This window comes from Leptodactylus fuscus, unplaced genomic scaffold (genome assembly GCF_031893055.1).
Source record: "Leptodactylus fuscus isolate aLepFus1 unplaced genomic scaffold, aLepFus1.hap2 HAP2_SCAFFOLD_212, whole genome shotgun sequence".
In the NCBI taxonomy this organism is placed as follows: domain Eukaryota; kingdom Metazoa; phylum Chordata; class Amphibia; order Anura; family Leptodactylidae; genus Leptodactylus; species Leptodactylus fuscus.
Genome location: NW_027440235.1, coordinates 62963 through 135051, shown reverse-complemented (window position 1 = coordinate 135051; position 72089 = coordinate 62963). Strand labels below are relative to the sequence as shown.

General features: G+C 47.2%; 1 long non-coding RNA gene across 1 annotated transcript; it reads right to left on the bottom strand.

The window, feature by feature from the left end:
* Window positions 1-22468: 22468 nt before the first annotated feature.
* LOC142187376 (uncharacterized) lies at window positions 22469-31975 on the bottom strand. Its single transcript, XR_012712581.1, has 3 exons — window positions 31887-31975; window positions 26188-26349; window positions 22469-22530 (listed from the first exon to the last, which is right to left on the bottom strand). It is a non-coding gene; the product is annotated as an uncharacterized LOC142187376 (long non-coding RNA).
* Window positions 31976-72089: the final 40114 nt, after the last annotated feature.

Sequence of the window (72089 nt, the reverse complement as noted above, 5' to 3'; positions counted from 1 at the left end):
ATGTTTCAGTGGTTCCGCGCATGCGCAGGTGGATCTTTCTGCGATATGGTGCCTATTCATATTAGGGCACATGGTGTTGTCACTTTACAGCTGTGTTTGGAGTTCTCTTAGCAAACCTCAGTGTCAACTTGTCCCTTGACAAAGCTTCTCACGGTGTGAAACGCGTCAAGAGTTGTGCGGGTCTTTCCTGGTATGGTCATTTAATCTTCACATGAATACTGTGTAAGCCGATGGCTGGTCAGGTAATGGAGGGGGTGTACATCTCGCCCAAACTACTCAGGTGGGTGAGATGAGAAAACTCCAGAAGACTGGTTCTCAGCAGATTACTATTGTTTCAAGTTCTCTCTATTGAGCTGGATTTTTAGGAATGACAGGTAGGTTGGTAGTGGGACCTGTCATTCCACCCCCCTCCAGTCCACACTTTGGGGATGTTTCAGCTGCTGTGGATTGTCCTCATCAGTGAGGTGTAAAAGGTCAGCTCCAGCAGTAAGACTATGGTCAGAGCGTGGCTGGAGAGCCAGATGGAAGGTCACACTGTTGGAACTGTCCTGGCTGATGCAACCTACTGATTGAGTGAGGTGACCTATGTTGGGTTAGAGCCGGGCAGAGATTTATTTTTGTATTATTTTCTTCTATTGCTGCACTGTTTTTTTTTTTTTTTTTTTTTTTGGAGTGAAAATAAAACACTTCCTTTTTGGACTAAAATTTATAAGGAGTCAATATCACAATAGTTTAGTGTCAGAGACTTTATTTATTAGGAGGAGACGTCATTGGAACGGATCTGCTGCTGACATGTGGACAGTCTTCTGAGAATCCATCCCATCATCTCCACAATCTTCCTGTGTGTAAACTTCATTCCGGAGAATCCCAGGGCGTGCGCACTGATAGAGAATAAACATGTCATGTTGGTGAGTGGTGGGGAGAAGCTGCACATGATAATGCTGTCAATCTGCTGCAGGATGTTATAGAGCAGGAAGATATCCAATAGAAGAAAGTAATAGTAAGGAGAACAGAAGTAATGACAAGTAGGGAGAGATTCCTTCCACACCGAGTCCCTTACAGGTACGGGATACAATGACCAGGGCCCCCCTATTTTTAAGCTGAACTCTCCCTGACACCCCGACATCGGCAGCGCCATCTTTTATTCTCAGTCACGTCTCTTATACTGGTGTGGATACACTTTATTACTTTTATCTGTTTATTTGTAGGACTTTCTATATACTTATTGAGGGGCGAGATATAACACAATGTGACAGATCCAAAGGGGACTGATCACTGATTCACCTCTGGTGGGGGCGTCCGTGACCCGAGTGGCTGAGTTACTGGCTGTACTGAGGTCTGTACAGGTTTCATGTATATAAAAACAGAAAAACACTGCCAGATAGAAGCAGCTGTGGTAGAAAGTTAAAGCTTGACCGCCTATAATCTTTGTGCAGCACGTTACGCTAAGGCCCCATGGGATGCACGGGATGTCCCGCAGCAAAAAAGACTGTGGGAAAACTGTGCCAGCAAGGCATCGCGGATCTTCCTGCAGCGCTTTAAACAGAAAGTTTGCAGAGTTTTCCTCTGTGGACTTTCTGATGCAATTATAGATGTGGCCCCCCGTGGCTGGATACTTCAGGGCTACCCCTAGGACACTACTCGTAGACAGGACAGTCTCTATACTGGTGGATCCGTCTAAGTGCTGGCCCTCCTGTATGCAGATATGATGTGTTACCTGTCTTATGCTCCCTCTACCTGGGGGCGCTGTGTGGAGACAGCCCTGCGCCTGCCGGTAATGGTTACTCACCTGTCCAGGCCGCCCTCCGCTGCCGCGGCTAAACCTACATCATGGTGCTGAAGAACGCCACGGCACTGTATGTAGTGTCCCAGAGCTCTACTACATTATGGTGTAAGTGTATCGGCGGCAACAGCGTACCCCGGTGGTGGCAGCAGAAGGCGGTGTGGACAGGTGATTAAACATTATTGGCTGATACTCTGTGTGGGGTGTGGTTAAAAAAGGGGGTCATATAAAGTGTAATGGGTCAGAGAAAGGGGGTCATGTGGAATGCTAAAAAATGGGGGTCATGTTTTGAAAAAAGGAATGATATGTGGGGGCCAAATCAGAGGAGTTTTTGATCTTCCAATAGGGGGCGTGTCCTAATTAGGGGGCCCCATCACACAATTTATTTCCTTTTTTGGGGGAGGGCGTCTTTCTATAATCTGTCTCAGGCACCATAAAGGTTAGGTTCACCTATGGGATCTGCGGGGGTGTGAGGGGGAGTCCCAATGATCACACATAAGTAAGACGTCACAGATCAGTGAGGACACAGTCATAGATCACACCAGGGGTATTGGTGAAGTGATTTCGGTTCCTCTGGGTTTCCTGGTTCCTGTGACTCTGGGTGCTGTGATGTTCCCCTGGATTGTAATCTGGACTGGATGTGGAAACACCATGCGCCCTGGACTGTTCTATTGATGGGGAATACAGCCCCATAACACCCTGTGCGTTACTTAAGGACCCTAAGTAATGTGCCCTGGATTCTACCAGAAGAACCTCCAGACCAGGTATATTCCTTATTCTAATCTTTTATTCTCTATTGTACTGTACCGTACCTTTCTGTAACTGTATAAGCTTGTCACCCGCTAATATCTGGCTCTATGTATGTCGGTGAATAGTATCGGCCCTCTTGGGTTAATAAATATAAACACTTTATAAAACTTGTTTTGTATTATCCTATATGAGCCCAGGGACTCTTCCTCGGCTTGAGGAGGGTCGGTAAAGGTAAGAAGGTGATGGCAGGTTTGCCCGTGGCAAGGCCAGGTGGCTAAGGCGGAGGCGAGATCCTTTCACATTGGGGGCAGCGGCTGGGCAAAGCGGTCCGATCCTTCACATTGGTGACTTACATCCTCTATTATCAGAACCTCCCCCGCTCGTATACAAGACTTCTCCCGAGCTGCACCACTTCTCTGGAATGCTCTACCCCGGACAATCAGAGTAACTCCCAATTTCTACAGCTTCAAACGCAAACTAAAGACGCATCTTATCAGACCGGCCGATCACAATGTCTAACGTAAACCCTTAACCCTCCTCTGTCCGCGCTCCCACACTACCCCACATGATATGATGTCATCTCAGGATAACTTTATAGGTCCGAGCTCCATCCACATGTTACAGGACACGACTGGTGACGGCTCCTACAGCTTTATATATGTGTAATGAGAGTCACCTCTATTACAGAAGTGTCTGACCTCTGTATAAGCAATACCGCCCCTGCTACCTCCTGTGTCACCCCCTCTACCTCATAGATTGTAAGCTCTTGGGCCCTCAGTCCCAGTGTGTGCAGTGACTGTCTCTTTGTAATGTATCTTTCTGTCTGTAATTGAACCCTACAAATTGTACAGTGCTGCGGAATATGCTGGCACTATAGAAATAAAATGTATTATTAATATTATTATTTGGGATGTCATACCAAGAGCAGCCACTACATCATGTAAGGCGCTGTGCTCCTATCCTGCCGTCTCATCACCTGGAAAACGCCCTTAACCATCACAGCTCAGTAACTGATAGGAAACTGCAGGAGCAGGGCGGCAGCGGCAGCTCTATAGGGTACCCCGATATGTGCTATAGGGGAGCAGGGAGGAGACAAAGAGGAGCTGCAGGTGCAATAACTAATGCAAAGGAAATACTTATCTGTCACTTACTGAGAGCAGGAGGAAGAACACACCCGGAAACATCACAGGAGCGAGGACAGCAAATCAGGCCGCCACTGCAGTCACTGTTACTAGTGCACCCCGGAAAGGAAGGGACGCAAGATGGATTATGGGGAAAATAAGGGCACCCCGGAGGTAGAGGAGCTAACAAAGACACAGAACAGACAATAAGGACTAAGATACACCATACAACAGTGCAAGTGGTGGTGCCCATATATACAAAAGAAGTAGTACTGTGCACTGCCCATATATATAAGAGAAGTAGTACTGTGCACTGCCCATATATATAAGAGAAGTAGTACTGTGCACTGCCCATATATACAGGATAAGAGAAGTAGTACTGTGCACTGTCCATATATACAGTATAAGAGAAGTAGTACTGTGCAGTGTCTATATATACAGTATAAGAGAAGTAGTACTGTGCAGTGTCTATATATACAGTATAAGAGAAGTAGTACTGTGCACTGTCCATATATACAGTATAAGAGAAGTAGTACTGTGCAGTGTCTATATATACAGTATAAGAGAAGTAGTACTGTGCACTGTCCATATATACAGTATAAGAGAAGTAGTACTGTGCACTGCCCATATATACAGTATAAGAGAAGTAGTACTGTGCACTGTCCATATATACAGTATAAGAGAAGTAGTACTGTGCAGTGTCTATATAAACAGTATAAGAGAAGTAGTACTGTGCACTGTCCATATATACAGTATAAGAGAAGTAGTACTGTGCACTGTCCATATATACAGTATAAGGGAAGTAGTACTGTGCACTGTCCATATATACAGTATAAGAGAAGTAGTACTGTGCACTGTCCATATATACAGTATAAGAGAAGTAGTACTGTGCACTGTCCATATATACAGTATAAGAGAAGTAGTACTGTGCAGTGTCTATATATACAGTATAAGAGAAGTAGTACTGTGCACTGTCCATATATACAGTATAAGAGAAGTAGTACTGTGCACTGCCCATATATACAGGATAAGAGAAGTAGTACTGTGCACTGTCCATATATACAGTATAAGAGAAGTAGTACTGTGCACTGTCCATATATACAGTATAAGAGAAGGAGTACTGTGCACTGTCCATATATACAGTATAAGAGAAGTAGTACTGTGCACTGCCCATATATACAGTATAAGAGAAGTAGTACTGTGCACTGCCCATATATACAGGATAAGAGAAGTAATACTGTGCACTGTCCATATATACAGTATAAGAGAAGTAGTACTGTGCACTGCCCATATATACAGTATAAGAGAAGTAGTACTGTGCACTGCCCATATATACAGTATATGAGAAGTAGTACTGTGCACTGCCCGTATATACAGTATAAGAGAAGTAGTACTGTGCACTGTCCATATATACAGTATAAGGGAAGTAGTACTGTGCACTGTCCATATATACAGTATAAGAGAAGTAGTACTGTGCACTGTCCATATATACAGTATAAGAGAAGGAGTACTGTGCACTGCCCATATATACAGTATAAGAGAAGTAGTACTGTGCACTGCCCATATATACAGTATAAGGGAAGTAGTACTGTGCACTGCCCATATATACAGTATAAGAGAAGTAGTACTGTGCACTGCCCATATATACAGTATAAGAGAAGTAGTACTGTGCACTGTCCATATATACAGGATAAGAGAAGTAGTACTGTGCACTGTCCATATATACAGTATAAGAGAAGTAGTACTGTGCAGTGTCCATATATACAGTATAAGAGAAGTAGTACTGTGCACTGTCCATATATACAGTATAAGAGAAGTAGTACTGTGCACTGTCCATATATACAGTATAAGAGAAGTAGTACTGTGCACTGTCCATATATACAGTATAAGAGAAGTAGTACTGTGCACTGCCCATATATACAGTATAAGAGAAGTGGTACTGTGCACTGCCCATATATACAGTATAAGAGAAGTAGTACTGTGCAGAGTTCATATATACAGTATAAGAGAAGTAGTACTGTGCACTGTCCATATATACAGTATAAGAGAAGTAGTACTGTGCACTGTCCATATATACAGTATAAGAGAAGTAGTACTGTGCACTGTCCATATATACAGTATAAGAGAAGTAGTACTGTGCACTGCCCATATATACAGTATAAGGGAAGTAGTACTGTGCACTGCCCATATATACAGTATAAGAGAAGTAGTACTGTGCACTGCCCATATATACAGTATAAGAGAAGTAGTACTGTGCACTGTCCATATATACAGGATAAGAGAAGTAGTACTGTGCACTGTCCATATATACAGTATAAGAGAAGTAGTACTGTGCACTGTCCATATATACAGTATAAGAGAAGTAGTACTGTGCATTGTCCATATATACAGTATAAGAGAAGTAGTACTGTGCACTGCCCATATATACAGTATAAGAGAAGTAGTACTGTGCACTGCCCATATATACAGGATAAGAGAAGTAATACTGTGCACTGTCCATATATACAGTATAAGAGAAGTAGTACTGTGCACTGTCCATATATACAGTATAAGGGAAGTAGTACTGTGCACTGCCCATATATACAGTATATGAGAAGTAGTACTGTGCACTGCCCGTATATACAGTATAAGAGAAGTAGTACTGTGCACTGTCCATATATACAGTATAAGGGAAGTAGTACTGTGCACTGCCCATATATACAGTATATGAGAAGTAGTACTGTGCACTGCCCGTATATACAGTATAAGAGAAGTAGTACTGTGCACTGCCCATATATACAGTATAAGAGAAGTAGTACTGTGCACTGTCCATATATACAGTATAAGAGAAGTAGTACTGTGCACTGCCCATATATACAGTATAAGGGAAGTAGTACTGTGCACTGCCCATATATACAGTATAAGAGAAGTAGTACTGTGCACTGCCCATATATACAGTATAAGAGAAGTAGTACTGTGCAGTGTCCATATATACAGGATAAGAGAAGTAGTACTGTGCACTGTCCATATATACAGTATAAGAGAAGTAGTACTGTGCACTGTCCATATATACAGGATAAGAGAAGTAGTACTGTGCAGTGTCTATATATACAGTATAAGAGAAGTAGTACTGTGCACTGTCCATATATACAGTATAAGAGAAGTAGTACTGTGCAGTGTCCATATATACAGTATAAGAGAAGTAGTACTGTGCACTGCCCATATATACAGTATAAGAGAAGTAGTACTGTGCACTGTCCATATATACAGTATAAGAGAAGTAGTACTGTGCAGTGTCCATATATACAGTATAAGAGAAGTAGTATTGTGCACTGTCCATATATACAGTATAAGAGAAGTAGTACTGTGCACTGTCCATATATACAGGATAAGAGAAGTAGTACTGTGCAGTGTCTATATATACAGTATAAGAGAAGTAGTACTGTGCACTGTCCATATATACAGTATAAGAGAAGTAGTACTGTGCAGTGTCTATATATACAGTATAAGAGAAGTAGTACTGTGCAGTGTCTATATATACAGTATAAGAGAAGTAGTACTGTGCACTGTCCATATATACAGTATAAGAGAAGTAGTACTGTGCACTGTCCATATATACAGTATAAGAGAAGTAGTACTGTGCACTGCCCATATATACAGTATAAGAGAAGTAGTACTGTGCAGTGTCCATATATACAGTATAAGAGAAGTAGTACTGTGCACTGCCCATATATACAGTATATGAGAAGTAGTACTGTGCACTGCCCGTATATACAGTATAAGAGAAGTAGTACTGTGCACTGCCCATATATACAGTATAAGAGAAGTAGTACTGTGCACTGTCCATATATACAGTATAAGAGAAGTAGTACTGTGCACTGCCCATATATACAGTATAAGGGAAGTAGTACTGTGCACTGCCCATATATACAGTATAAGAGAAGTAGTACTGTGCACTGCCCATATATACAGTATAAGAGAAGTAGTACTGTGCACTGTCCATATATACAGGATAAGAGAAGTAGTACTGTGCACTGTCCATATATACAGTATAAGAGAAGTAGTACTGTGCACTGTCCATATATACAGTATAAGAGAAGTAGTACTGTGCACTGCCCATATATACAGTATAAGAGAAGTAGTACTGTGCAGTGTCCATATATACAGTATAAGAGAAGTAGTACTGTGCACTGTCCATATATACAGTATAAGAGAAGTAGTACTGTGCACTGTCCATATATACAGGATAAGAGAAGTAGTACTGTGCAGTGTCTATATATACAGTATAAGAGAAGTAGTACTGTGCACTGTCCATATATACAGTATAAGAGAAGTAGTACTGTGCACTGTCCATATATACAGGATAAGAGAAGTAGTACTGTGCAGTGTCTATATATACAGTATAAGAGAAGTAGTACTGTGCACTGTCCATATATACAGTATAAGAGAAGTAGTACTGTGCAGTGTCCATATATACAGTATAAGAGAAGTAGTACTGTGCACTGCCCATATATACAGTATAAGAGAAGTAGTACTGTGCACTGTCCATATATACAGTATAAGAGAAGTAGTACTGTGCAGTGTCCATATATACAGGATAAGAGAAGTAGTATTGTGCACTGTCCATATATACAGTATAAGAGAAGTAGTACTGTGCACTGTCCATATATACAGGATAAGAGAAGTAGTACTGTGCAGTGTCTATATATACAGTATAAGAGAAGTAGTACTGTGCACTGTCCATATATACAGTATAAGAGAAGTAGTACTGTGCAGTGTCTATATATACAGTATAAGAGAAGTAGTACTGTGCAGTGTCTATATATACAGTATAAGAGAAGTAGTACTGTGCACTGTCCATATATACAGTATAAGAGAAGTAGTACTGTGCACTGTCCATATATACAGTATAAGAGAAGTAGTACTGTGCACTGCCCATATATACAGTATAAGAGAAGTAGTACTGTGCAGTGTCCATATATACAGGATAAGAGAAGTAGTATTGTGCACTGTCCATATATACAGTATAAGAGAAGTAGTACTGTGCACTGTCCATATATACAGGATAAGAGAAGTAGTACTGTGCACTGTCCATATATACAGTATAAGAGAAGTAGTACTGTGCACTGTCCATATATACAGGATAAGAGAAGTAGTACTGTGCAGTGTCTATATATACAGTATAAGAGAAGTAGTACTGTGCACTGTCCATATATACAGTATAAGAGAAGTAGTACTGTGCACTGTCCATATATACAGGATAAGAGAAGTAGTACTGTGCACTGTCCATATATACAGTATAAGAGAAGTAGTACTGTGCACTGTCCATATATACAGGATAAGAGAAGTAGTACTGTGCACTGTCCATATATACAGTATAAGAGAAGTAGTACTGTGCACTGCCCATATATACAGGATAAGAGAAGTAGTACTGTGCACTGCCCATATATACAGGATAAGAGAAGTAGTACTGTGCACTGTCCATATATACAGTATAAGAGAAGTAGTACTGTGCACTGCCCATATATACAGTATAAGAGAAGTAGTACTGTGCACTGTCCATATATACAGGATAAGAGAAGTAGTACTGTGCACTGTCCATATATACAGTATAAGAGAAGTAGTACTGTGCACTGTCCATATATACAGGATAAGAGAAGTAGTACTGTGCACTGTCCATATATACAGTATAAGAGAAGTAGTACTGTGCACTGCCCATATATACAGGATAAGAGAAGTAGTACTGTGCACTGCCCATATATACAGGATAAGAGAAGTAGTACTGTGCACTGTCCATATATACAGTATAAGAGAAGTAGTACTGTGCACTGCCCATATATACAGTATAAGAGAAGTAGTACTGTGCACTGTCCATATATACAGGATAAGAGAAGTAGTACTGTGCACTGTCCATATATACAGTATAAGAGAAGTAGTACTGTGCACTGTCCATATATACAGGATAAGAGAAGTAGTACTGTGCAGTGTCCATATATACAGGATAAGAGAAGTAGTACTGTGCACTGTCCATATATACAGTATAAGAGAAGTAGTACTGTGCAGTGTCCATATATACAGGATAAGAGAAGTAGTACTGTGCACTGTCCATATATACAGTATAAGAGAAGTAGTACTGTGCAGTGTCCATATATACAGGATAAGAGAAGTAGTACTGTGCAGTGTCTATATATACAGTATAAGAGAAGTAGTACTGTGCACTGCCCATATATACAGTATAAGAGAAGTAGTACTGTGCAGTGTCCATATATACAGGATAAGAGAAGTAGTACTGTGCACTGCCCATATATACAGTATAAGAGAAGTAGTACTGTGCAGTGTCCATATATACAGGATAAGAGAAGTAGTACTGTGCACTGTCCATATATACAGTATAAGAGAAGTAGTACTGTGCACTGTCCATATATACAGGATAAGAGAAGTAGTACTGTGCAGTGTCTATATATACAGTATAAGAGAAGTAGTACTGTGCACTGTCCATATATACAGTATAAGAGAAGTAGTACTGTGCAGTGTCCATATATACAGTATAAGAGAAGTAGTACTGTGCACTGCCCATATATACAGTATAAGAGAAGTAGTACTGTGCACTGTCCATATATACAGTATAAGAGAAGTAGTACTGTGCACTGTCCATATATACAGGATAAGAGAAGTAGTACTGTGCAGTGTCTATATATACAGTATAAGAGAAGTAGTACTGTGCACTGTCCATATATACAGTATAAGAGAAGTAGTACTGTGCAGTGTCTATATATACAGTATAAGAGAAGTAGTACTGTGCAGTGTCTATATATACAGTATAAGAGAAGTAGTACTGTGCACTGTCCATATATACAGTATAAGAGAAGTAGTACTGTGCACTGTCCATATATACAGTATAAGAGAAGTAGTACTGTGCACTGCCCATATATACAGTATAAGAGAAGTAGTACTGTGCAGTGTCCATATATACAGGATAAGAGAAGTAGTATTGTGCACTGTCCATATATACAGTATAAGAGAAGTAGTACTGTGCACTGTCCATATATACAGGATAAGAGAAGTAGTACTGTGCACTGTCCATATATACAGTATAAGAGAAGTAGTACTGTGCACTGTCCATATATACAGGATAAGAGAAGTAGTACTGTGCAGTGTCTATATATACAGTATAAGAGAAGTAGTACTGTGCACTGTCCATATATACAGTATAAGAGAAGTAGTACTGTGCACTGTCCATATATACAGGATAAGAGAAGTAGTACTGTGCACTGTCCATATATACAGTATAAGAGAAGTAGTACTGTGCACTGTCCATATATACAGGATAAGAGAAGTAGTACTGTGCACTGTCCATATATACAGTATAAGAGAAGTAGTACTGTGCACTGCCCATATATACAGGATAAGAGAAGTAGTACTGTGCACTGCCCATATATACAGGATAAGAGAAGTAGTACTGTGCACTGTCCATATATACAGTATAAGAGAAGTAGTACTGTGCACTGCCCATATATACAGTATAAGAGAAGTAGTACTGTGCACTGCCCATATATACAGGATAAGAGAAGTAGTACTGTGCACTGTCCATATATACAGTATAAGAGAAGTAGTACTGTGCACTGTCCATATATACAGGATAAGAGAAGTAGTACTGTGCACTGTCCATATATACAGTATAAGAGAAGTAGTACTGTGCACTGCCCATATATACAGGATAAGAGAAGTAGTACTGTGCACTGCCCATATATACAGGATAAGAGAAGTAGTACTGTGCACTGTCCATATATACAGTATAAGAGAAGTAGTACTGTGCACTGCCCATATATACAGTATAAGAGAAGTAGTACTGTGCACTGTCCATATATACAGGATAAGAGAAGTAGTACTGTGCACTGTCCATATATACAGTATAAGAGAAGTAGTACTGTGCACTGTCCATATATACAGGATAAGAGAAGTAGTACTGTGCAGTGTCCATATATACAGGATAAGAGAAGTAGTACTGTGCACTGTCCATATATACAGTATAAGAGAAGTAGTACTGTGCAGTGTCCATATATACAGGATAAGAGAAGTAGTACTGTGCACTGTCCATATATACAGTATAAGAGAAGTAGTACTGTGCAGTGTCCATATATACAGGATAAGAGAAGTAGTACTGTGCAGAGTTCAGTATGATGTCACTGATCCTCTCTCCTTACCCCTCTCTTGTGGTCCATCGCCTGGTTTCCCCTCTGAGGTTCCTCCATAGCACAGGAGGAGCAGGAGCGCGGCGGTTCTTGGTGTCATGTCTGCTGGATACAGGAGATGTGCGGGCTCTGGGATGGTTTCCGTCTTCTGGCTTTTTGCAGCTTCTTCCTCCTGGTGGTTCCTGCTCCTGTAGAATACTTGTATTGTGAGGACTCACTGCCTGCGGCCATATTCTGCTTCTTCCTCCAGACAATTCGTAATAATTCAGATTTCTTCCTTGCCAAATGGAAATCTCCACGAAGAGACGACATCTCAGACAATGACTGGCCGGAGTCCGAGGACATAGGACAAGGTGATCTTCACGAGGACTCCGCAGGTGACACAACTACTTGTACACAACGTCATGTCCCCCCTATAATATTATAGCGCAGTATAGGATATATATATTTCTGTGTCCCCCATTATTATTTGTAGGGGCAGCCCCATGCGGAGAGGAGAAGAGCGCAGACAAGGGGTCACACCTCATAGACCAGGTACAGGGAAAGTCACTTTATACAAGACTTCATAGAAAGCCGGGACTGAGATCTGCAGACGTGGCCTTGACACTATTGATAACAGTGAGACACAAGCTTGGAAACGTCTGGGCTAGAGCGGAGACTTGAAGGTGGTCCCACCAGGAGTCCATCCGTGTCTAGCAGCCCTTGCACTGCCTAAGAAAAAGGGCTAGGACTGCTGTGCTGGGGTTGCTAAGTGTTTTGATGAGGTCATTTGTTGATGATAGAAACGTTATATATTTCAGGTGCACGTGGGTCCAGGTCTCTTACCCTTCGTCCATCTGGTGTGAGAAAACAGCTCCCAGTTACCCGTCATGGCTGACCTGGAGATGCTTATGGGAGGGAGGACACCAGTAAATAAGAGAAATGCTGCAGAGGGCTGCTGCTCAGCTCCCTCCTGAAGATGCTGACCGGGAGGAAGATGTTGCCGTCACTTTCAGGGACAGTTCCCGCTTGTCCAGAAGACCCCATCAGCAGGTCAGGAAGCCTGCCCGTCTCAGCCCCAGCCCGCCAGCGTGTGGTTCCAAGCGAAGTGCGCCGGCGGCTGGTCGGCCCCCTGTGGAGGAAGGAAGTCCTCATGCCGGGAGAAGGGTAAGCCTTGCCCAGGCTATGGTGACTGCCAGGTCGCAGCCACGGCCTGCTTCAGTTTCCATCATGCGACCTGCCGGAGCAGTACTGTCATGGCCTCTGCCCAGGGGCGGATCCAGGGCCGGGCGAGCCGGGCAACCGCCCGGGGCCCCGCGCTTAGCGGGACTCCGCGGCGTGGCCGGGACCTAACAAAATGGTCCCAGTCGGCATGTCCCGACTCCAACTGAGCTCAGCATTAAAGCAGGAGCTGACAGCGGTAGGACGCCGATGAGCTGAATGCATAGGCGTTTAAAGCCGGAGCTGTCACAGCTCAGCTCCTGCTTTAACGCTGAGCTCCGGCCTCCGGCATTTGTAGCCGCGATGTGATGACGTCATCACATCGCGGCTACAATATGTGTTTGAGGGAGAGAGCTGCGGGGGAACGAGGAATGGTGAGTGTGTGTGTGTGTGTGTGAGAGAACGTGAGAACGGCATGACACTGGGGCAGATGGAGGGGGGAGAATGGCATGACACTGGGGCAGATGGAGGGGGGAGAATGGCATGACACTGGGGCAGATGGAGGGGGGAGAATGGCATGGCACTGGGGCAGATGAAGGGGGGAAGAACAGCATGACACTGGGGCAGATGGAGGGGGGAGAATGGCATGACACTGGGGCAGATGGAGGGGGGAGAATGGCATGACGCTGGGGCAGATGAAGGGGGGAGAATGGCATGACACTGGGGCAGATGAAGGGGGGAGAACAGCATGACACTGGGGCAGATGGAGGGGGGAGAATGGCATGACACTGGGGCAGATGAAGGGGGGAGAACAGCATGACACTGGGGCAGATGGAGGGGGGAGAATGGCATGACACTGGGGCAGATGAAGGGGGGAGAACAGCATGACACTGGGGCAGATGGAGGGGGGAGAATAGCATGACACTGGGGCAGATGAAGAGGGGGAGAACAGCATGACACTGGGGCAGATGGAGGGGGGAGAACGGCATGACACTGGGGCAGATGGAGGGCGGAGAACGGCATGACACTGGGGCAGATGAAGGGGGAGAACGGCATGACACTGGGGCAGATGAAGAGGGGGAGAACAGCATGACACTGGGGCAGATGGAGGGGGGAGAACGGCATGACACTGGGGCAGATGGAGGGGGGGAGAACAGCATGACACTGGGGCAGATGGAGGGGGAGAACGGCATGACACTGGGGCAGATGAAGGGGGGGAATGGCATGACATTGGGGCAGATGAAGGGGGGAGAACGGCATGACACTGGGGCAGATGAAGGGGGAGAACGGCATGACACTGGGGCAGAGACGGGGGGGAAATGAAACTGTGGGCAGATAAAGGGGGAGAATGGCATGAAACTGGGGACAGAGATAGATGGGGGGACATGAAACTAGGGGTAGATGAAGGGTGTATATGAAAATGGGGGGAGATATAATTTACGGGTGACTGTAGGAGGATTATACTGTGTGGAATCACATGAAAATTGAATGAGAATGGGTGGAGTCAACATAAAAGTGGGCGGGGCCTAATTTGCTGCGGCGCGCTGTGCGCGCCGCACGTTTTGTTCCCTCTTTCTAGTCTTCAACAGTTGGGAAGTACAAGTTAGAAGTGCGAGACCCCCAGTAAGTAGGGCCCCGCCAAAGTCAATTGCCCAGGGCCCCGCAAACCCTGGATCCGCCACTGCCTCTGCCGACGGCGTGCTCCCCGCTGGAGTGGGGGGCGAAGCACCACCCACATCCAGGCCGCAAAACTTACCCGGCGGCTGGCCACCGGCCATCCGGAGGAGCCTCTCTCTGGGCATGCTCCTATTCCCTTGACTCCCGAAGGAGCGGGAGGTGAAGCTCCATCCACTTTTAGGTCGCAGCCTTTACCCGGAACTTGCTCGCCGACTGTTCGGTGTGGCCTTTCTGTACCAGCCATTGAAGTCTGGCCTCCCTATGCAGTGGGATGCGAAGCACCGCCCACCATTAGGCCACAATTGCCGCCTGTCCGGAGAAGAGGAGCCGCTGAAGCCCTGCTCCCCACCGGAGCCGGGGGCGAAGCCACGCCTACTGTCAAGCCGCAGCCATCACCCGGTGGCCATCAGACAGCCGTCCGGACCTTGATCTCTTCTCGCCGACGGGATCCATCCGTGCCCTCTGCTGGAGCTGGGGGTGAAGACGCAGGATATGGTGAGCTGACACCTGGTGCAGGGATCTGGCAGCTACTTTCACCGTCTACGTTGAAAGCTTTGCAGCCAGGAGGGTTTCGGGGTGGGGTGGGGGGGCCGCACATGGAATACAGATAGCTCAGACATGGTCCCCCCTACCCCTCTGGCTTTGCTTGGGTCCCTAAGGCCACTGATGCAAACTGCAGCTTCCAATGATCTATCCATCCCTCTGAAGCTGCACAGATGCCCTTTCTTAGCAGTAGGGGGCGCCAGCAATCTTTTCCCTCCACCTAACCTTATCGCCAGTCCATCCAACGGTACCCCCCTTCACCTAGGTCAAGGGTCACCTGGGTTAGGTCCTCTCAGGAACCCCGAGGACATCATTGTATTAGACGCAGTTCGCGCGGGCATAGGTCACAGAAGTCTCGTCGCAACGTTACTAGTCATACCTCCTCCAAGTCTTCTTTATCTTCAGGATGCAGCCGTTCTTGATGCCATGATCACCACGTGGGTAGAGACATCAGGAGAGGCAGCTGTTCTTCTCGTCGCCATGCCATCCGTAGCAGATCGCCATCCTACCGAGTTTGCAGACATTGTTCTTCTGGGTCTCGGAGGAGCTACTGCTGAAGATCTGGATGTGATTCTCCCCACCAGTCTTGCCGTTCTTCTCATCACCGAAGCCCGTGCACCTCCGTCCACCTCCTTCCTGCTTTCACCCTTCCGGATGCCGGCCTTCAGCAACCTGTGGACGTTTCCCTCCGTCCTGCAGTATCTTCAGCCACCCATGACCAAGCACCTCATCTGCCACAGCCCGGGCCGGTTACGGGGCCCAAGTCAGACGGTGAGTCGTATTGCCTCCCAGCTTGGTCGGCCCTCACCAACCTGGCCCCAGGCAGGGATATTGCCTCTGTGGAACGTCAAATATTGTCTCCGTTAGATAGTTTTTCTACAACTAATGTCCCGGGACTGGTCGCCGGCGGGTTTACACCCGCATTGGTTAGCCTACCTTTGGGCTTGACTTTTAAAGATTCCATTTATTGTGGGGTCTCCCCGCTGGGCACTCACGTTCCTGCAGAGACCCGTGAAAAAATGATCAATGGCGAGTACATTGATATTTGGTCTTTGTTGTCCACCGACCATGGGACGGCAGACAAGGAAAGGTCTTTTGAGGATGGTTCCGAAAGGAAGCCGAAGGTTGCTAAGTCCTTCTGTAATTGGCTTCAGGCTTTATCAGTACTTGCTCACATTTTATGCCAGTATAGTCCTGTGAAAGGTCCTGAACTTTTCGTGTACTTGGATGGTATTTACAGCACCCACAAGTTGCACGGAGGTGCAGCTTGGTGGCGCTATGATGAGGAATTCAGGCGTCGGTTGGCTTTGACTCCAGCCTTAGGCTGGGCATCAAAGGCAGCAGATGTCTGGATTCAGTTTATTTTGGGTCAAAAGTTGCAGAAATCCTTTGAGTCTGGAGTCGGGGGTTCTCCCTCCGGTTCAGGCTCCATCCCCCACGAGCCAACAGGGTCCTGTTGGCTTTATAATGAAGGACATTGCCGGTTCTTTTCCTCCTGCAGATTTCGACATGACTGTTCGATCTGCAGAGGTAGCCATGCCGCTCTCAGATGCTCGCGTCGTGGTACGCAGCTGGCCAAGTTGGGTACTCCCAGCTCAGTTGAGAATCCCATTGAGAGGCCCGGTCCTATGGCAATGGCTAGAGCTGTACCTGCAGAGGCGGGAAGCAAAACTGCTTGAGGAAGGTTTTAGTGTAGGCTTTGTCATTCCGTTTGAGGAATCGCTGGTCTCCTCCTTTTCAGGTAACTTGCGTTCAGTGTTGGCCGATGAACCTTTGGCGTGGGACAAGGTGATGAAGGAGGTTTCTTCGGGTAGGATGGCGGGGCCGTTCGACGAGCCCCCATTTCCTAACTTACGGGTTTCCCCGCTGGGTTTGGTGCCCAAGCGGGAACCGGATAAATTTTGTCTCATTCATCACCTGTCATACCCCAGGGGGGATTCAGTCAATGACGAGATTTCAAAGGAGGTGGCGGCGGTTTCTTACATGTCTTTTGATAAAGCAGTTGATTTTGTTCGGCGGGCGGGTGAGGGAGCCATGTTTGCTAAGTCGGATATCGAGTCCGCGTTTTGGTTGCTCCCAACCCACCCTAGTTATTTTCTCCTCCTTGGCTGTTCATTGCGCAAAAACTTTTTCGTTGACATGTGCTTGCCAATGGGGTGTTCAATTTCTTGTTCATATTTTGAGATTTTCTCGTCCTTTTTGGAATGGGTTGTGCATTTCGAAATGGGATATCAATCCGTTTTACATTATTTGGTTGATTTCCTTTTCGTGGGGCCTGCCGATTCCCCGGTTTGTGAATTTTTGTTACATTCCTTTCAGGTTTAATGCGGTCCTGTGAGGTTCCCCTTTCCAAAGAGAACACAGTTGGTCCAGTGACCTGTCTCTCCTTCCTTGGAATAGAGATAGACTCGGTCGCCATGGTCTTCCGCTTGCCGGATGACAAGCTGGACCAGCTGGTTCAGGAAGTTCAGACGGCAGAAGGTTCTAAGAAGGTGACCTTGCATCAAATGCAGGTTCTCCTGAGTCTTTTAAATTTCGCATGCAAGGTTATCCCCATGAGTCGAACCTTTTGCCGCCATCTCTCCTTAGCCACCAAGGGTGTCTCCCACCCTCATCATTTTATTCGGATTATCAAAATGTTACGGGAGGATCTGCGGGTCTGGCGGCGTTTTTTGTCATCTTTGAACGGAAGCGCCATGTGCCAGTCTGACTTAGTGTCTAGTGCAGAACTCTCGCTTTTTACAGATGCTGCCGGGTCTGACGGTTTTGGCAGCGTTTTCGGTAATAAGTGGTGTAGGTCCGAGTGGCCCTCCTTTTGGGTTGACAGGGGATTATTTAAGAACTTAACGTTGCTTGAGCTCTTTCCTATTCTAGTTGCGGTGGAACTGTGGGGCCAGAGCCTCAGCAATTGTCGTGTCTGCTTTTGATCTGATAACATGGCGGTTGTGCAGGTAATGAACAGCCTATCATCTTCTTTGGAAGTCTTAGCGCTGCTGAGACATTGGTTCTTCGCTGCCTGCAGGCCAACATCTGGTTTTGTGCCCGGCATGTTCCTGGTGCTTATAATAGCATTGCTGATGCTCTGTCCCGTTCTAATTTTCAGCTCTTTCGTTTGTTACACCCGTCGGCAGAGGAGGAGGGTGCACCATGTCCGGAAGCCTTGTGGACGTTATTGGAGAGAGTTTGATGGCGCTTACACGGCGATCGGTTACCCCTGCGACATGGCGGGGTCACAATAGAGCGTGGAAGGAATTTTTGTCTTACTCTGGCGTTTTTTTACTCGCGAGGATGATGCCTTGTCTCACTTTGTTTTGGGTTTTTTAGCAGTTCTTCAGGATAGGGGAGTTTCCGATGCGGCGGCGACGCGCAAGCTGGCGGGGATAGATTTTGTGCTTAAATTGTTGGGATGGGTTAATGTTACTAGATAGTTAGACAAATTCTGCAGGGATGGAGGAAGGAGTTGCATTACGCGCCGCCCCGTTTGTTGAAAATTCTACCCTTGGTGTGCACAGATGAGAGCGAGGTGTTCCTCTTTTGAGTTGCCTTTTCCCTGGCTTTCTTCTGTGCCTTGAGGATTGGTGAACTCCTTCCGTTCCGTAGGTCTTCTGGTGGGGGTTTGGAGGTTCGGGACGTCTTCCTTTCCAGTTCAGACCATTAGTGCAGTCCTACTCGGGACTCAGGATCAGACGGGTTTAGATTTCTTATAATAAAATTTTTAGCCTTCTTCTTTCAGGCAAACCTCAGATTACTAAATATACAGGAAGAAGATCCAGAGAAGAAAAGTATCCAAAAGATAATAAAGTGTCATCACAGAAAGTTCTATGGGAGGAAAGATACAACAACGTCATTGGGACATCCGAAACGGCGATGCGTTCGATGCATGTCGCAGCGAGAGTAAATGGAAAGTAAATAAGTAAATGTGGCGATAAAAAGGGAATAAAATCCTAAAATCCAGAGAAATAAATAAGAAGAGATTAAACGAGAATCAAAGAAATAAAAAATGTAATTAAAATAATATAAATATGAAGGCGACAAACTGATGTAATGGCCGACAAGTACAGGAGCCTATGTGGACCAAACCTGATGCTCAGCGTAGGAGCACAACTAGAGGGCCTCAGAGTTCACGCTGCCGATACGGAGAAATCTTCATTGTAGTAATCGAGACAGACCACTAGATGTCAGTCTAGAGCACACAAGATACAGGGAGTAATAGTGCCGCCCCGCGTCATCCAGAAATAATACCGCAATGTGTGTAGGACATAACTGAGCAGCCGACCACAGCCAGGACATCTGCAGCCGTCACTGCACTCGGCGGCTCCTTCTTCAGGACATTGGGGAGAGGTGACACAAAGACAATGAGATCAGGAGGAGATGGAGAGTAAGATAAGGAGGTAATAAACCTGAGGTTATAGGCAGCGGTGTAACTACAGTCTTGGGGTCCTAATGTAAAGGTTTATCTGGGCCCCTCCCTACAGCGTATTCATCATAGTGGAGGCTATAGGCGCTGCAGCCTCCCGCTCAGATACTGCAAAGGGAAACAACTATAAGACCCAAAACTGCAGATCTCCAGAATACGGGGAGTGAGCAGCAGCCGGCAGGTAAACAATACTGGGAATGGCTGATCTGCAGGGTCTAAGAGATGTAAGAGATCAGATGGGAATCCAACACCCGGGCTGGAAAACAGCTTGAAGATACAGCGGGTGCGTTTGTGATCGCTGCAACCCCTTCACTATTTACATTGCACACGATCTGTAATGACGTGACATAAGGACTGACACATCCTGCCCCTCCCCCATCACGTGTATAAGATAGAAGAACTGCACCCGGATCCCTCGTATCTCCAGACCAGACATGGCTCCAGTCATGGTCTCCATCCTTCTCCTCCTCGTCCATTAGTTTCAGCACCGATATCCGTGTCCACCATTAGAAGGGTGTTACTGACAATCTAGTGTTATTGTAATGTCCCGGTACTGCTCGTCCCATTCCCTTTAATAGTCCTTGCAGACCGAGATGGTATGGACATTTGCATATAAGGTAAAGAGTTTCCTCCCCCTTCATTCCTTCTATATATTTACCAGTGTTCCTATTTTACCAGAGCCAGCACACATAGGGGTCTGGCTCTGGTAATTATTGCGCTCTGGTATTAATGCGCCATCTTGTGGATGTTTTTGTGAACTACACATGCCTATACTTGCCATTGTAATTTGAGTTGCCAATGTAAAGGAATGTCCATTATGATCAGGTGACCTTCAGGACCAATCCAGCTCCCTTGACTGGCCTGGAGGAGGAGGAGTTACAGCCCCCTCTAGGGGGGTTGGGGACCTTTTGTCTGGGTCTTTTGTGTGGAGCTAAGGACAAGACATGTGGAGCTGAAAATGGCAGCCAACTCTAAGAGCACTCCAAACAGAGATGTCTTTTCCTCTGTACTCAAGATTCTCCTCAGAGAGCGTTTTCCTCTGAAACTCCAAGCCTACAAGCACTAAAGTTTACGGACCTGTTTTATCCATCTCATCTGGGACTTCTACACGTATCTCTCTATTCCAGTAAGTCTTTGGGACAAATCTATATTTAAGAAGCCCATAGCTAGTCTGGCAGAATTTGAGGGTCTCCCGTTGCTGACAATTCTGTTTGCTCTTTTACATACGTGTACCCAGTTTGTTGAGGACTAACCCCCTGGACACAGGCCATCTTTACAAGTATATACAAGTTTAACTACCCAAGCAACTACTAATTAAACTATCCAAAGCATTCCTGCCCCAAGCTCCATCACCTGCCTAATTGGACACTGCCTACAAAGATCGCTGTACTGTATGTGAAGAATTCCTCCATATGTACATTTGTATTACCTTGTCCTGCTAGTAAAAGAGCAACGGCTACCCCCGAGACCTGGTTGTCTGTTGTCATTGTCAGATATCACGTGGGGGTGGGTAGTCGGGGACATCAAAAAGGAGATTTTGTGCACATTTGGGACCCAGGGACCCCCTGAAATCCGGACACATCTGATATATTACCCGTGATACCAGCCCTGGCCCTCCTGAGTGTTTATCGCTGGGCCCTGGGCAATGATGCTAGACTGTCAGGGACACCCATCTGATGGCGGGCAGAGATCAGAGCACACAGAGGGGGAACAGGCAGCGGGGACTGTGAACTTTAAATCCCGGTCTCAGAATGGAGCCCCGACCGTCTCAGATGTTGGCGGTGCCATGAATTGGGTCACGTTGCTTCCCACTGTCCCCTGAGGACTGAGCCCATGGACTGCAGCAGTTATAGGCCGGTTTCCCGGTTTGCTCAGCCCACTTGTGCAGCAGAAACGGCCTCTGAACCCCAAATGTGTACTGTGCCTATAGCAGGGCATGCGGTACTGGCCCTCCTGGACTCTGGTAACCCTGGTGCACCATGATCTAGGCGACCCTGCACTGTATAATGGACAGACTATTGGGGTCTTGTGTATACATGGTGATACAGGGGGTATCCTATAGAGGAGGTCTCCATAACAAACATCACTGGCCCCGCCACCACTTCTTCAGTCGTTGCCCAGCATGGAGACGATATTGGAGGAGCCGATTATTTATACCATGCAGATCCCGTACTAATGCATCTCATGTCTATTCTTATCCATTGTCCTATACTTAGGGGGGTGACCTGACCCGAATTCTTTGCTCTTATTTCCAATCATTGTTCTCTCTTCCTCTTAGTCCCCATTGTTCCCTTCCTCTATCTGTACCTCTCCCCTCTTCTCTGGTCCTTCCACTATTTTGGAGGCTCCATCAGAATCCAAAATTTCCGGTTCAGAAGATGAAAACTCAGAAGAAGTTGTGTTGGGATCCCGTGAGAAATGATCGACTAATTTATCCGGGAACTCAGTCAGGTCCTTTCTGAATTGTTAGATGCGCAGTAGGGTTGTGGAATCGGGAAAGATCGGATCCCAATCGGCGATCGAGCAAATTTCACAATCGGGATCGGCTGGAAAATCATCGGAAATCAGATTTTAAAATCGATCCTGAAATCTCCAGATCGGCTCAGCCCTAATGTGCAGTAACTTGTCACTTCTCACTGCTCGGCCTTGGTCAGACACCGGAGCGGTGAGATCGGCCTCCATTGTGGTGTCTGACACTGGTCGATTAGCGATACAGGACATGAAGAGTCTGCGGGTCACCAGGGAGGTTGTGGGATTTATAAGGAGTCAATATCACAAGAGTTTAGTGTCAGAGACTTTATTTATTAGGAGGAGACGTCATTGGAGCAGATCTGCTGCTGACATGTGGACAGTCTTCTGAGAATCCATCCCGTCATCTCCACAATCTTCACTTCTTAGTATGCCAAGGCCAGGGCTAAGGCCAATTGACTGAAAGACAATAAACATGTCATGTTGGTGAGTGGTGGGGAGAAGCTGCACATGATAATGCTGTCAATCTGCTGCAGGATGTTATAGAGCAGGAAGATATCCAATAGAAGAAAGTAATAGTAAGGAGAACAGAAGTAACGACAAGTAGGGAGAGATTCCTTCCACACCGAGTCCCTTACAGGTACGGGATACAATGACCAGGGCACTCCTACTTTTCAGCTGAACTCTCCCTGACACCCCGACATCGGCAGCGCCATCTTTTATTCTCAGTCACGTCTCTTATACTGGTGTGGATACACTTTATTACTTTTATCTGTTTATTTGTGGGACTTTCTATATACTTATTGAGGGGTGAGATATAACACAATGTGACAGATCCAAAGGGGACTGATCACTGATTCACCTCTGGTGGGGGCGTCCGTGACCCGAGTGGCTGAGTTACTGGCTGTACTGAGGTCTGTACAGGTGTCACGTATATAAAAACAGAAAAACACTGCCAGATAGAAGCAGCTGTGGTAGAAAGTTAAAGCTTGACCGCCTATAATCTTTGTGTAGCGCTCATCCGATGGTTTTGTCTGATACTCGTGAAATTAAACCTGAATTCTTTTGTGCAGTAATTTTTGCTGTTGTTGTTTTACTTTTTTATTTTCTAAAATTTGACAAAGTGCTCTTCTTTCCATTAAAGGGTGTGGGGAAGCTCTCAGGTAGATGCTCGGTAGCAGTGCAGGAAACAGGGACACAGCCACTGGATTGCACACAGGTTCAGGCCAGGGGTGAACCTTCCCCTTTCGCCGCCCGAGCTAACTGCAGAAAACCGCCCCCCCCCCCCCGTCGGGAGGAGGGGGCGGATCGGGGGCGTGGCCGGGCGGATCGGAGGCGGGGCCGAGTGAAGGGGCGGGGCTTAGCCCCGTTCGCCGGCAGAGAGTAGGCCCGGAGACTGCCTGCTCTCTGCTGAGCGTGAGGGGAGGCTGCCGGAGCAGCGCTTCTCCAGTGGCCTCCCCAAACCACCGCTCGGTGATAAGCTAGTCCAGGACAGCCGCCCTCCCTGAGGCCCTGGCATAGTGCCGCCTGAAGCGCTCGCTTCAGGTCGCCTCATGGGAGGTGCGGCACTGGTTCAGGCTTTATTCACATGTAGCACATACACTGCTTTTGCAAAGCCACAGGATAAACAAAAAAAAAATCCTTCTCGGCTGAGAAACTAACTTAAACGTAAGAAAACTTTTCCCTGACTATACAGGAGACTGGCTACCAGTCTCCCACCTTGGCAATAACAACGGGTGGCACAGTACCTGCTTTGGAGGTCCGGTCTGGACAGGTCAGCTCTGTCAGTGTGGTGTCACCCTGCTAGTCCTCACACTCAGACTGTTATTAGGGCCTGATTAGTCAGCTGACCTCCCTGGTGTGAGTCTTTACCAATCACCCTGGCTGGGACATACGTGTCTTCCCAGACCACACCCTTCACTCTCTCACAAGGGATACTATCATTAGAAACCCTTTTTAAACCAAATACACATAGGAATATCCTTAAGAAAGTCTATTCTTCTTTTACCTTTATTATTCTGCCGCCTTTCTGGAGAAATGTTTTCTTTCTTCCTTATGTAAATGAGTTTTCTCGCAGTATTGGAGGTGTCCCCAGTGCTGCTTGAAAACTCTCTAGTGACGGCCTCCGTCTTCTTCTCTTGCACTCCTCTTTTCTTCGTCTAAAAGTGGTGACTGCTCATGTGTGTCGGCCATTTGCCTGTGGCCGAACAGGAGGTAAGAGAAGAATAGCCTTTCTTAAGGCTATTCCTATGTGTATTTAGTTTAAAAAGGGTTTCTAATGATAGAATCCCTTTAAGTCAAGCTTTGACTTTCAGCCACAGCTGCTGTTTTGCTAGTTTTGACCGATGACAAGGGTTTTATAACAATACACATGAAATCATTAATATGAGACTATAATTTTGCAGATATTTTTGGATGGCTCCAATTATTGGGCTACGTGGCACTGTCTACACTTCATGGAGTGATTCTGGACCAGGCCTGGACGGACCCTCCTGGTTTGAGTTTATACATAGAGAAGACACTATGCTAAGACTGGAGACTGTGTGTATGAGAAGTGAGAGACTCTTATGAGATGTGCAGATCTGTGGCGCCCCGTGGCTGGATACTCCAGGGCCACCCCTAGGGACCCTCTCTATACTGGTGGTGGATCCCCCTAAGTGCTGGCCCTCCTGTATGCAGATATGATGTGTTACCTGTCTTATGCTCCCTCTACCTGGGGGCGCTGTGTGGAGACAGCCCTGCGCCTGCCGGTAATGGTTACTCACCTGTCCAGGCCGCCCTCCGCTGCCGCGGCTAAACCTACATCATGGTGCTGAAGAACGCCACGGCACTGTATGTAGTGTCCCAGAGCTCTACTACATTATGGTGTAAGTGTATCGGCGGCAACAGCGTACCCCGGTGGTGGCAGCAGAAGGCGATGTGGACAGGTGATTAAACATTATTGGGCGATTCTCTGTGTGGGGGTGGGGTTAAAAAAGGGGTCATATAAAGTGTAATGGGTCAGAGAAAGGGGGTCATATACCATGTGGGGGGATGGAAAAAGGGGGTCATATACCATGTGGGGGGATGGAAAAAGAGGGTCATATACCATGGGGGGGGATGGAAAAAGGGGGACATATACCATGGGGGGGGATGGAAAAAGGGGGACATATACCATGTGGGGGATGGAAAAAGGGGGACATATACCATGTGGGGGGATGGAAAAAGGGGGACATATACCATGGGGGGGATGGAAAAAGGGGGTCATATACCATGTGGGGGGATGGAAAAAGAGGGTCATATACCATGTGGGGGATGGAAAAAGAGGGTCATATACCATGTGGGGGATGGAAAAAGAGGGTCATATACCATGGGGGGGATGGAAAAAGGGGGACATATACCATGGGGGGGGATGGAAAAAGGGGGTCATATACCATGTGGGGGGATGGAAAAAGGGGGACATATACCATATGGGGGATGGAAAAAGGGGGACATATACCATGTGGGGGGATGGAAAAAGGGGGTCATATACCATGTGGGGGGATGGAAAAAGGGGGACATATACCATGTGGGGGGATGGAAAAAGGGGGACATATACCATGTGGGGGGATGGAAAAAGGGGGTCATGGTATTGTGTTGAAGAGAAGCGATATGTGGGGGCCAAATCAGAGGAGTTTTTGATCTGCCAATAGGGGGTGTATCCTAATTAGGGGGCCCCATCACACAATTTATTTCCTTTTTTGGGGGAGGGCGTCTTTCTATAATCTGTCTCAAGCACCATAAAGGTTAGGTTCACCTATGGGATCTGCGGGGGTGTGAGGGGGAGTCCCAATGATCACACATAAGTGAGACGTCACAGATCAGTGAGGACGCAGTCATAGGTCACGCCAAGGGTATTGGGATGTCATACCAAGAGCAGCCACTACAACATGTAAGGCGCTGTGCTTCCTATCCTGCCGTCTCATCACCTGGAAAACGCCCTTAACCATTACAGCTCAGTAACTGATAGGAAACTACAGGAGCAGGGCGGCAGCTCTATAGGGTACCCCGATATGTGCTATAGGGGAGCAGGGAGGAGACAAAGAGGAGCTGCAGGTGCAATGACTAATGCAAAGGAAATACTTATCTGTCACTTACTGGGGGCAGGAGAAACACACAGGTCGACACCACAAGCCTGACGGCAGCAAATCAGGCCGCCACTGCAGTCACTGTTACTAGTGCACCCCGGAGAAGAGGAAGAGGAGCGTGGGGCACAAGTCGGATCAGGGGCAACAAGAGGGCACCCCACATGTCCAGGAGCTAATAAAGACACAAAACAGACAATAAGAACTAAAATACACCATACACTGTCCATATATATATATATATAAGAGAAGTAGTACTGTGCAATGTCCATATATATAAGAGAAGTAGTACTGTGCACTGTCCATATATATATGAGAAGTAGTACTGTGCACTGTCCATATATATATGAGAAGTAGTACTGTGCACTGTCCATATATATATGAGAAGTAGTACTGTGCACTGTCCATATATATAAGAGAAGTAGTACTGTGCACTGTCCATATATATAAGAGAAGTGGTACTGTGCACTGTCCATATATATATGAGAAGTAGTACTGTGCACTGTCCATATATATATGAGAAGTAGTACTGTGCACTGTCCATATATATAAGAGAAGTAGTACTGTGCACTGTCCATATATATAAGAGAAGTAGTACTGTGCACTGCCCATATATACAGTAGAAGAGAAGTAGTACTGTGCACTGCCCATATATACAGTATAAGAGAAGTAGTACTGTGCACTGCCCATATATACAGTATAAGAGAAGTAGTACTGTGCACTGTCCATATATACAGTATAAGAGAAGTAGTACTGTGCACTGTCCATATATACAGTATAAGAGAAGTAGTACTGTGCACTGTCCATATATACAGTATAAGAGAAGTAGTACTGTGCACTGTCCATATATACAGGATAAGAGAAGTAGTACTGTGCACTGTCCATATATACAGTATAAGAGAAGTAGTACTGTGCACTGCTCATATATACAGAAGAAGAGAAGTAGTACTGTGCACTGTCCATATATACAGTATAAGAGAAGTAGTACTGTGCACTGCCCATATATACAGTATAAGAGAAGTAGTACTGTGCACTGTCCATATATACAGTATAAGAGAAGTAGTACTGTGCACTGTCCATATATACAGTATAAGAGAAGTAGTACTGTGCACTGTCCATATATACAGTATAAGAGAAGTGGTACTGTGCACTGCCCATATATACAGTATAAGAGAAGTGGTACTGTGCACTGCCCATATATACAGTATAAGGGAAGTAGTACTGTGCACTGTCCATATATACAGGATAAGAGAAGTAGTACTGTGCACTGTCCATATATACAGTATAAGAGAAGTAGTACTGTGCACTGTCCATATATACAGTATAAGAGAAGTAGTACTGTGCACTGTCCATATATACAGTATAAGAGAAGTAGTACTGTGCACTGTCCATATATACAGTATAAGAGAAGTAGTACTGTGCACTGTCCATATATACAGTATAAGAGAAGTAGTACTGTGCACTGTCCATATATACAGTATAAGAGAAGTAGTACTGTGCACTGTCCATATATACAGTATAAGAGAAGTAGTACTGTGCACTGTCCATATATACAGTATAAGAGAAGTGGTACTGTGCACTGCCCATATATACAGTATAAGAGAAGTGGTACTGTGCACTGCCCATATATACAGTATAAGAGAAGTAGTACTGTGCACTGTCCATATATATACAGTACAAGAGAAGTAGTACTGTGCACTGCCCATATATACAGTATAAGAGAAGTAGTACTGTGCACTGCCCATATATACAGTATAAGAGAAGTAGTACTGTGCACTGCCCATATATACAGTATAAGAGAAGTAGTACTGTGCACTGCCCATATATACAGTATAAGAGAAGTAGTACTGTGCACTGTCCATATATATACAGTACAAGAGAAGTAGTACTGTGCACTGCCCATATATACAGTATAAGAGAAGTAGTACTGTGCACTGTCCATATATACAGTATAAGAGAAGTAGTACTGTGCACTGCCCATATATACAGTATAAGAGAAGTAGTACTGTGCACTGTCCATATATACAGTATAAGAGAAGTAGTACTGTGCACTGTCCATATATACAGTATAAGAGAAGTAGTACTGTGCACTGTCCATATATACAGGATAAGAGAAGTAGTACTGTGCACTGTCCATATATACAGTATAAGAGAAGTAGTACTGTGCACTGTCCATATATACAGGATAAGAGAAGTAGTACTGTGCACTGTCCATATATACAGTATAAGAGAAGTAGTACTGTGCACTGTCCATATATACAGTATAAGAGAAGTAGTACTGTGCACTGTCCATATATACAGTATAAGAGAAGTAGTACTGTGCACTGTCCATATATACAGGATAAGAGAAGTGGTACTGTGCACTGTCCATATATACAGTATAAGAGAAGTAGTACTGTGCACTGTCCATATATACAGTATAAGAGAAGTGGTACTGTGCACTGCCCATATATACAGTATAAGAGAAGTAGTACTGTGCACTGTCCATATATACAGTATAAGAGAAGTAGTACTGTGCACTGCCCATATATACAGTATAAGAGAAGTAGTACTGTGCACTGCCCATATATACAGTATAAGAGAAGTAGTACTGTGCACTGTCCATATATACAGTATAAGAGAAGTAGTACTGTGCACTGCCCATATATACAGTATAAGAGAAGTAGTACTGTGCACTGTCCATATATACAGTATAGGAGAAGTAGTACTGTGCACTGTCCATATATACAGTATAAGAGAAGTGGTACTGTGCACTGCCCATATATACAGTATAAGAGAAGTAGTACTGTGCACTGTCCATATATACAGTATAAGAGAAGTAGTACTGTGCACTGCCCATATATACAGGATAAGAGAAGTAGTACTGTGCACTGTCCATATATACAGTATAAGAGAAGTGGTACTGTGCACTGCCCATATATACAGTATAGGAGAAGTAGTACTGTGCACTGTCCATATATACAGTATAAGGGAAGTAGTACTGTGCACTGTCCATATATACAGTATAAGAGAAGTAGTACTGTGCATGTCCATATATACAGTATATGAGAAGTAGTACTGTGCACTGTCCATATATACAGTATAAGAGAAGTAGTACTGTGCACTGTTCACATATACAGTATAAGAGAAGTAGTACTGTGCACTGCCCATATATACAGTATAAGAGAAGTAGTACTGTGCACTGTCCATATATACAGTATAAGAGAAGTAGTACTGTGCACTGTTCACATATACAGTATAAGAGAAGTAGTACTGTGCACTGCCCATATATACAGTATAAGAGAAGTAGTACTGTGCACTGTCCATATATACAGTATAAGAGAAGTAGTACTGTGCATTGTCCATATATACAGTATAAGAGAAGTAGTACTGTGCACTGCCCATATATACAGTATAAGAGAAGTAGTACTGTGCACTGCCCATATATACAGTATAAGAGAAGTAGTACTGTGCACTGCCCATATATACAGTATAAGAGAAGTAGTACTGCGCACTGCCCATATATACAGTATAAGAGAAGTGGTACTGTGCACTGCCCAGATATACAGTATAAGAGAAGTAGTACTGTGCACTGTCCATATATACAGTATAAGAGAAGTAGTACTGTGCACTGCCCATATATACAGTATAAGAGAAGTAGTACTGTGCACTGTCCATATATACAGTATAAGAGAAGTAGTACTGTGCACTGTCCATATATACAGTATAAGAGAAGTAGTACTGTGCACTGTCCATATATACAGTATAAGAGAAGTAGTACTGTGCACTGCCCATATATACAGTATAAGAGAAGTGGTACTGTGCACTGCCCATATATACAGTATAAGAGAAGTAGTACTGTGCACTGTCCATATATACAGTATAAGAGAAGTAGTACTGTGCACTGCCCATATATACAGTATAAGAGAAGTAGTACTGTGCATTGTCCATATATACAGTATAAGAGAAGTAGTACTGTGCACTGTCCATATATACAGTATAAGAGAAGTAGTACTGTGCACTGCCCATATATACAGTATAAGAGAAGTGGTACTGTGCACTGCCCATATATACAGTATAAGAGAAGTAGTACTGTGCACTGCCCATATATACAGTATAAGAGAAGTAGTACTGTGCATTGTCCATATATACAGTATAAGAGAAGTAGTACTGTGCATTGTCCATATATACAGTATAAGAGAAGTAGTACTGTGCACTGTCCATATATACAGTATAAGAGAAGTAGTACTGTGCACTGCCCATATATACAGTATAAGAGAAGTGGTACTGTGCACTGCCCATATATACAGTATAAGAGAAGTAGTACTGTGCACTGCCCATATATACAGTATAAGAGAAGTAGTACTGTGCACTGTTCATATATACAGTATAAGAGAAGTAGTACTGTGCACTGCCCATATATACAGTATAGGAGAAGTAGTACTGTGCACTGCCCATATATACAGTATAAGAGAAGTAGTACTGTGCACTGTTCATATATACAGTATAAGAGAAGTGGTACTGTGCACTGCCCATATATACAGTATAGGAGAAGTAGTACTGTGCACTGTCCATATATACAGTATAAGGGAAGTAGTACTGTGCACTGTCCATATATACAGTATAAGAGAAGTAGTACTGTGCATGTCCATATATACAGTATATGAGAAGTAGTACTGTGCACTGTCCATATATACAGTATAAGAGAAGTAGTACTGTGCACTGTTCACATATACAGTATAAGAGAAGTAGTACTGTGCACTGCCCATATATACAGTATAAGAGAAGTAGTACTGTGCACTGTCCATATATACAGTATAAGAGAAGTAGTACTGTGCATTGTCCATATATACAGTATAAGAGAAGTAGTACTGTGCACTGCCCATATATACAGTATAAGAGAAGTAGTACTGTGCACTGCCCATATATACAGTATAAGAGAAGTAGTACTGTGCACTGCCCATATATACAGTATAAGAGAAGTAGTACTGCGCACTGCCCATATATACAGTATAAGAGAAGTGGTACTGTGCACTGCCCAGATATACAGTATAAGAGAAGTAGTACTGTGCACTGTCCATATATACAGTATAAGAGAAGTAGTACTGTGCACTGCCCATATATACAGTATAAGAGAAGTAGTACTGTGCACTGTCCATATATACAGTATAAGAGAAGTAGTACTGTGCACTGTCCATATATACAGTATAAGAGAAGTAGTACTGTGCACTGTCCATATATACAGTATAAGAGAAGTAGTACTGTGCACTGCCCATATATACAGTATAAGAGAAGTGGTACTGTGCACTGCCCATATATACAGTATAAGAGAAGTAGTACTGTGCACTGTCCATATATACAGTATAAGAGAAGTAGTACTGTGCACTGCCCATATATACAGTATAAGAGAAGTAGTACTGTGCATTGTCCATATATACAGTATAAGAGAAGTAGTACTGTGCACTGTCCATATATACAGTATAAGAGAAGTAGTACTGTGCACTGCCCATATATACAGTATAAGAGAAGTGGTACTGTGCACTGCCCATATATACAGTATAAGAGAAGTAGTACTGTGCACTGCCCATATATACAGTATAAGAGAAGTAGTACTGTGCATTGTCCATATATACAGTATAAGAGAAGTAGTACTGTGCACTGTCCATATATACAGTATAAGAGAAGTAGTACTGTGCAGAGTTCAGTATGATGTCACTGATCCTCTCTCCTTACCCCTCTCTTGTGGTCCATCGCCTGGTTTCCCCTCTGAGGTTCCTCCATAGCACAGGAGGAGCAGGAGCGCGGCGGTTCTTGGTGTCATGTCTGCTGGATACAGGAGATGTGCGGGGTCCTGAGCTCGCTGTCTTTATAGGGTATAAGGAGCAGGAAGAAGAGATGACTTTGTGTAATTCTTGGACCGGGGACAAGTCATATTACAATCAGGGCTCTGGGATGGTTTCCGTCTTCTGGCTTCTTGCAGCTTCTTCCTCCTGGTGGTTCCTGCTCCTGTAGAATCCTTGTATTGTGAGGACTCGCTGCCTGCGGCCATATTCTGCTTCTTCCTCCAGATACATTTGTATAATTTGGATTTTATTCTTACTAAATGTAAATCAGCAGGTAAAGACGACATCTCAGACAATGAGTGGCCGGAGTCCAAGGACATAGGACAAGGTGATCTTCACGAGGACTCTGCAGGTGACACAAACCACTTATACACACCCTATACCAGGGGTCTCAAACTCAACTCAGCATGTGGGCCGCAGAACAAGATCCCAGCCAGTCGTCGGGCCGCACCACGGCAAATTTAGCTCCACCCACTTTTATGTTGACTCCGCCCATTCATTTTTCATGTGTCCCCACACTGTATAATACTCATACAGTCACCCGTAAACTATATGCCCCCCCTCCACCTTTCCCCCAGTTACATATACACCCTTCATCTGCCCCCAGATTCATGTCCCCCCATATCTGCCCCCAGATTCATGTCCCCCCATCTCTGCCCCCAGATTCATGTCCCCCCATCTCTGCCCCCAGTGTCATGCCGTTCTCCCCCCTCCCTTCGTCTGCCCCCAGTGTCATGACCCCTTCATTCCACCTCAATGTTTAAAGAGGACCTTTCACCATTTTGCCCACAGGCAGTTCTATATACTGCAAAATGGTGAAAGGTCCTCTTTAACAAACAAAAAAAACACTTAGGGCTAGTTCACACGTGAACTGCCCGCGCGGGTTTTGACACAGAGAGAGACGCGGCGAGCCGCGTCTCTCTCTTGTCAAAAACCCGCCCGCCGCGACCATCGCTGTCGCGGCTTAACCCTCTGCTGTCGGCTCAAATGAATGAGCCGACATAGGAGGGAGCTGCCGGGGGCGGAAGCCGCGCGGCTGAGACTGCGCGGCTTCCGCCTGAAGAAAGGACATGTCCTTTCTTTTCTCCGCTAGCAGCAGCTCGCCACTAGCGGAGAACAGAAGCCCGGTGGTCTCCATAGACCACCATTATAAGGGGAGGTTTTGGACGCGAAATCCGCTGTCAAAAACCTCCCCTTATACTCACGTGTGAACTAGCCCTTATACTCACCATCCAACGCTCCCCCACCGCGCTCTACAATTTCACTAATAGACCTGTAGGCGCGATGTGATGATGTGACGTCATCACATCGCGCCTATATGTCCACTAACCGGAACGTAGCGGCTAGTCACGCTAGGGACGCCGGATGCGCGTTGAATACATTGCGAGATGATTATATCCACTAGCCGCTAGTGGATATAATCATCTCGCAATGTATTCAACGCGGATCCGGCGTCCCTAGGCTTGTGCGGGCCGCACAAAATTGTTCGGGGGCCGCATGCGGCCCGCGGGCCGTGAGTTTGAGACCCCTGCCCTATACAGTATTGGTGCCCACCATGAAAATGAGCCCAAATTACTCCGAGTCGCCTCCATATGATATATATAAAGATCTATTATTTTATGTATTACATTTGTATAGGCCGTCGGTCATGTTTGGGCTTACAGTTGGCTCATGTAGACCTCCAGGACTCCTCAGGGGATGGTACAAGACGTGGTGGAGCGGCCTGCAGTGTGAATGGTGGTGGTAGTAGTATCCCTTGGTGCATCCCTATAGGAAGCCTCCCGGAGCCTGATGGTGGTTGGTGAGAACTTGCCGGATCAAGGACTTGAGGAAGGAACGAATTGTGTCAGGTGCAGAACAACCAACCATCTCCCATAGGATGGAGCCACAAGCTTGGATACGCTGGAGTGGGGCTGAGGTTGGAGATTGTTTTCTCTTGGGTCAGTCGTCTTTCTAATTCTTGCAGTCTCCATAATAATAATAATAATAATAATAATAATAATAAGTGCTCCAAGGCTTTCACCAAGACACAGATAAGTGCAGTTGTGGATGCCGGTGGGTGCAGGTCCCTAAGAGTCGCTGGACTTGACCTGGGACTGATGGGTCCAGTTCCTCGCTATGAGACCCATTTGTAATGTCCGAGCTAATGTCCATCTCCTGACTACAATCCTGACCCTGTCCTGACTGGTCGCTGACAGGCCGGGTCACTCTAAGCAAAGCACCAGGAGGGAGGAGACTGGACTGATCTTAGTCATGGGACATACCATCTACCTCCTCCAGCCACATTGGTTTGGTCCACTAAAAGTCACATCAGGCAAAAACGCATCAAATAACCAATAACATTACTCAGTAAGATCTGCAAACAGCAGGGGCCGAGCTAAAGACTTATGGGTCTGTAATGTCCCGGTACTGCTCGTCCCATTCCCTTTAATAGTCCTTGCAGACCAAGATAGTATGGACATTTGCATATAAGGTAAAGCATTTCCTCCCCCTTCATTCCTTCTATTTTACCAGAGCCAGCACACAGGGGGTTTATTATTGCGCCATCTTGTGGATGTTTTTGTGAACTACACCTGCCTATACTTGCCATTGTAATTTGAGTTGCCAGTGTGAAGGTGTGTCCAGTATGATCAGGTGACCTTCAGGACCAATCAAGCTCCCTTGACTGGCCTGGAGGAGGAGGAGTTACAGCCCCCTCTAGGGGGGTCGGGGACCTTTTGGTCTGAGTCCTTTGTATGTGGAGCTAGCAGCACATGGAAAGCTGAAAATGGCAGCCAAGTCTCAGAGCACTCCAAAAAGAGATGTCTTTTCCTCTGTACTCAAGATTCTCCTCAGAGAGTGTTTTCCTCTGAAGCTCCAAGCGTACAAGCACTAAAACTTACGGACTTGCCTATCCATACATCTGGGACCTCACACGTATCTCTCTATTCAAGTAAGTCTTTGGGACAAATTTATATTTAAGAAGCCCATAGCTAGTCTGGAAGAAATCGAGGGTCTCCCGCTCCTGACAAATTGTATTTCCTCTTCTACATATGTGTACCCAGTTTGTTGAGGTCTAACCCCCTGGATACAGGCCATCTTTACAAGTATATATAAGTTTAACTACCCAAGCAACTACTAATTAAACTATCCAAAGCATTCCTGCTCCAAACTCCATCACCTGCTAACTGGACACTACCTACAAAGATCGCTGTATTGTATGTGAATAATTCCTCCATATGTACATTTGTATTACCTTGTCCTGCTAGTAAAAGAGCAACGGCTACCCCCGAGACCTGATTGTCTGTTGTCATTGTCAGATATCACATGGGGGTGGGTAGTTGGGAAATCAAAAAGGAGATTTTGTGCACCTTTGGGACCCAGGGACCCCCTAAAATCCGGCCACATCTGATATATTACCCATGATACCACCCCTAGTCCTCCTGAGTGTTGCAAGTCCTGGTGCGAACCCTTAGTTTGGGCCCCCTGCACCATTTCTCCTCATGACCATCCCATCCAGAGGCGTAGCTAGCGGGGGACGGGGGAGTGGGCAGATTGGGTGTCGGGCCCACTGACACTGGGCGGCTATCCCCGGGGCCACCGCATATTAATCATTTCAGTTGTATAGTTGTGTGGTAGAGAAGGGGTGTAGGAGGTGCGCACAGGGCGTGTACAAGAGGCGGCTGTCAGGGGTACAGAGTATACAGTATAATAGTGCGGGGGATGTGGTCCTGAAGGTATGTGGGGGAGGGGGCACTAATACACTAACACTGCCCCCCACATAAGTCCTTCAGTCTTAGTATTTCTTATATGGGGGGTATTACTGTAGAGTGACCTTATATATTGGCAGATCTTCATCTTACTAACATGGAAACCCCTTTATAGATATTGGGATATTGTAGCAATCCCTTAGTGCCAGTTTTCCCACATAGAGGGAAGATATTGGGGTGCCCATTGGGCACATGGCACTTTCTTACGCCGAGTGTGTGCCACAACCCCCGTTCTGTGCCTCGCTCGCCGCTCATGCCAGTGTTCTGGGTTGGATTATATGGAAATCTTCACCGGTTCCTATCTGATGTCGACCCCTCTCTGGGCTGGAACATCCAAGGCCGCAGCCCCCCAGAGCCGGGGTCTTAGTAAGACTGGCGTACATAACACCATTGTGAATAAATCTGCCCCATTGCTCCGGGATATTCACCAGTTTTATATCAAAGTCACAGACTAAAGAGAATTGTACGTAATGATGGCCGGCCGCAGAAGACACATGGCCGGTGAGGAAGCTAACAATCCCACTGGGTGGGGGAATGTCATAATGGTTTGTCTAGTTATAATGTTTTATAAGGTTGGGTCCAGGGGTGTAACGATTGTGGTCACAGAGGGTGGGATCGGGCCCGGTTGGGTACAGGGTCCACGACCAGCTGGAGATGGCCGGGGCCCTGGACCACTATGATAGCGGTTGGGAAAGCCCTGACCACTATACACATTGTAAATAAAAGGGTCTGGGCATGTCGCCGTCCTCTTTCCAATAGATACTAGCCAGGGGAGGTGACCTAATATAATAAATACTTATACTCACCTCTCCAATGCTCTTCTGTCACATGACTGAGGCCTGTGATTAGGCCCCAGCAGTCACATGGGGTGCAGAGGCCTAATGATGTAACTGCGCCCCCACGGGACCTCTGAGGACCAGTAACAGGCCTCAGCAGGGACTTTGGAAGATGGTTGAAGAAGCTGAAGACAGCCGGAGTGAGGAAGCCCAGGTAAGGTGAGTATCAGTGTTTGTTATTTCCATTCACCTTCCCTGGGCTTCCGATTATTATACTCTGGTTCCTCCATAGCACAGAAGGAGCAGCAGGAGAGCGGAGGTCACTGGGGTCATGTCTGCTGGTCCTGGTGATGTGCGGGGTCCTGAGCTCGCTGATTATAGACCTATAGGATGGAGAATGGAGAGATGACTCTGTGTAACCCCAGGACCAGGATGTGATGATAATAAAATCAGGGCTCTGGGATGGTTTCCGTCTTCTGGCTTCTTGCAGCTTCTTCCTCCTGGTGGTTCCTGCTCCTGTAGAATACTTGTATTGTGAGGACTCGCTGCCTGCGGCCATATTCTGCTTCTTCCTCCAGACAATTTGTAATAATTCAGATTTCTTCCTTGCCAAATGGAAATCTCCACGAAGAGACGACATCTCAGACAATGACTGGCCGGAGTCCGAGGACATAGGACAAGGTGATCTTCACGAGGACTCCGCAGGTGACACAACTACTTGTACACAACGTCATGTCCCCCCTATAATATTATAGCGCAGTATAGGATATATATATTTCTGTGTCCCCCATTATTATTTGTAGGGGCAGCCCCATGCGGAGAGGAGAAGAGCGCAGACAAGGGGTCACACCTCATAGACCAGGTACAGGGAAAGTCACTTTATACAAGACTTCATAGAAAGCCGGGACTGAGATCTGCAGACGGGGCCTCGGACACTATTCACATGGCACAGTGAGCATTGGCTCAGGTATATAACCCCCAGGTACCAAACTGTCTACTCTCCCCACCACCAAATACAGAGTGTGACAAAGTGCGAAAAAATATTTATATAATTTCAATGTCCAAGATAAACGTTTGTGTAAATATATATTTCCCTGTCGTCCCACCAGCAGCACAATACGGGGAATACGGGGACTATGGGGTATCTCTGACTCTGTGTGCTGATAGGACAGGCGGAATTTTTAATCAGCCAAATATACATATCACCCTATATGCTATCACCCTATAAGAGGGCACAGGGACCTTCCCCCCCACGTGTAAATACAAGAGTAATATAACAGTCATAGTAATATTAACAACAATACCAGTATATAGGGAGGGAGCCTTGTGCTGCTGTTGGGGATTATCTACATAATCATACATTCCCTGTCGTCCCACAGCAGCACAATATGGGGAGATAACAAGTAATCCACTGGGGAGGGTTTTCTCACCATAATGAGCTTAACACCGTGCGCCCAAAGGCAGCGGCTTCTGTAGCACGGATACTTATTCTGTAATGCCTGACAAAAGTAGACTCTGAGGACCAGGAGGCCGCAGCACAGATTTGGTCTAGGGGCAAAGCCCTTTTCTTGACCCGTGAGGTCACAACTGACCTCGTAGAATGTGCTTTCAGGAGGAGACAGACCTTGGGATGAAAATGAAACCTTAATAGCCTCTTTTACCCATCTGGATATGGTGGGTTTAGAGGCTTTAAGGCCCTTTTGCCTTCCTATGAAGTTGAAGAGATTTTTTGATCTCCTTAAAGAGTGAGAACGCTCTAGAAAGATCATCAGGCATCTAGCAAGGTTCAGAGTGTGAAACCTGACTTCTTCTGGTGAAGATATCAACTGGCCAATGATGGAGAGGGAAGGCACTTTGGGTCTGAACCCGGAAGAAACCTGAGTTGGACTCTATCCTCGAAGATGGTGGTGTATTGTTCTTCAGATAGTTCTCCTATCCGCTTGGCAGATGTAATAGCCAGGAGGAATACCGTTTTAAAGGTTAGGAATTTCAATTCCGTGTCTTCTAGAGGCTCAAATGTTGGTTTGCAAAGTGCCGACAGGACCATACTGAGGTCCCACTGGTGGACAGGAGCAGTAACTGCTGGTCTCAACCTCATGGCGTCTTTTATAAAAGCAGACCCAAAGAGTGTTGAGATAAATGCCTCCCCAGACAGGTGGACAAGGCGGCAACGTGTACCTTCAGGGTAGCAGTAAGGAGCCCTTCGTCTAGCCCGTCCTGAAGAGATTCCAGGATCACCTCAACTGAGGGATCGGAAGAGTCCACATCGTATTCCCGGCACCAGGAAGTAAATATATGACCAATTCTGGGGTAATTTTTGTTGGTTGATTCCGCACGGGCTTATGTAAGAGTCTTCAGGACGGCTCTTGATAGTCCTCTATTCCTTAATAAGGACTGGTCAACCTCCAGGCTGTCAGGTTGAATCTCCTCAGATCCTGGCATCTCAGCTGTCCTTGGGTCACCAGGTCTCGTGATACGCCTTAACTCAACTTCATGAGCTGGGCAAACCAAATCCACTTTGGCCAGAATGGGATTATAGCAATACCCGAGACTTGGTCCTGTACTATTTTCATCAATACCTTGGTATAATGGGAATTGGAAGGAATATGTAAATCAGCCTGAACCTCCATGGGATGGACGATCTGTTGAAATACATCTGGATTGAGTGACCGTTCTCCTGAAATGGAAATACCCCGATTCAACTGATCCGCTACTATGTTCAGGGAGCCCTTGATGTGAACAGCGGATAAGTGGGACAGGTTCTTCTCTGTCAACGTAAAAATTAGACTCGCCTCTCTCAGCAGGGCTGGAGACCTGGTACCTCCTTGTTTGTTGATAAATATAACTGTGGTCATGTTGACCGATTGGACTTAACCCCCTCTGAGGAGTGGGAAGAAGTGACACAATGCAAGGCAACCATCCTGAGCTCCTTCAGGTTGGATGTTCCCTTTTCCGGTCTTTTCCAATGTCCTTGAATGGTCTTGTTGTCCAGATGGGCTCCCCATCCCCAATGGGATGCATCTGTTGTCAACAGGGTCCAAAGAGGTTGGACCGAGGACATTCCGTCTTTTAGGTGTATCCACCATCTGAGGAAAAGACGGGTACTGGGAGAAAGGCAGATCTTCTTGTGCAGTCCCTGTGAAGACCTGTTCCAGGCGCTCAACACTTCCATCTGGAGGGGACGCAAATGCCATAAAGCCCAAGGAACTGCCCTGGCCGAGGATGACCTCAGGACATGGATTCTCTTGGCGGTTCGGATAGTAACTCACCAGGTCCTGAAGAAGAAAGGGGTGGCCACATCTTTCTTTAATTTCCTTGGGCTGGTCAAAGAGATCTGCAGCTTTTCTGAATCCAAGATGAAACCCAAAAATTTCTTCTGGGTAGATGGCACTATCTCTGATTTCTCCCAATTGATTAGCCATCCTAACTAGTAGGAAGGAAATGGCAACCTGAAGATGACGTTGGAGTACCGGAATAGACTGAGCTTTTATGAGCCAGTCATCGAGATAGGGAACAATAACAGGCCTTGTAGTCTAAATGCGGTAGCCACTGGGGGCGGAAGAGATGCCGACTGGCAGCGCGGCAAACTGGAAGTGCTCTCTGTGGCCGGAGATCTTGATGGTAATGCTGAGATACATTCTATGGATGATAGATGGGGATGTGTAAATATGAGTCCATTAGTTCTAAGGTGATCATAACTTCGCGCTGCTGGAGGAAAAATGTCACGGAGTCTACAGATACCATCCAGAATCATTTCCTTTTATAAACTGGTTGAGGAATCTCAGGTCTATTATCATCCCCCAGTCTCCCCTGGTTTTGGAACCAGGAAGACTGGAGATGGTCTGTAGAACAGCAGGCAAGCATGAGTTGTAACAAATTGGTCACGGGGAGGCTGGTCAAATTCAATGGCATAACTATGCTCTACCACCCGCAGCTCAGGGATCTTCTATCAGTTTTCGCTACAGAGTGGCAAGTGGAAGTGGCGACCTCACACAGGGCTCTCGGCCACAGAGAGCGTCTCACCTTCAAAAATTGGATCTCTTCTTTGGCTCTTCTCTGGAGAGCCCACGCCCAGCTCCTCTGGAGCGATATCTGGAACGCCTTTGAGGCTGAGGTCTAGCCTGAGAGGAGGAATGTTGCTTTATCCTTCGCCAACCCTTCCTTTAGGTCATTCAGCCCACAGCCAAAAAACCTTCCAAGATTGGAAGTGAAGGAAACATAAGGTGAATTTGGAGGCGATGTCAGTTCATGTTCATGGTCTAAGCTATAGGGGTCTTCAGGTGGCGGTCGACTGGGCCATGGTTTTTGGAGGCGAGTTTAAGTTGTTGCCCAGGAAATCGGCTGCCATATGAATGGAATCAAAGGATGTCATCTCTGGGGACACCAGCATCAATGTCACGCTCTAACTGAGCCAGACAAGCCCGTAAAGAATCAGAAACTTCTGCTGATGAAATAGCGACCGCCGCCTGAGCCGATGCAGAAGACTTTGTCTTCTTCAGGGAGGCATCTACTCTCCGGTCTAGGAGGTCTTGCAGGTTGGATCCATCCTCCATAGGGATGACTGTCCAGTGGACAGTTTTGTCACTGCGAGGTCCACCTTTGGAGGAGGTCCCTATCAGTTTAGTTGGGATGCATCAATGGGAAACATACTTTGAAGACCCTTGAAGATGTAAGCTCTCCTTGGTTGTTTCCATTCCTGCTCCATAATTTTGGTCAGAGCAGCGTCCACTTGGAAGACCCATTGCCCCCCAGTGGTGGACGTGGAGGCTTCCTCTTCAACATCCTGGTCCCTTGAACGAATGGACTTCAGCAGCCTAAGTGTTTTATCGCAGTGGCAATAGGTCTGGTGGAAATAGTGAACTGTTATCGTCTGATGGACAGGACTCCTCCTCAACATGTAATCTTTCCATGGATTTCCAAGGAGCACCTCTCAGTGCGCTGTTTTTCTGGGAGCTGAGCAATGGGGTTACGAATATCCTTTAAAGAATCCTCCAAGATAAGAGAGCGAGAGGATGCTGCCAGAAGTGAGGAAGAAACTTTTAGTCTGGATCCGTACTCACATAAACTGCTTTACCCCAACCACTACTTCTCTTGTGGAGAGTCCATCATCTGTGCCTGCAATAGGTTTCTGCTCATGATGCTCCCTCAGGATCAGAAGTAGCAGGTACTCTAGGCAGGTAGCCACCCCAGGAGGCCAGTAGCTGAGTCAGGCAAATGCGACAGTCAGATGGGCTCAGGTAGTCAGACAGACACAATAGGAGTCAGCAGGCAAGTGGCAAGTAGCCCACAGGCAGACACTGCAAATGGCAGCAGGCAGATAGCCCAGGTGGTCAAAAGCCAGCCCTCTGGGAGAGTACAACAGTATTGAACTCTAGACCAGGTGCACTCAACATAAAAGTCTGCTTCCCTACAGACTGAACCACAAAAAAAACTCCTTTTAAAAAAATGAGACTTGCTCACTCTCAAGAGTAGACTTGGTGCACTTTCAGCTTATTTCACCTGGAACTGTGGGAGTTGCTGGAAATCCAGAAATCCTCAAATTCACTGCCATAAAACAGGCTGCTGTTCACATTAGCTGTGATTTAAGGCAGCCCGTCCGACGAGCGAGACCACAGAGCCTGATACAGCTGTAGCACAGGACGGTGCGCACAGGCCATAGTAATAGATATTACTGCTTCTATATTCTGCACTGAATACAGAGGGAAGCTGATAGCTGATAGCTCCTGCACAACTGCACTGCGGCACAGATAACGCTCACAGGCTGATAGAGCGCCCAGAGCAATAGGTAGGCACTGAATATAGAGGGAAGCTGATAGCTGATCGCTCCCGCACAACTGCACTGCGGCACAGATAACGCTCACAGGCTGATAGAGCGCCCAGAGCAATAGGTAGGCACTGAATATAGAGGGAAGCTGATAGCTGATCGCTCCCGCACAACTGCACTGCGGCACAGATAACGCTCACAGGCTGATAGAGCGCCCAGAGCAATAGGTAGGCACTGAATATAGAGGGAAGCTGATAGCTCTCGCACAACTGCACTGCGGCACAGATAACGCTCACAGGCTGATAGAGCGCCCAGAGCAATAGGTAGGCACTGAATATAGAGGGAAGCTGATAGCTCTCGCACAACTGCACTGCAGCACACACAGGCTGATAGAGCGCCCAGAGCAATAGGTAGGCACTGAATATAGAGGGAAGCTGATAGCTCTCGCACAACTGCACTGCAGCACACACAGGCTGATAGAGCGCCCAGAGCAATAGGTAGGCACTGAATATAGAGGGAAGCTGATAGCTCTCGCACAACTGCACTGCGGCACAGATAACGCTCACAGGCTGATAGAGCGCCCAGAGCAATAGGTAGGCACTGAATATAGAGGGAAGCTGATAGCTCTCGCACAACTGCACTGCAGCACACACAGGCTGATAGAGCGCCCAGAGCAATAGGTAGGCACTGAATATAGAGGGAAAGCTGATAGCTGATCGCTCCCGCACAACTGCACTGCGGCACAGATAACGCTCACAGGCTGATAGAGCGCCCAGAGCAATAGGTAGGCACTGAATATAGAGGGAAGCTGATAGCTCTCGCACAACTGCACTGCAGCACACACAGGCTGATAGAGCGCCCAGAGCAATAGGTAGGCACTGAATATAGAGGGAAGCTGATAGCTCTCGCACAACTGCACTGCAGCACACACAGGCTGATAGAGCGCCCAGAGCAATAGGTAGGCACTGAATATAGAGGGAAGCTGATAGCTCTCGCACAACTGCTCTGCAGCACACACAGGCTGATAGAGCGCCCAGAGCAATAGGTAGGCACTGAATATAGAGGGAAGCTGATAGCTCTCGCACAACTGCACTGCAGCACACACAGGCTGATAGAGCGCCCAGAGCAATAGGTAGGCACTGAATATAGAGGGAAGCTGATAGCTCTCGCACAACTGCACTGCGGCACAGATAACGCTCACAGGCTGATAGAGCGCCCAGAGCAATAGGTAGGCACTGAATATAGAGGGAAGCTGATAGCTCTCGCACAACTGCACTGCGGCACAGATAACGCTCACAGGCTGATAGAGCGCCCAGAGCAATAGGTAGGCACTGAATATAGAGGGAAGCTGATAGCTCCCGCACAACTGCACTGCGGCACAGATAACGCTCACAGGCTGATAGAGCGCCCAGAGCAATAGGTAGGCACTGAATATAGAGGGAAGCTGATAGCTCTCGCACAACTGCACTGCAGCACACACAGGCTGATAGAGCGCCCAGAGCAATAGGTAGGCACTGAATATAGAGGGAAGCTGATAGCTGATCGCTCCCGCACAACTGCACTGCGGCACAGATAACGCTCACAGGCTGATAGAGCGCCCAGAGCAATAGGTAGGCACTGAATATAGAGGGAAGCTGATAGCTCTCGCACAACTGCACTGCAGCACACACAGGCTGATAGAGCGCCCAGAGCAATAGGTAGGCACTGAATATAGAGGGAAGCTGATAGCTCTCGCACAACTGCACTGCAGCACACACAGACTGATAGAGCGCCCAGAGCAATAGGTAGGCACTGAATATAGAGGGAAGCTGATAGCTCTCGCACAACTGCACTGCAGCACACACAGACTGATAGAGCGCCCAGAGCAATAGGTAGGCACTGAATATAGAGAGAAGCTGATAGCTCTCGCACAACTGCACTGCAGCACACACAGGCTGATAGAGCGCCCAGAGCAATAGGTAGGCACTGAATATAGAGGGAAGCTGATAGCTCTCGCACAACTGCACTGCAGCACACACAGGCTGATAGAGCGCCCAGAGCAATAGGTAGGCACTGAATATAGAGGGAAGCTGATAGCTCCCGCACAACTGCACTGCGGCACAGATAACGCTCACAGGCTGATAGAGCGCCCAGAGCAATAGGTAGGCACTGAATATAGAGGGAAGCTGATAGCTCTCGCACAACTGCACTGCAGCACACACAGGCTGATAGAGCGCCCAGAGCAATAGGTAGGCACTGAATATAGAGGGAAGCTGATAGCTGATCGCTCCCGCACAACTGCACTGCGGCACAGATAACGCTCACAGGCTGATAGAGCGCCCAGAGCAATAGGTAGGCACTGAATATAGAGGGAAGCTGATAGCTCTCGCACAACTGCACTGCAGCACACACAGGCTGATAGAGCGCCCAGAGCAATAGGTAGGCACTGAATATAGAGGGAAGCTGATAGCTCTCACACAACTGCTCTACAGCACACACAGGCTGATAGAGCGCCCAGAGCAATAGGTAGGCACTGAATATAGAGGGAAGCTGATAGCTCCCGCACAACTGCACTGCGGCACAGATAACGCTCACAGGCTGATAGAGCGCCCAGAGCAATAGGTAGGCACTGAATATAGAGGGAAGCTGATAGCTCTCGCACAACTGCATTGCAGCACACACAGGCTGATAGAGCGCCCAGAGCAATAGGTAGGCACTGAATATAGAGGGAAGCTGATAGCTCTCGCACAACTGCACTGCAGCACACACAGGCTGATAGAGCGCCCCGAGCAATAGGTAGGCACTGAATATAGAGGGAAGCTGATAGCTCCCGCACAACTGCACTGCAGCACACACAGGCTGATAGAGCACCCAGAGCAATAGGTAGGCACTGAATATAGAGGGAAGCTGATAGCTCTCGCACAACTGCACTGCGGCACAGATAACGCACACAGGCTGATAGAGCACCCAGAGCAATAGGTAGTCACTGAATATAGAGGGAAGCTGATAGCTCTCGCACAACTGCACTGCAGCACACACAGGCTGATAGAGCGCCCAGAGCAATAGGTAGGCACTGAATATAGAGGGAAGCTGATAGCTCTCGCACAACTGCACTGCAGCACACACAGGCTGATAGAGCGCCCAGAGCAATAGGTAGGCACTGAATATAGAGGGAAGCTGATAGCTCTCGCACAACTGCACTGCAGCACACACAGGCTGATAGAGCGCCCAGAGCAATAGGTAGGCACTGAATATAGAGGGAAGCTGATAGCTCCCGCACAACTGCACTGCGGCACAGATAACGCTCACAGGCTGATAGAGCGCCCAGAGCAATAGGTAGGCACGGAATATAGAGGGAAGCTGATAGCTGATAGCTCTCGCACAACTGCACTGCGGCACAGATAACGCTCACAGGCTGATAGAGCACCCAGAGCAATAGGTAGGCACTGAATATAGAGGGAAGCTGATAGCTCTCGCACAACTGCACTGCAGCACACACAGGCTGATAGAGCGCCCAGAGCAATAGGTAGGCACTGAATATAGAGGGAAGCTGATAGCTGATCGCTCCCGCACAACTGCACTGCGGCACAGATAACGCTCACAGGCTGATAGAGCGCCCAGAGCAATAGGTAGGCACTGAATATAGAGGGAAGCTGATAGCTCTCGCACAACTGCACTGCAGCACACACAGGCTGATAGAGCGCCCAGAGCAATAGGTAGGCACTGAATATAGAGGGAAGCTGATAGCTCCCGCACAACTGCACTGCGGCACAGATAACGCTCACAGGCTGATAGAGCGCCCAGAGCAATAGGTAGGCACTGAATATAGAGGGAAGCTGATAGCTCTCGCACAACTGCACTGCAGCACAGATAACGCTCACAGGCTGATAGAGCGCCCAGAGCAATAGGTAGGCACTGAATATAGAGGGAAGCTGATAGCTGATCGCTCCCGCACAACTGCACTGCGGCACAGATAACGCTCACAGGCTGATAGAGCGCCCAGAGCAATAGGTAGGCACTGAATATAGAGGGAAGCTGATAGCTCTCGCACAACTGCACTGCAGCACACACAGGCTGATAGAGCGCCCAGAGCAATAGGTAGGCACTGAATATAGAGGGAAGCTGATAGCTCTCGCACAACTGCACTGCGGCACAGATAACGCACACAGGCTGATAGAGCACCCAGAGCAATAGGTAGACACTGAATATAGAGGGAAGCTGATAGCTCTCGCACAACTGCACTGCAGCACACACAGGCTGATAGAGCGCCCAGAGCAATAGGTAGGCACTGAATATAGAGGGAAGCTGATAGCTCTCGCACAACTGCTCTGCAGCACACACAGGCTGATAGAGCGCCCAGAGCAATAGGTAGGCACTGAATATAGAGGGAAGCTGATAGCTCTCGCACAACTGCACTGCAGCACACACAGGCTGATAGAGCGCCCAGAGCAATAGGTAGGCACTGAATATAGAGGGAAGCTGATAGCTCTCGCACAACTGCACTGCAGCACAGATAACGCTCACAGGCTGATAGAGCGCCCAGAGCAATAGGTAGGCACTGAATATAGAGGGAAGCTGATAGCTCTCGCACAACTGCTCTGCAGCACACACAGGCTGATAGAGCGCCCAGAGCAATAGGTAGGCACTGAATATAGAGGGAAGCTGATAGCTCTCGCACAACTGCACTGCAGCACACACAGGCTGATAGAGCGCCCAGAGCAATAGGTAGGCACTGAATATAGAGGGAAGCTGATAGCTCTCGCACAACTGCACTGCAGCACAGATAACGCTCACAGGCTGATAGAGCGCCCAGAGCAATAGGTACGCACTGAATATAGAGGGAAGCTGATAGCTCTCGCACAACTGCACTGCAGCACACACAGGCTGATAGAGCGCCCAGAGCAATAGGTAGGCACTGAATATAGAGGGAAGCTGATAGCTCTCGCACAACTGCACTGCAGCACACACAGGCTGATAGAGCGCCCAGAGCAATAGGTACGCACTGAATATAGAGGGAAGCTGATAGCTCTCGCACAACTGCACTGCAGCACACACAGACTGATAGAGCGCCCAGAGCAATAGGTAGGCACTGAATATAGAGGGAAGCTGATAGCTGATCGCTCCCGCACAACTGCACTGCGGCACAGATAACGCTCACAGGCTGATAGAGCGCCCAGAGCAATAGGTAGGCACTGAATATAGAGGGAAGCTGATAGCTCCCGCACAACTGCACTGCGGCACAGATAACGCTCACAGGCTGATAGAGCGCCCAGAGCAATAGGTAGGCACTGAATATAGAGGGAAGCTGATAGCTCCCGCACAACTGCACTGCGGCACAGATAACGCTCACAGGCTGATAGAGCGCCCAGAGCAATAGGTACGCACTGAATATAGAGGGAAAGCTGGAAAGGACTCAGCCTACCTGGGCAGTGATCGAGCTATAACACAGCTGAAACGATCAGAAACACCCTGCAAAGCAAGTAAGACTGAAGACTGCAATATAAACCGAGATCTCTCTCTCACAAAGAAAGAAAAGGAAAGGAAGAAGAAGAAGGTTTGCAGACATCTTCTCCCAAACCATACAGGAGGCCACAGAGCCTCCTCCACCTGTCCACACACAGGACAGAAAAAACACGCGGGGGAAGGTCCCTGTGCCCTCTTATAGGGTCATACTCAGGTACATGTAAATTTGGCTGCACAGCACACAGAGTCAGAGATATCCCATAGTCCCTGTATTCCCCGTATTGTGCTGCTGGTGGGACGACAGGGAAATATATATTTACACAAACGTTTATCTTGGACATTGAAATTATATAAATATTTTTTTCGCACTTTGTCACACTCTGTGTTTGGTGGTGGGGAGAGTAGACAGTTTGGTACCTGGGGGTTATATACCTGAGCCAATGCTCACTGTAGCATGTGAATAGTGTCCGAGGCCCCGTCTGCAGATCTCAGCTTTCTATGAAGTCTTGTATAAAGTGACTTTCCCTGTACCTGGTCTATGAGGTGTGACCCCTTGTCTGCGCTCTTCTCCTCTCCGCATGGGGCTGCCCCTACAAATAATAATGGGGGACACAGAAATATATATATCCTATACTGCGCTATAATATTATAGGGGGGACATGACGTTGTGTACAAGTAGTTGTGTCACCTGCGGAGTCCTCGTGAAGATCACCTTGTCCTATGTCCTCGGACTCCGGCCAGTCATTGTCTGAGATGTCGTCTCTTCGTGGAGATTTCCATTTGGCAAGGAAGAAATCTGAATTATTACAAATTGTCTGGAGGAAGAAGCAGAATATGGCCGCAGGCAGTGAGTCCTCACAATACAAGTATTCTACAGGAGCAGGAACCACCAGGAGGAAGAAGCTGCAAGAAGCCAGAAGACGGAAACCATCCCAGAGCCCTGATTTTATTATCATCACATCCTGGTCCTGGGGTTACACAGAGTCATCTCTCCATTCTCCATCCTATAGGTCTATAATCAGCGAGCTCAGGACCCCGCACATCACCAGGACCAGCAGACATGACCCCAGTGACCTCCGCTCTCCTGCTGCTCCTTCTGTGCTATGGAGGAACCAGAGTATAATAATCGGAAGCCCAGGGAAGGTGAATGGAAATAACAAACACTGATACTCACCTTACCTGGGCTTCCTCACTCCGGCTGTCTTCAGCATCTTCAACCATCTTCCAACGTCCCTGCTGAGGCCTGTTATTGGTCCTCAGAGGTCCCGTGGGGGCGCAGTTACATCATTAGGCCTCTGCACCCCATGTGACTGCTGGGGCCTAATCACAGGCCTCAGTCATGTGACAGAAGAGCATTGGAGAGGTGAGTATAAGTATTTATTATATTAGGTCACCTCCCCTGGCTAGTATCTATTGGAAAGAGGCCGGCGACATGCCCTGCCCCCATTTCATTTACAATGTGTATAGTGGTCAGGGAAACAGGCTTTCCCAACCGCTATCATAGTGGTCCAGGGCCCCGGCCAGCTGGTTGTGGGCCCTGTACCCCGCCGGGCCCGATCCCACCCTCTGCGACCACAGTCGTTACGCCCCTGGACCCAACCTTATAAAGCATTATAACTAGACAAAACCATTATGATGTTCCCCCGCCCAGTGGGGTTGTTAGCTTCCTCACCGGCCATGTGTCTTCCGCTGCCGGCCATCATTACGTACAATTCTCTTTAGTCTGTGACTTTGATATAAAACTGGTGAATATCTCGGAGCAATGGGGCAGATTTATTCACAATGGTGTTATGTACGCCAGTCTTACTAAAACCCCTGACAGGCACAGGGAACGACCGAATTATGAAGAAGCTCCGGCCTTGGATGTTCCAGCACCAGAGAGGGGTCGACATCAGATAGGAACCGGCGAAGATTTCCATATAATCCAACCCAGAACACTGGCATGAGCGGCGAGCGAGGCACAGAACGGGGGTTGTGGCACACAGAATTATGTCCCCCCCATCTCTGCCCCCAGATTCATGTCCCCTCCATCTCTGCCCCCAGTTTCATGTCCCCCCATCTCTGCCCCCAGTTTCATGTCCCCCCATCTCTGCCCCCAGTTTCATGTCCCCCCATCTCTGCCCCCAGTTTCATGTCCCCCCATCTCTGCCCCCAGTTTCATGTCCCCCCATCTCTGCCCCCAGTTTCATGTCCCTCCATCTCTGCCCCCAGATTCATGTTCCTCCATCTCTGCCCCCAGATTCATGTCCCCCAGATTCATGTCCCCTCCATCTCTGCCCCCAGATTCATGTCCCTCCATCTTTGCCCCCAGTTTCATGTCCCCTCCATCTCTGCCCCCAGATTCATGTCCCTCCATCTCTGCCCCCAGATTCATGTCCCTCCATCTCTGCCCCCAGTTTCATGTCCCCCCATCTCTGCCCCCAGTTTCATGCCATTCTCTCCCCTTCATCTGCTCACAGTTTCATGGGCCCCTTCATTATGTTCCCCTCAAGGTTTAACACAAAAAACACTGATACTCACCTTCCAACGTTCCCCCGCCGCTCTCTCTGTGGTCATTCATATAGTTGTAGGTGCAGTGTGATGTCATCACATCGCGCCTACACATGCAGAAGCCAGAGAGCAGCTGTAAGGGCTCGTTCACATGGGGTGCGGTGGGACAGATTTTGGCACCGAGAGTGACGCGGCTCCCAGTTTCATGTCCCCTCATCTCTGCCCCCAGTTTCATGTCCCCCCATCTCTGCCCCCAGTTTCATGTCCCCCCATCTCTGCCCCCAGTTTCATGTCCCCCCATCTCTGCCCCCAGTTTCATGTCCCCCCATCTCTGCCCCCAGATTCATGTCCCTCCATCTCTGCCCCCAGATTCATGTCCCTCCATCTCTGCCCCCAGATTCATGTCCCCTCCATCTCTGCCCCCAGATTCATGTCCCTACATCTTTGCCCCCAGTTTCATGTCCCCTCCATCTCTGCCCCCAGATTCATGTCCCTCCATCTCTGCCCCCAGATTCATGTCCCTCCATCTCTGCCCCCAGATTCATGTCCCTCCATCTCTGCCCCCAGTTTCATGTCCCCCCATCTCTGCCCCCAGATTCATGTCCCCCCATCTCTGCCCCCAGATTCATGTCCCCCCATCTCTGCCCCCAGATTCATGTCCCTCCATCTCTGCCTCCAGTTTCATGTCCCCCCATCTCTGCCCCCAGTTTCATGCCATTCTCTCCCCTTCATCTGCTCACAGTTTCATGGGCCCCTTCATTATGTTCCCCTCAAGGTTTAACACAAAAAACACTGATACTCACCTTCCAACGTTCCCCCGCCGCTCTCTCTGTGGTCATTCATATAGTTGTAGGTGCAGTGTGATGTCATCACATCGCGCCTACACATGCAGAAGCCAGAGAGCAGCTGTAAGGGCTCGTTCACATGGGGTGCGGTGGGACAGATTTTGGCACCGAGAGTGACGCGGCTCCCAGTTTCATGTCCCCTCATCTCTGCCCCCAGTTTCATGTCCCCCCATCTCTGCCCCCAGTTTCATGTCCCCCCATCTCTGCCCCCAGTTTCATGTCCCCCCATCTCTGCCCCCAGTTTCATGTCCCCCCATCTCTGCCCCCAGATTCATGTCCCTCCATCTCTGCCCCCAGATTCATGTCCCCCAGATTCATGTCCCTTCCATCTCTGCCCCCAGATTCATGTCCCCTCCATCTCTGCCCCCAGATTCATGTCCCTCCATCTTTGCCCCCAGTTTCATGTCCCCCTCCATCTCTGCCCCCAGATTCATGTCCCTCCATCTCTGCCCCCAGATTCATGTCCCCTCCATCTCTGCCCCCAGATTCATGTCCCTCCATCTCTGCCCCCAGTTTCATGTCCCCCCATCTCTGCCCCCAGATTCATGTCCCCTCCATCTCTGCCCCCAGATTCATGTCCCCCCATCTCTGCCCCCAGATTCATGTCCCTCCATCTCTGCCCCCAGTTTCATGTCCCCCCATCTCTGCCCCAGATTCATGTCCCCTCCATCTCTGCCCCCAGATTCATGTCCCCCCATCTCTGCCCCCAGATTCATGTCCCTCCATCTCTGCCCCCAGTTTCATGTCCCCCCATCTCTGCCCCCAGTTTCATGCCATTCTCTCCCCTTCATCTGCTCACAGTTTCATGGGCCCCCTTCATTATGTTCCCCTCAAGGTTTAACACAAAAAACACTGATACTCATCTTCCAACGTTCCCCCGCCGCTCTCTCTGTGGTTATTCATATAGTTGTAGGTGCAGTGTGACGTCATCACATCGCGCCTACACATGCAGAAGCCAGAGAGCAGCTGTAAGGGCTCGTTCACATGGGGTGCGGTGGGACAGATTTTGGCACCGAGAGTGACGCGGCTCCCAGTGTCACTCTCGGGTCAAAACCCGCTTGCCACGATTGTCGCGGTTGCGGATTCCCCCTCTGGAGTCGGCTCAAACGAATGGGCTGTCTCCGGAGGTTGCTGCTTCCAGAATCCGCCTGAAGAAAGGGCTGATTGCTTCTTTTTTTTTCCGCTAGCGGCAACATGCTTCTAGGGGAAAAACGAGCGCTAGTGGTCTCCATAGATAACCAATCCCTTAGTGCCAGTTTTCCCACATAGAGGGAAGATATTGGGGTGCCCATTGGGCACATGGCACTTTCTTACGCCGAGTGTGTGCCACAACCCCCGGTCTGTGCCTCGCTCGCCGCTCATGTTAGTGCTCTGGGTTGGATTATATGGAAATCTTCACCAGTTCCTATCTGATGTAGACCCCTCTCTGGTGCTGGAACATCCAAGGCCGGAGCCCCCCGGAGCCGCGGTCTTAGTAAGACTGGCGTACATAACACCATTGTGAATAAATCTGCCCCATTGCTCCGAGATATTCACCAGTTTTATATCAAAATCGCAGACTAAAGAGAATTGTACGTAATGATGGCTGGCAGCGGAAGACACATGGCCGGTGAGGAAGCTAACAACCCCACTGGGCGGGGGAACGTCATAATGGTTTTGTCTAGTTATAATGCTTGGTGACTAGAGATGAGCGAACAGTAAAATATTTGATGTTCGTTATTCGTTCCGAGCAGCCGCTCAATATGTGACTATTGGAAGGAATATGGAACCCCATTATAGTCTATGGGAGAAAATGCTTCGCTACAGGGGATCCCACCATTCACCTCAGGAGGGTCACCAAGTCCACTATGACACCCCAGGAGGGATAATGGAAAAAAAAAAATAATAATATAAAATTCACATTCAGAAATAGGGGCTGGAGTTGTAGGAGGAGGAGGAAGAGTAAATTGGGTGCTGGCAGCCCCTCTCCAGTACCTGGACTGTGGACTGGATATACAGCTGGGTATCCCCGTCCTCGCCCATGTCCCCTGCTGCTACGCTGCTGTATGATTTGCAGATTGATTTTACATTTAGCTCTGAGCTGTTATTTCCTGCCTAAGCCCTGTATCGCCCTGAGACCAAGCTCTCCCTATCACTCCAAAATGAAAATGAGACGAAGATGGCCGACACTATTCTTATGAATGGGAGGTCACATGTTTTCGGCAGCCAATGGGTTTTTTTAATTTTCTTCCCTGCCTCCGTTGTCGTAGTTCCTGTCCCGCCTCCTCTGCACAGTTATTGGTGCAAAAAAAGCGCCAGGGAAGGTGGGAGGGGACACACATTTTTACTGTGTTTGCGGCCTGGTATTCGATTGGAATTGAATATCCCGAACGGACTGATATTCGATCGAACGGCGTTCACTCATCTCTAATTGTAACCCATAATTTACCTCCGATCCTTCCAACCATGTGTCCTTCATCATCTTCACGGCCTCAGAGTCCTGGTACTCATGTGTCACCTGCTGAGAAACCGATTCCTCCTACTCTGAGTCTTCCGCCTCTTTTTGATGAGCAGTAATGGAGCAGGACAATACCTGGCTTTTATAGTCCACCGGGACAATGTTTGGAGCTTTAGCAGCTACAATCCAGATATGCAACAACTTCATGTTCTAGTTCCGCGCCATGTGTGCAGGCCCAAGACCATCCAGGGAACATTTGACGTAACACTTAGAAGGACCAAACAGTCTACTGCTAGTTACTGCTACTATAATCGGTTTTGATCGTCCGCCTCAGGCAGCAGAGGGTTCACCACTGACTGCAGATGTCCTGGCTGTGGTCGGCTGCTCAGGCCTACACACATTGCGGTATTACTTCTGGATGACGCGGGGCGGCACTATTACTCCCTGTATCTTGTGTGCTCTAGGCTGACATCTAGTGGTCTATCTCTATTACTACAATGAGGATTCCTCAGTATCGGCAGCGTGAACTCTGAGGCCCTCTAGTGGTGATATCCCGCTCCTACGCTGAGCATCTGGATTGGTCCACATGGGCTCCTGTACTTGTCGGCCATTACACCAGTTTGTAGACTTTATGTTTATATTATTTTAATTATTTTTTTTTTATTTTTTATTGTGTGTAATATCTTCTTATTTATTTGTGAGTATTTTATGATTTTCAATCATTGAACCTTTGTGTCCATCTAACAGACAGGAGGAATATTCCGCCCCCTACAGACATCAGATAATTAGGTTTATATATTTGTGTTCCTGTTTCTGACTGGTTGCGTCTGCACCGCGGCTTCTACCGAGCTACATCCCCCACTATATACTGCACACCTCGTAACTTATGCAGAGCAGAGAGAGGGATACAGCATACCTCCCAACTTTTGAAGAACTGAAAGAGGGACAAAATTTAGCCCCGCCCACTTTTGTGTTGACTCCGCCCATTCGTTAATTTTTCATGTGCCTGCACACAGTATAATCCTCCTACAGTCACCCGTAAATTATATGTCCCCCCTCTCTCTCCCCCAGTTTCATATAAACCCTTCATCTGCCCCAGTTTCATGTCCCCTTCCATCTCTGCCCCCAGATTCATGTCCCTCCATCTCTGCCCCCAGGTTCATGTCCCTCCATCTCTGCCCCCAGATTCATGTCCCCTCCATCTCTGCCCCCAGATTCATGTCCCCTTCCATCTCTGCCCCCAGATTCATGTCCCTCCATCTCTGCCCTCAGATTCATGTCCTCTCCATCTCTGCCCCCAGTTTCATGTCCCCACATCTCTGCCCCCAGATTCATGTCCCCCATCTCTGCCCCCAGGTTCATGTCCCCATCTCTGCCCCCAGATTCATGTCCCCTCCATCTCTGCCCCCAGATTCATGTCCCTCCATCTCTGCCCCCAGATTCATGTCCCTCCATCTCTGCCCCCAGATTCATGTCCCCCATCTCTGCCCTCAGATTCATGTCCTCTCCATCTCTGCCCCCAGATTCATGTCCCTCCATCTCTGCCCCCAGATTCATGTCCCCTCCATCTCTGCCCCCAGATTCATGTCCCCTTCCATCTCTGCCCCCAGATTCATGTCCCTCCATCTCTGCCCTCAGATTCATGTCCCTCCATCTCTGCCCCCAGATTCATGTCCCCCATCTCTGCCCCCAGATTCATGTCCCCACATCTCTGCCCCCAGATTCATGTCCCCTCCATCTCTGCCCCCAGATTCATGTCCCCCATCTCTGCCCTCAGATTCATGTCCCCCATCTCTGCCCCCAGTGTCATGCCGTCCTCTCCTTCATCTGCCCCCAGATTCACGTTCCACCTCCACATTAAACTTACCTTCTCTTCGGCAAATTTAGCCCCACCCACTTTTGTGTTGACTCCGCCCACTCGTTAATTTTTCATGTGCCCGCACACAGTATAATCCTCCTACAGTCACCCGTAAATTATATGTCCCCCCTCTATCTCTCCCCCAGTTTCATATACACCCTTCATCTTCCCCCAGTTTCATGTCCCTCTTCCATCTCTGCCCCCAGATTCATGTCCCACATCTCTGCCCCCAGATTCATGTCCCTCCATCTCTGCCCCCAGATTCATGTCCCCTCCATCTCTGCCCCCAGATTCATGCCCCCAGATTCATGTCCCTCCATCTCTGCCCCCAGATTCATGTCCCTCCATCTCTGCCCCCAGATTCATGTCCCTCCATCTCTGCCCCCAGATTCATGTCCTCTCCATCTCTGCCCCCAGATTCATGTCCCCACATCTCTGCCCCCAGATTCATGTCCCACATCTCTGCCCCCAGATTCATGTCCCACATCTCTGCCCCCAGATTCATGTCCCCCATCTCTGCCCTCAGATTCATGTCCCTCCATCTCTGCCCCAGATTCATGTCCCCCATCTCTGCCCCCAGATTCATGTCCCCACATCTCTGCCCCCAGATTCATGTCCCCTCCATCTCTGCCCCCAGATTCATGTCCCTCCATCTCTGCCCTCAGATTCATGTCCCCCATCTCTGCCCCCAGTGTCATGCCGTCCTCTCCTTCATCTGCCCCCAGATTCACGTTCCACCTCCACATTAAACTTACCTTCTCTTCGGCAAATTTAGCCCCACCCACTTTTGTGTTGACTCCGCCCACTCGTTAATTTTTCATGTGCCCGCACACAGTATAATCCTCCTACAGTCACCCGTAAATTATATGTCCCCCCTCTATCTCTCCCCCAGTTTCATATACACCCTTCATCTTCCCCCAGTTTCATGTCCCTCTTCCATCTCTGCCCCCAGATTCATGTCCCACATCTCTGCCCCCAGATTCATGTCCCTCCATCTCTGCCCCCAGATTCATGTCCCCTCCATCTCTGCCCCCAGATTCATGCCCCCAGATTCATGTCCCTCCATCTCTGCCCCCAGATTCATGTCCCTCCATCTCTGCCCCCAGATTCATGTCCCTCCATCTCTGCCCCCAGATTCATGTCCTCTCCATCTCTGCCCCCAGATTCATGTCCCCACATCTCTGCCCCCAGATTCATGTCCCACATCTCTGCCCCCAGATTCATGTCCCCCATCTCTGCCCTCAGATTCATGTCCCTCCATCTCTGCCCCCAGATTCATGTCCCCCATCTCTGCCCCCAGATTCATGTCCCCACATCTCTGCCCCCAGATTCATGTCCCCTCCATCTCTGCCCCCAGATTCATGTCCCCCATCTCTGCCCTCAGATTCATGTCCCCCATCTCTGCCCCCAGTGTCATGCCGTCCTCTCCTTCATCTGCCCCCAGATTCACGTTCCACCTCCACATTAAACTTACCTTCTCTTCGGCAAATTTAGCCCCACCCACTTTTGTGTTGACTCCGCCCACTCGTTAATTTTTCATGTGCCCGCACACAGTATAATCCTCCTACAGTCACCCGTAAATTATATGTCCCCCCTCTATCTCTCCCCCAGTTTCATATACACCCTTCATCTTCCCCCAGTTTCATGTCCCTCTTCCATCTCTGCCCCCAGATTCATGTCCCACATCTCTGCCCCCAGATTCATGTCCCTCCATCTCTGCCCCCAGATTCATGTCCCCTCCATCTCTGCCCCCAGATTCATGCCCCCAGATTCATGTCCCTCCATCTCTGCCCCCAGATTCATGTCCCTCCATCTCTGCCCCCAGATTCATGTCCTCTCCATCTCTGCCCCCAGATTCATGTCCCCACATCTCTGCCCCCAGATTCATGTCCCACATCTCTGCCCCCAGATTCATGTCCCACATCTCTGCCCCCAGATTCATGTCCCCCATCTCTGCCCTCAGATTCATGTCCCTCCATCTCTGCCCCCAGATTCATGTCCCCCATCTCTGCCCCCAGATTCATGTCCCCACATCTCTGCCCCCAGATTCATGTCCCCTCCATCTCTGCCCCCAGATTCATGTCCCCCATCTCTGCCCTCAGATTCATGTCCCCCATCTCTGCCCCCAGTGTCATGCCGTCCTCTCCTTCATCTGCCCCCAGATTCACGTTCCACCTCCACATTAAACTTACCTTCTCTTCGGCAAATTTAGCCCCACCCACTTTTGTGTTGACTCCGCCCACTCGTTAATTTTTCATGTGCCCGCACACAGTATAATCCTCCTACAGTCACCCGTAAATTATATGTCCCCCCTCTATCTCTCCCCCAGTTTCATATACACCCTTCATCTTCCCCCAGTTTCATGTCCCTCTTCCATCTCTGCCCCCAGATTCATGTCCCACATCTCTGCCCCCAGATTCATGTCCCTCCATCTCTGCCCCCAGATTCATGTCCCCTCCATCTCTGCCCCCAGATTCATGCCCCCAGATTCATGTCCCTCCATCTCTGCCCCCAGATTCATGTCCCTCCATCTCTGCCCCCAGATTCATGTCCTCTCCATCTCTTCCCCCCAGATTCATGTCCCCACATCTCTGCCCCCAGATTCATGTCCCACATCTCTGCCCCCAGATTCATGTCCCTCCATCTCTGCCCCCAGATTCATGTCCCCTCCATCTCTGCCCCCAGATTCATGCCCCCAGATTCATGTCCCTCCATCTCTGCCCCCAGATTCATGTCCCTCCATCTCTGCCCCCAGATTCATGTCCTCTCCATCTCTGCCCCCAGATTCATGTCCCCACATCTCTGCCCCCAGATTCATGTCCCACATCTCTGCCCCCAGATTCATGTCCCCCATCTCTGCCCTCAGATTCATGTCCCTCCATCTCTGCCCCCAGATTCATGTCCCCCATCTCTGCCCCCAGATTCATGTCCCCACATCTCTGCCCCCAGATTCATGTCCCCTCCATCTCTGCCCCCAGATTCATGTCCCCCATCTCTGCCCTCAGATTCATGTCCCCCATCTCTGCCCCCAGTGTCATGCCGTCCTCTCCTTCATCTGCCCCCAGATTCACGTTCCACCTCCACATTAAACTTACCTTCTCTTCGGCAAATTTAGCCCCACCCACTTTTGTGTTGACTCCGCCCACTCGTTAATTTTTCATGTGCCCGCACACAGTATAATCCTCCTACAGTCACCCGTAAATTATATGTCCCCCCTCTATCTCTCCCCCAGTTTCATATACACCCTTCATCTTCCCCCAGTTTCATGTCCCTCTTCCATCTCTGCCCCCAGATTCATGTCCGACATCTCTGCCCCCAGATTCATGTCCCTCCATCTCTGCCCCCAGATTCATGTCCCCTCCATCTCTGCCCCCAGATTCATGCCCCCAGATTCATGTCCCTCCATCTCTGCCCCCAGATTCATGTCCCTCCATCTCTGCCCCCAGATTCATGTCCCTCCATCTCTGCCCCCAGATTCATGTCCTCTCCATCTCTGCCCCCAGATTCATGTCCCCACATCTCTGCCCCCAGATTCATGTCCCACATCTCTGCCCCCAGATTCATGTCCCACATCTCTGCCCCCAGATTCATGTCCCCCATCTCTGCCCTCAGATTCATGTCCCTCCATCTCTGCCCCCAGATTCATGTCCCCCATCTCTGCCCCCAGATTCATGTCCCCACATCTCTGCCCCCAGATTCATGTCCCCTCCATCTCTGCCCCCAGATTCATGTCCCCCATCTCTGCCCCCAGTTTCATGTCCCCTCCATCTCTGCCCCCAGATTCATGTCCCCCATCTCTGCCCTCAGATTCATGTCCCCCATCTCTGCCCCCATTGTCATGCCGTCCTCTCCTTCATCTGCCCCCAGATTCACGTTCCACCTCCACATTAAACTTACCTTCTCTTCGGCAAATTTAGCCCCACCCACTTTTGTGTTGACTCCGCCCACTCGTTAATTTTTCATGTGCCCGCACACAGTATAATCCTTGTAGACGCGATGTACAAGACAGGAGCCGGCGGAAGCGGCGAAGCGAGGAGCTGACACAGGTCAGCTCCTCGCTTCAGCCGCATGTGTCAGCGAGAGAGAGAGGCAGCGGCGAAGCGAGCACGCGAGCAGCTTCAGCCGCGTGTGTCAGGGAGAGACGCGGGCAGCGGCGAAGCGAGAAGCTGACCTGTGTCAGCTCCTTCCTTCAGCCGCATGTGTGTTCAACTCAGATCTGCATCCTCTGGACGCAGATCTGAGTTGAAATCGGGACATACCTCCCTCCAACCGGGACCACGGGACATGTCACCCAAATCGGGACTGTCACCGAAATTGGGACGGTTGGGAGGTATGGTTCTAATAGAGAGATAGAGGGGGGACATATAATTTACGGGTGACTTTAGGAGGATTATACTGTGTGCGGGCACATGAAAAATGGATGAGAATGGGTGGACTCAACATAAAAGTGGGTGGAGCTAAATTTGCTGCGGCGCGCTACGTGCACCGCACATTATATCCCTCTCTCTGCTCTATATAAGTTGGGAGGTGTGCAGTATATAGTGGGGGATGTAGCTTGGTAGAAGCCGCGGTGCCGACCCAACCAGTCAGAAACAGGGACACAAATATATAAAGCTAATTATCTGATGTCTGTAGGGGGCGGAATATTCCTCCTGTCTATTAGATGGAGACAAAGGTTCAATGATTGAAAATCATAAAATACAGACAAATGAATAAGAAGATATTACTAGAGATGAGCGAACAGTAAAATATTCGATGTTCGTTATTCGTTCCGAGCAGCCGCTCAATATGTGACTATTGGAAGGAATATGGAACCCCATTATAGTCTATGGGAGAAAATGCTTCGTTTCGGGGGATCCCACCATTAGACTCAGGAGGGTCACCAAGTCCACTATGACACCCCAGGAAATGATGCAACACCTCTGCAATGTAACTGGGCCAGCAGGGGGCGCATGTCTGGGGGCATCTAACACACCAAAGCCCCTCTATTACCCCAACATCACAGCCTAACAACTACACACTATACACACTCACTACAACCTCTATCACAGTGGGGGGAAATACCTGGAAACCTTCTTTACTCCCCAAATGGAGGGACACAAACCCCAATGTAAGCTCCACAAACATTACCGAGCCCCCCTTTATATCACGTGCCCCATGACAACCACAGATGGAATAGACAATGGGAAATCCTTCAGTCCCCCCCTGACCTGTCATTGTGGATGTGTGTGATGTGGGGAGACCTTCCAAAATTCACTTTTCTAGCCCTTAACATGAGCCCGTACAAATGAAGTTCCAGGCCCTTAAGCTGAGCTCCAGCAGAGATTGGGGCCCTTCAGGTGACTTCAGCCTCTACCTGCAGAGTTTTAGGCCCTGAAGGTGACCCCTAAAATATTAGATGTCAGGCCCTTGAGGAGAGCCCTAAAAATTGAGTTGCAACCCCCTGGGGGGAGGGGAGGGATAATGGAAAAAAAAAATTAATATATATATATAAAAAAAAAAAAAAAAAAAAAAAAATCACATTCAGGAGTAGGGTCTGGGGTTGTAGGAGGAGGAGGAGGAGGAGAAGAAAATTGGGTGCTGGCAGCTTCTCTCCAGTACCTGGATTGTGGAGTGGATACCCAGCGAAATATCCATGTCCACGTCCTCGTCCACGTCCCCTGCTGCTGCTGTATGATTTGCAGATTTATTAAGCTCTGATAAGATCTGTTATTTTCTGCCTAACCAAAGCTAATATCAGTGTATCGGCCTGAGACCGCACTCTCCCTATCACTCCAACACTGAAATGACACGAATAGGGCGGCGGCCGTTCTTATAAATGGGAGGTCACATGTTTTCAGCAGCCAATGGGTTTTCTCAATTTTTTTCACTGCCTCCGTTGCCATAGTTCCTGTCCCACCTCCTCTGCGCAGTTATTGGTGCAAAAAACGCGCCAGGGAAGGTGGGAGGGGACACGAATTATTACTGCGTATGCGGCCTTGTATTCGATTGTGAATGGCGTTCGCTCATCTCTACTTAGAAGGACCAGTCTACTGCTACTATAATCGGTTTTGATCGTCCGCCTCAGGCAGCAGAGGGTTCACCACTGACTGCAGATGTCCTGGCTGTGGTCGGCTGCTCAGACCTACACACATTGCGGTATTACTTCTGGATGACGCGGGGCGGCACTATTACTCCCTGTATCTTGTCTCCTCTAGGCTGACATCTAGTGGTCTGTCTCTATTACTACAATGAGGATTCCTCCGTATCGCAGCATGAACTCTGAGGCCCTCTAGTGGTGATATCCCGCTCCTACGCTGAGCATCAGGATTGGTCCACATGGGCTCCTATACTTGTCGGCCATTACATCAGTTTGTCGCCTTTATGTTTGTATTATTTTAATTCCATTTTTTATTTTTCATTCTGTGTAATATGTAGAGATGAGCGAACGCCGTTCGATGGAATATCGTGGCATTTGATGTATTCAAACATTCACAAAAAAAGTCTGTCCAGGAACCATTAGATAAAATATAACTTTTACTTTATCAAAAAAATAAAAAGGAAACCTCTTACACGCTCCAGGAACACGACAGAAGAAAAAATATCCGCTTACGCGTTTCGGGACATGTTGTTGCGTCCCTTAGTCATAGCACACTAAATAAAGTATCTGACTACCCGTATATAGTGTGTAACCGCAGCCGAAACAATTAACCCCGTCACTACCTCCAAAAGAAGGAAGCTGATATGTGAAAAACCACTCCATGTGAATACAGCCCTAAACATATATACTACGGTCATAGGTCTCAACTACAAATATATGCAGGACCAAATTACATAATACAGGAACACAGATACGTATATAGGAAGCCTCAAAGCTGGATGTAGTGAAGATATAAATTTTTGTATCAGAGACTGTTTTTGCTCTCGGACTCTCCATATAACCAGTACAGCTGCCAGTAAGACTGTTTCAATATGATGGAAAATGAGGAGTTAACAGGAAAAATATTTTTATAGATTTGCAGAGCGGGCGATTTCGGACGCGGGGATACCTAACATGTATGTGTTTCACAGTTTTTGGCTACTTTTATATGTGTTCTAGGGAAAGGGGGGGTGATTTGAATTTTTAATACTATATATATATATATATATATATATATATATATATATATATATATATATATATATATATATATTTTTTTATTTTTTTTTTTTTTTTGCATTTATTAGACCCCCTAGGGGTGTTGAACCCCAGGGGGTCTGATCACTAATGCAATGCATTACAATGCTAATGCATTGCAAAAAAATCATCCTCTCTTTTGCAGGCTGCATAGACCAGCCTGCAAAAGAGTCAATTTGCAGACAAGACTGGGAGGCTTGTAAAGGCTCCCGGCTGTCATGCCAATGTGACGTCGGCCCTGGAGCATGCTCCAGGAGCCGGCGATCCTGGGAAAAATGGCGGCGCCCTTGCGCCGCCGGGAAAATGGCGCCTCCGGGGACCGATCGGAGGCATTAGAGCCGGTTGTCTACTACTTAAAGCAGTAGACACCCGGTGGCTATGGCGGCCGCCCGGCTCCCGGGCGCTCTCCATAGTTACAGACCGACATGCGCCGTACTATTACGGCGCATGTCGGGAAGGGGTTAAAGAGGAGAAAATGGCTATTACGAGGAGACTAGAGAAACCTGAATCAGAAATCATGGCAATAAAAAAGAAAAAGTTCACTGGAGATTCCAATGATTATCTGGAAGGTTCGGTCTATAGAAAACAACATCGGGACTTTACACCTAAATCGATATTGAAAAAACGCTCCTATAAAACCAGACGTCATGTCTCTTAGCGATAATGAAGCGGATTCATCTCGATCTTATAGAAGTGAGATCTCTTCGGATCGCTCCATTGACCCCTTGGAAACCTCCTCAGGCAGTTTCTCAAATTCTTATTACAAGTCAAAAAATGGGGCGGCAGAGCCGGGGGTCAAACACCGCAAGAGACACAGGGAGAAGATACCGTACCAGATCGCATCACAAAAAGCATGGACTCAAACACCAATACTGATTTAAGTGATGAAGTTTTGGATCTTTCATCTTATTCACTTACAACGGAACAAAATGCATTTCTTGCTAAAGGATTAAAGTTCGTCCCCTCCAATATCTTTGATGTCTTCCAAACTCTTTTGGACTTAAATAAATTTGTACATTTATTAACCATAAAAAAAACACTTTTTTGACAATGACAAAAACGAATTGTGTAATCTTGATACTACTATCATGGGTTCGGAAGGGTAATATTCATGAATTTAGTGGTCTCCAGTTTTGTGAGCAAGTAGCCACACTACAATTAATGGATTTGAAATATCAGAATGAACAAAATCCCTTAAAAAATATACAAACAACCAACATTGGAATCAGCAGTCCGGATTCTACCCCCTTAATTCTCATGTTCTAGCTTTTAGTCTTCAGCATAATGTTGAAAAGGACTTAATGACACTCAAAGATCTTTGAAAGATAAACCATTTCATCATAATTTATATAAACGGGAACGTAGCTCACTGTCTGGATTGAAAAATAATCGGGATATCGTAATCAAAATGGCGGACAGGGGGGGGGGAATCGTAGTCATGAATTGGCAGGACTACGAGAATTCATTATTTCATTATTACATGATCAGAAAACATATAGAAAGTTGGAGTCAGATCCAAGCATTTGTTTTTCAAAGTCTTTGGAAGATCTTATCTTATCTTATCTTAAACAACATAGTTTGATCAATAAATTTCCGGTCATTCCCATATTCCATGGGCTTCCCAAAATTCACAAACAAACAATTTCTCCCCCTTACGCCCCATAATCACCAGTATTGGCTCATATAGTGAAAAGCTCTGTGTATGGGTTGATGACTTGTTGCAGCCCCTTGTGCACAGAGCCCCAGGCTACATTAAAGATTCGAAAATGGTCTTACAAATTTTTGATCATTTTTCCTGGGGCTCGGAAGACTCCTGGCTGTCGTGTGACGTTAATTCATTATACTCCAATATTCCCCACCCACAAGCAATTACTGCCCTTTCATATCATCTTTATCGTTACAGTCCTTACACTCCAGAGTTAGGTGAATATATTTTGCAGGTAGTTGATTTGTTGTTAAAACAGAATTATTTTATGTTTGATTCAGATTTTTATTTGCAGGTCTGCGGGGCACCCATGGGCTCCCCCTTCTCCCCTTCATTAGCCAATCTTTACATGTCCTATATTTTTGTTGACACTAATCCTTATTTCTCATTTATACATTGGTACGGGCGCTACATTGACGATATTTTAATTGTTTGGAGGGGCAGTGTAGCCCCCATACCAATGGTTTTTGATTATGTTAATACTAATAATTTAAACCTTCATTTCAGTTATCATTTTGACCAGGATTCCATTTGTTTTCTTGACTTACAGTTAACTGGTGATGACACGACAGCCAGGGTGCAAACCACTCTATACAGAAAGCCCATGAGTGCTAACACCACATTATTAGCATCAAGTTGCCATCCGAAATATACAGTTCAATCGATCCCGGTGGGTGAATTGTCCCGAACAAAAAGAGCATGTTCGGAGGCAGATTAGAGAAAAGACATTATCCTGCCTGGATGCTCAAAAGGGCTGAAAAAATAATTGCAAAAAAAGATGGTAAAAGTCTATAGAAGGATAGGGTCACATCTTTGCATACACATAGATCTTCACTTTATTTTTCCACCCCCCTATACACCACAATTCAACCAAATAGTCAAAATAATTAAAAAAAAACCTTGCCAATACTGGAAACTGATCAAGTGGCTGGCAAAATTTTGGAATCTGGGATCAATTTTGTTCCCCGTAAGGGTAAATCCCTAGGAGACTTACTGTCACCAAGTCTATTCTGGGTTGCAACACTCAGGAGGGGCCAGGGCTGGTATCACTGGTGATTATATCCGATGTGGCCGGCTTGCAGGGGGTCCCTGGGTCCCAAATGTGCACCAAATCTCCCTTTTTGATGTCCCCGATTACCCGCCCCCACGTGATATCTGACAATGACAACAGACAACCAGGTCTCGGGGGTAGCCGTTGCTCTTTTACTAGCAGGACAAAGTAATACAAATGTACATATGGAGTAATTCTTCACATACAATACAATAGTTACATTTTTTATTACAACATCAAGGCAATACTTCTACTTTGTTATTTTATGTGATAGATCATGTTCCAAGTCCGGTCCGCGAAACCTATGACTACATAGGTATAATATGGATATTCCTCTGCTCTTTCATGAAACCAAATGTTACATCTCATAGGTAAGAATGGAGTGCGGTAGCGCGACTTTATACACGACATATGTTCATTGTAACTGTTGGTATTATTTCATCAATATTTTTTATATTGTATTTTTTTTTTTTTTATATCTTCACTACATCCAGCTTTGAGGCTTCCTATATACGTATCTGTGCTCCTGTATTATATAATTTGGTCCTGCATAGATTTGTCTTTGAGACCTATGACCGTAGTATATATGTTTAGGGCTGTATTCACATGGAGTGGTTTTTCACATATCAGCTTCCTTCTTTTGGAGGTAGTGACGGGGTTAATAGTTTCAGCTGCGGTTACACACTATATACGGGTAGTCAGATACTTTATTTAGTGTGCTATGACTAAGGGACGCAACAACATGTCCCGAAACGCGTAAGCGGATATTTTTTCTTCTGTCGTGTTCCTGGAGCGTGTGAGAGGTTTCCTTTTTATTTTTTGATAAAGTAAAAGTTATATTTTATCTAATGGTTGCTGGACAGACTTTTTTTGTGACTGTTTGAATACATCAAATGCCATGATATTCCATCGAACGGCGTTCGCTCATCTCTACATATTACACAGAATGAAAAATAAAAAATGGAATTAAAATAATACAAACATAAAGGCGACAAACTGATGTAATGGCCGACAAGCTGTCCTGGACTGGCTTATCACCGAGCGGTGGTTTGGGGAGGCCACTGGAGCAGCGCTGCTCCGACAGTCTCCCCTCACTCTAAGGCAGAGAGCAGGCAGTCTCCGGGCCTACTCTCTGCCAGCGAACGGGGCTAAGCCCCGCCCCTTCACTCGGCCACGCCCCCGATCCACCCAGCCACGCCCCCGATCCGCCCCCTCCTCCAGCTGGAAGCAGACATAGGGGTAGCTGGACGGTGACATTAAACTGGGGGCAACTAGAAGCAGACAGGTCCCCTCCAGCTACTCTCACGGTTTAATGTCCCCCTCTAGGTGTTCCCAGTTTAAGTGCCCCCCTCATCTGCCCCATTTCATGTTCCCTCCTCCATCTCTGCCCCGAGTTTCATGTCCTCCTCTCCATCTCTGCCCCCAGTATAATGATACACACACACATAGACACACACACTCTCTCCATCCTGCATCTCACCCCCCTCCCCCCTGTCAGTACCTTACACACGTCTCTTCATCTCTTCACTGCACGGGACACTGACACGCCCATGTCACATGACCGTGTGATGTCACACAAGGTCCTTCTACAATACTGAAACTTACCTCCGATTATAAGAGACTTTTATCTGTTGATCAGAGGAACAATTGTTTAATAAAACATTAAAGGGACAGAGCGGGACATGCAGGGGGTGGGGCGGGACCGCGGGACAGGGGCAGGGAAGCGGGAGTGTTCCGCCAAATACGGGACACTTGGGAGATATACACATACACACATCACACACATCCACAATGACAGGTCAGGGATGGGACTGAAGGATTTCCCATTGTCTATTCCATCTGTGCTTGTCATGGGGCACGTGATATAAAGGGGGGCTCGGTAATGTTTGTGGAGCTTACATTGGGGTTTGTGTCCCTCCATTTGGGGAGTAAAGAAGGTTTCCAGGTATTTCCCCCCCACTGTGATAGAGGTTGTAGTGAGTGTGTATAGTGTGTAGTTGTTAGGCTGTGATGTTGGGGTAATAGAGGGGCTTTGGTGTGTTAGATGCCCCCAGACATGCGCCCCCTGCTGGCCCAGTTACATTGCAGAGGTGTCGGCATCATTTCCTGGGGTGTCATAGTGGACTTGGTGACCCTCCTGAGGTGAATGGTGGGATCCCCTGAAACGAAGCATTTTCTCCCATAGACTATAATGGGGTTCCATATTCCTTCCAATAGTCACATATTGAGCAGCTATTCGGAACGAATAACGAACATCCAGGGCCGCCGATAGGCCAGTACTACTGCTACTGGCGTCAGGGGCCTGGCCAAATTGAAAAATGGGGGGGGGGGCCCGGTTTTGCCCCGCCACCGTGTGCCGGCCCCCTGGCGCCCGTAGCAGTCATTGTGTATGTCCTATTTCAACTCAGATCTGCATCCAGAGGACGCAGATCTGAGTTGAAGACATACACGGCTGAAGCAAGGAGCTGACACAGGTCAGCTTCTCGCTTCGCCACTGCGTGCCTCTCTCCCTGACACATATGCGGCTGCAGCGAAGAGCTGACAGCCGCATATGTGTCAGCGAGAGAGGCACTGAGCGGCGAAGCGAGAAGCTGACCTGTGTCAGCTCCTCGCTTCGCTGCCGCCGCTGCTACTGGCTTGTAGACGCGATGACGTCACATCGCGTCTACAACTGTGCGCCAGTGAGAGAGAGGCGCGCAGACAGCTGTGAGGGAACGAAGGAGAAGGTAAGTGTAATGTTGTGTACGCTGAGGTGGAACATGAAACTGGGGGCAGATGAAGGAGAGGACGGCATGACACTGGGAGCAGAGATGGGGGGGAAATGAATATGGGGGCAGAGATGGGGGGACATGAATCTGGGGGCAGAGATGGAGGGGACATGAATCTGGGGGCAGAGGTGGAGGGGACATGAATATGGGGGCAGAGGTGGAGGGGACATGAATATGGGGGCAGAGATGGGGGGACATGAATCTGGGGGCAGAGATGGAGGGGACATGAATATGGGGGCAGAGGTGGAGGACATGAATATGGGGGCAGAGGTGGAGGGGACATGAATATGGGGGCAGAGGTGGAGGGGACATGAATATGGGGGCAGAGGTGGAGGGGACATGAATATGGGGGCAGAGATGGGGGGGTCATGAATCTGGGCGCAGAGATGGAGGGGGAGACATGAAACGGGGGGCAGATGAAGGGTGTATATGAAGCTGGGGGAGAGATAGAGGGGGGGACATATAATGTGCAGGTGACTGTAGGAGGATTATACAGTGTGCGGGCACATGGAAAATTAATGAGAATGGGCGGAGTCAACATAAAAGTGGATGGGGCTAAATTTGCTGCGGCGCGCAAAGCGCGCCGCACAATTTCTCCCTCTTTTGGTTCTTCAAAAGTTGGGAGGTATGGGTACAGGGGGCAATGGAAAGATGTTAGAAGGGGGGGGGGGGGATTGTTGGGGCATCGGGTGTGCGGCACTGTGGAGAGGGAATTGGGGCAATAATATATAAGTTTTTAGCTGGAGAACTACAAAGCACACAATAGCTCCAAAGGTATGTGTGCTTTGTATTAATAATGATGTAGGCGGCTATGTTACTAGCATAGCAGCCTGTTTGGGGGTGGGACTTTCACGTTAAAGGAGTGTTCACATTGTGTTTTTGGCCTCCCTTGCCGGGATACGTTGGTCACCAGTCACAATCAGCTCCTCACTTATCCCTGCACGGAGAACTGCAGGCCCCCCTTTTTTTTAATGGCCAGTTCTTCGTGCAGGGATAAGTTGACAGCTGATTGTGACTGGTTACCAACGTATCCCGGCAAGGGAGGCCAAAAACGCAATGTGAATAAGCCCTGAGGATTTATTAGGAGGCTCTTATAGATGGTGTTGGCTCTCTATAGGCGCGGTCACACGTAGCAGATTATACCTGCAAATAGAATCTGATTAAGCCTTGTAATACTGCTAAATAAAGGGAAATGTAATACAGAATTGGTGTGTCGCAAAATAAGGTGGTGGGGGGGGGGGGCAGACACTTAGGCTGTATGGGGCCCCAAGATTCCTGATGGCGGCCCTGAGAACATTGAATATTTTCCTGTTCGCTCATCTCTAGTTACAATATTGCAGGAGGATCACACAGAAATCGGACTCAAAATCACTTTATTTTCCGGTGCAATATCCTTCTATGAATGAGATGAACTAGAAAAATTATCACAATCCTTCCCCTCCGTTCTCAGTTAGTCCGGCAATCCTGCGGCTGCTTCGTTTCAGTTTTTCGGAATATTTCGGTGCAGTCCGCCTGGTCGCCTGCTCGTCTATAGACACGGAGGTTCCTGACTGACACCTAGTGGTCACACTGTATCACTACCTCCACCATTACACTTACCAGTGTGAGTCATTTACCAGGATATGATTGTAATCTCCAGTATGTGCGGCCATCGCCAGACATTACATTGTAGACTAGAGACACAGAACCTACATCAGGAACACGTCCATTGTGCTCTGAGACCCCAAGGCGAGGAGACCCGGCTCAGGATCACACAGACTGACTCATCTGAAGTACAAGAAACAAATAAGTAATGGGCCATAAACCTGAGATATTCACTCAAGTAACACAAATCTCCATGTATCTAAAGGGCTGCAACAGAAATACTGGCACAATAGCCGGCCACAGACTGTTCTTATCTGGTGTTGTGGCCACTAGAGATGAGGGAACAGGATTGTGCACATATATATACAGAATATATAAGACAGCTCATTATACATAGTCCAAAGATTTGGGGTTGAACCAAAGACAAAATGTTTCTGACTGTATCTAATCCACTATCTACCTGACTGTATCTAATCCACTATCTATCTGCCTGTATCTAATCCACTATCCATCTGACTGTATCTAATCCACTTTCTATCTGCCTGTATCTAATCCACTATCTGACTATATCTAATCCACTATCCATCTGACTGTATCTAATCCACTATCTACCTGACTGTATCTAATCCACTATCTATCTGCCTGTATCTAATCCACTATCTATCTGACTGTATCTAATCCACTATCTACCTGCCTGCATCTAATCCACTATCTATCTGACTGTATCTAATCCACTTTCTATCTGCCAGTATCTAATCCACTATCTCTCTGCCTGTATCTAATCCACTATCCATCTGACTGTATCTAATCCACTATCCATCTGACTGTATCTAATCCACTATCTACCTGACTGTATCTAATCCACTATCTATCTGACTGTATCTAATCCACTATCTGCCTGTATCTAATCCACTATCTATCTGACTGTATCTAATCCACTATCTATCTGACTGTATCTAATCCACTATCTACCTGCCTGCATCTAATCCACTATTTATCTGACTGTATCTAATCCACTATTTATCTGGCTGTATCTAATCCACTATTTATCTGACTGTATCTAATCCACTATCTGACTGTATCTAATCAACTATTTATCTGACTGTATCTAATCTATCTATCTGACTGTATCTAATCCACTATCTGACTGTATCTAATCCACTATCTACCTGACTGTATCTAATCCACTATCTATCTGACTGTATCTAATCCACTATCTATCTGACTGTATCTAATCCACTATCTATCTGACTGTATCTAATCCACTATCTACCTGCCTGTATCTAATCCACTATTTATCTGACTGTATCTAATCCACTATTTATCTGGCTGTATCTAATCCACTATTTATCTGACTGTATCTAATCCACTATTTATCTGACTATATCTAATCCACTATCTGACTGTATCTAATCAACTATTTATCTGACTGTATCTAATCTATCTATCTGACTTTATCTAATCCACTATCTGACTGTATCTAATCCACTATCTATCTGACTTTATCTAATCCACTATCTGACTGTATCTAATCCACTATCTATCTGACTGTATCTAATCCACTATCTATCTGCCTGTATCTAAACCATTATCCATCTGACTGTATCTAATCCACTATGTATCTGACTACATTTAATCCACTATCTGGCTGTATCTAATCCACTATTTATCTGACTGTATCTAATCCACTATCTATCTGACTGTATCTAATCCCTTATCTATCTGACTGTATCTAATCCACTATCTATCTGCCTGTATCTAATCCATTATCTATCTGCCTGTATCTAATCTACTGTGTATCTGCCTGTATCTAATCCACTTTCTATCTGACTGTATCTAATCCACTATCTGACTGTATCTAATCCACTATCTATCTATCTATCTATCTATCTATCTATCTATCTATCTATCTATCTGCCTGTATCTAATCCACTATCTATCTGCCTGTATCTAATCCACTATCTGACTGTATCTAATCCACTATCTATCTGACTGTATCTAATCCACTATCTGCCTGTATCTAATCCCTTATCTATCTGACTGTATCTAATCCATTATCTTCCTGCCTGTATCTAATCCACTATCTATCTGACTGTATCTAATCCTCTATCTATCTGACTGTATCTAATCCACTATCTATCTGCCTGTATCTAATCCACTATCTATCTGACTGTATCTAATCCACTATCTATCTGCCTGTATCTAATCCACTATCTGACTGTATCTAATCCACTATCTATCTACCTATCTATCTATCTGACTGTATCTAATCCACTATCCATCTGACTGTATCTAATCCACTATCTATCTGACTGTATCTAATCCACTATCTATCTGCCTGTATCTAATAAACTATCCATCTGACTGTATCTAATCCACTTTCTATCTGACTGTATCTAATCCACTATCTGACTGTATCTAATCCACTATCTATCTACCTATCTATCTATCTGACTGTATCTAATCCA